Below are 71324 nucleotides of genomic sequence, written 5' to 3'. Positions count from 1 at the left end.
TTCTGCTGCTCAACGTGGCCGATGAGCAGAAGGTGCACTTTGCAGCGCAGCAGCTATTGGGGCCACAAGCGCTTTAGATGGATCCTCGTTCTTATCGCTAGATGTTTATTTTAAATTCCGCTGTTTATCATTCCGTACTCTGACATCTGGTATTGTAATAATATACTTTTAAGAAACTCTGATGTATGAAATAGACAAGTATTGTAACTCGTTCTCATTATTGGATCCTTGGGAAAAATGTGGATCTTTCGGGTTCTCCCTTGGGGTGTGCCCAACGGATACCCCCCCCCCCCGCTATAGCTTGCTTTCAGGGTGCTTAGTGTCTGGTGGAAGACGAGAGCCTCCATAAGTGTGCTATTTTGGGCGATTCTACCACAGTTGATACTACGGCTAAGCTGCTCGGCCAGCGATTGGCTCTCCACCTCCATTTGCCGGTGCTCCATCTCCAACGCCAGGACTTTCACCTGCAAATCTTCTCTACGGTGGCGTTCTTGGAGTAGGCGCGCCTGGAGGACGTTAACCGACGCTTGCAGATTCTTATTCTCCTCTAGCACCGGGGTCATCTCCTCTAGTTGTCGTCGGCGCTGCTCGGACACTTTCATGATATTCTGCAAAGAGTAAGGGGTCAAAACACCAGGATCTTCTAGGGACACAATAGAAGAATTTTTCAAGCTTACCTCAATGCGACCGATCATTGTTGCCAGGTCGGTTCTTAGCCTCTTCACCTCTGCGCTTGCCTCCCCCTCCTCCAGCATTTCAAACTCTTCACCGCGCTGGATAATTGTGCGAAGGAGCTACGGAGGTAGAGCAGGCTCCCGCGTGATTTCTTCAACTTCCATAGTAGCCGCCTGTAGAGGTGCCCTCCTTGGTCGTTGTTGTGCTCGGACGGGTCGTTCGAGCCTTACCTCCGCTATCAATGCTGCCGGTGTCACCGCTTGCTCAGCAACCATGGGTGGATCCCGCGCCGCGCTGCTCGGTGCATCCCCTGCGGCCCCTGCTCTTGCTCTGATAGGATTAGCCAATGTTGCCGCTACACTCCATAAACCCTCATCGCCTGGATCACCCTCGTTGTGTGCCCCACCACCATGCAAGGTAGGCCCGGTAACTGGTGGCTCCTCCATTGCAGGGTCGGCCAGTTCCATAGCCACTGGTTCCTCCACGGTGGGGGCAACTAGATTTGCTCCCCCTTGTCCCTGCTAGACATGGGGAGTTTTTGGTTCCTCCACACGTCCCCGCCATCAGCAGCAGAAGGTTGCAGGTCCTCATTTGACTCCACACTTTGACAAGCAAACAACTCGTCAAGAAACAAAACACCATGCTGGAGAAGAATTGCACACAAAGAAGGGAACTTATAATTGGGACTCCTATCGCGCTGTTCGGAACCGCCACGCTCTCCTAGAACCGCCTGGTCCAGCACTTGAACTGCCCGGCATCTCCACTGTGGCTGGAGTAACCCGTGTGGTCCTAGGAACTATGGTGGCCTCCTACGCTGCCGCTACTAGAGTCATCTGCGCGGTCTCGAGGACTGCGGTAGTCGCCTAGACTGTCGCTGCTGGTGCCACCTAAGCTACCGCCGCTGGTGTCGCCCAAGTACTATCGGGCATCGCCGCTCTAGCCTCTCGCATCTGCCGTGTCTCGCGCATCTTTGTCCCAGCCAAGGTAGGTGGCGGGGGCGTCGTGGCCCTCGGTGAAGGAGGCGCCGCCGGTCCATCACTGTCTAACGAGCTCAACACCACCATCTGCCGTCTTCAGGGCTGGGCGGTAGCTCCAATGCTCACTGGCCTCTCCTCATGATAAGATGACCCTGCTATCTTTCTTCTCTTCGGGGACGACTCCTCACCAGCTGGTCGCTTCCTCCGGAGCTTCTCGCAGACATACGACGCTCGCTCATCTTTGTCTTCATCGTTAAGGTCGTCCGAGCTTTCCCCACTAGCCTCCGAGCTGGCTCGACGCTGGGGACTTGTTTACATGAAAATTTGGTAAGTTTATCCTGGAAAGGAGGAGATCAGCTGATGATGTCAAAAGCGAGAAAGTTTCCTAATTAAGGGATATTTATGGGCCAGCCAATAAATATTATTTAATTAATTTGAGAGAGACAATCAATCCAATACAAGTTATTTACTTTTTTCAGCTCTGGCCACACCTTACGAGGAGTAGAGTAGACCTCGGTGAGTTCTTCAGCAAGTACGGCTGCATCGATCTGGTCAACCTCCACTGCTTGTCTATAAGTACTGTCATGGCTTATACCTCTGTTCGTACGACTGCATCGATCTGGTCGGCCTCCACTGTGACTCTGGTATGAGTTAGTTATCGACTCTTGTCTAGTTCAAGTACGGCTGCATCGATCCGGTCAACCTCCACTGCTCGAACTAGATTAAGGTCAAGTTATCGGCTCTATCTAAGGCTGGCGTTCCTTCGGATAGATTCATTAAGTTACCGATATTGCTTATTGCTTCCATTATTTATTTAATTACAGCAATATCACTTCGCCCGATTAGGATTGATCTAGATCGGTCTTATATCCTTTTTAACCCATCGGTTGTTAATCTAAACTGATCTAATCTGTACTTTAAACGATGAGTTATATTTTATCGCCTGTTTTATATCAATCTTAATCGTGCATAGCGTGCATTAAGACGTGTTTGATCTTAAGTAGATCTGTTGGCTAGTGAAATCTGTTCTATGGCCCGTTATCATGGCTTTGTGTGATTCTGCCTCACACCCTACTGTTAGCACCGTGGAGTGGGGATCGTTATTTGGTAGATCTGTTTCTGAGAGGGCATGATCTTAACTGTGCGCTATGCCTAAATGGGATGTTTTAGCTGATATCAAGTGCTTTCATGAACAGTTCACGTCACGAGACCGTTGAAGTAGCGATGGGTTGAAAGATGTGTTAGCCCCATAATCTTATTATTGTATTATGGCCTGCATGATTCTGCCTCATGCCCCACTGATATTGGTAATAAGTTAGGGTCATTGAGTCTATTGTTGTTTCTACGGCCTGCATGATTCTACCTCATGCCCCACTGGTCATAGAGATAGATGAGATCTAATATGTTCATTAGATTTATCTCTATCAAATGTTTGAATGATGATGAACTATTTCTTTTATAAAGGGATTCGGTTACTTACAGTCAATGACTCAGTATAAGCTAATTATTGTTAATATCTTATTGCCATTGACCAATATTTGTCTAAAGAATGATATTCATCCTGAACGATAACTGATTCTTCTTACACAACCATATGAGCTTTAACCGATTTATTCTTATGAATATGCTGGAATCGACTATTTAGTCGATCTCCTTTCATATCGGCTCTTAGAGCCGCACATTCGGGACTGTCTGGCAACATCGGCATGTTCCGCCCTAAATTACTGATAAACTCTCTCTCCTTGTCAATTACAGGGTCAAATTAACTGGCATGTCTCGGGAGGAGTGCGTAGGATCAATCACCCTTGCGCTGAAGCTAGGCGGATCTCCAGCTCCATCGAGCGGACCCTTCTGGCTTGCTCGTGTGTCCTCGGCATGGGATGAAATTCTATGTCGACGGGACTGCTCGGTCGGGCATCAACACCCCTCAGCCAGTCAGCCGACGGCACCGCCAAGAAGTACACCTCTCGGTCTTGCCCATGAATCTTCAGGAACACGAATAAGTACATCGCAACAGATATGGAATCAAACGAAACCAAAAAGTAGACTCTTGCCCGTGGTGGGAGGCTCTCCACACTGAAGGGCTTGGTCGTTGATCCTAAGACGCCCAACGAGGTTGAACATCATCGAGATGCGCCGTTTGACTTCATCCCGACTGATCTCCTCGGGTACCTCATGGGCCCCATCGATCTCTCCCCGGAATTCATACTCGGGTTGTGCCCTCTCCTTGCTGGCCTGGACCCATCGAAAAGTGAAATTCATCGCTACTATGACCCTATCCAACCTTCTTCGATCGATCAACACCAAGAGCTTCGTCACTTGCTCCATTCCATTGGCATTAGGCCTCTCCGACCACTTGGCGTTGCTCACGGGGATCTGATCAACGTCGCATGCCACATATGGCTCCGCATGTGGCATGTAGAACCATCGCTCCGCACAATACTTCACATTTGTGTTCAAAGGGGTGGCAATGTATTGACCCACCATCTCGTCCCGAAGCTACAAATACGCGCCGCCTATGATCCTAGATCCAGATCCCCCCAGGCTTTCAAACAGAAGAAGTGGCAGAAAAGATCAAAATGGGGAAGAATGCCAAGATAGGCCTCGCAGAAATGGATGAAGACAGAGACATGAAGGATGGAATTTGGGCTGAGATTGTAAAGACTGATCCCGTAATAGTCAATCAACCCACGGAGGAACGGATGGATCGAAACACCAAATCCGCGATAGAAGTAATTTCAAAAACTACTAATTCATCGCCACGAGTAGTAGGAAAGCTCTCACCGCGAGCCAGACGCCATCCCGCCATCACCCTATTGGGCAGCATGTCGTGCACCACCAACTGATTGAGCGTCGCCTCGTCGCTGACGGACTCCACCCATTCCTCAGCGTGATTTGAGCTCGCGTGTTGCCCTACTCTAGCCGCCACGATTTCTTTTGGGCTCCATCTAACAGATCTGTGGCCTGGAGGAGACTACGCGCTTGCGGCTGCTCTAATGGCGGAGTAGTTGCCAGGTGTAGCGGTGTGGGCGTGAGAAAGAAGATGAAGTGGCGGAGAAGTGTGGGGAATGTGAGCCAGGGTCACGGCGCTCTTATAACGGTTCGACCCCTGACCTTTCGCCTTCAAGGGTTTTTGGGAAACCGCGCCGGCCTCACCACGTTCTCCCCTAAAATCTCCACGCGCCGCTTGGCTGATGAATGGGTCTGTTGGGCCACCGCGTCAAACCGTGTCAAACCACGTCAAACGCGGGCCGGTGAAACATAATTCAACGTCACACGTTACTTCGACGGAGTTTTTTAGACATTTATGACAAGATATTTTCTTTCTCTGACCCTGCTACAAGATATCTTCGCAATCTTCTGCCAGGCTCGGGGACTACGTGTGTACACATCATCTTGCGATGACTGTACTATTTTCTACATTGCTTTATCTCAGCTAAGCTGAGGACCGGTGTCTAGCTAAGCTAGGGACTGGGTTCGCACCTAAAGACTGCTACTTTGGACCCTGGCACCATGTGACTACTTCACCTACTGCCAGGCTTGGGGACTAAGTGGACACACTTCACCTAGAGGTGAATGTGCTTATTCCTGGACATGGTCTTCTACAAAGCGACTAAGTCATAGACTGTAATCATCCAAGCTCTTTGTTTTGGCTCTAAGAGTCAATTTTTCCTAAGGCATCAATGCTAAGCATCTCTTTTCACCCCCCCCGAGGGACTAAGTTCCTCCCCGCTGACTAAGTCAGGGACGTTAAGCGTCCAACTTCGCTGTTCGGAACTTAAGTGGGCACACTTCACCTAAGATGGAGACTTCAATTTTTTTTACTTGAGCCCCTTACATCCTTCTGACAAACCTCAACTTCAAGTGAGTCTGGTTTTCATCGACTAGCCCAACTGCTCGGATGCTTGCTTCAACAGCTCGGCTCCTAGTTAAACTGGTCGGAAGCCTGCACCTGGTGATCAACAGCGAGTTGGATAGCTCGGATGAACTCAAGACAGTGTTGCTCAGCAGATACAAGATGCTCGGGGACTAGCTATGGGGTATGACCCTCGATACCCACAGGGTTGTACATGGGTCGAGCCGCTAGGGGAGGCCCAACCCGTAAGACTACACCATGCGGAGCACGGCACAGGTCGACGTGCCTCGCAAGAATTCGTGAAGATCCTTGATGATCAAGGATGATCTGTTCAGATATGTAAGATTCTACAATCTCTGTAATTCATATCTTGTAAACCGATCAGGATAGAAACAATCGACCTGTAACCCTACCCTCGAACTATATAAGGCGGGTAGGAATCTCCCTTGTTTTCATCTGATCTCTCATAATACAATCCACAAATACACATGACGTAGGGTATTACGTCAAGCTGACGGTCTGAACCTGCCTAATCGCTATCTCTTGCGTTCTGTGTCACCATCCGGTTCCCTCACACCCACCTCCACCGATTCATCTACTACCCTGGGCATACCCCTCGGTAGACTGCTGGACGTATTTCGTCGACACATGTTGCAATGGCTATACACGTATGTTTCAAGTGTATATTCCAAATATTTCATTTGTTTTTCTAGATGTAATTTTGCAAGTGTTTCGTCTGGATGTTGTATATGTTTTCGCAAGTGTTTCATATGTATGTTCCAAATGTTTCAGTTATTTCCGTACGTATGTTGCAAGTGTTTTCATCTGGATGTTGCAAAAGTAGATCTAGTGTTGCAATAGGTGTTTCATATGCATGTTTCAAGTGTTTCATACGTATGTTGCAAGTGCTGCATCTGAATGTTTTAAAAGTAGATCGGATGTTGCATCTCTCTCCTTACTTTTCTGCTGCATCACATCGGTGTCTCTTCCTCTTCTGGCGTCGGTTGGGCATCCACCGCTCCCTCCTTCTCTTTCTCGATGCTGGTGACGTTCGGACCGACGCAGGCCAGCATCGGCGCATGAAACGACGCAGGAAACGACTGCAGACGACGGCGTCCGGACGCTCAGGCCGTTCGGACGTCCCGACGCTAGTCGTCGCCAAATCTCAATCTAAGCTCAGCTGCTAGCCCACTGCCGCTAAAATTGCTGGCTCGATTTTGGGACGCATGTTACTACAGTATCTTGATTTTGGGACGCATGTTACTGCTGTCTCCTCGAGCATTGTCCTCCTCCTCCGCTAGCTCCACCGAGTTGATTCCCTTCGTGCAGTGCAGGTGCACCCTCCCTTGTTGTCGGTGTCGGCCTCTCCCGGCTTCGGTCTCATCCGGTCATCCCTCCCCCGCCCGGCGAGCGGCGATCCGCTCGCGCGTGGTTCGCGTGCATGCGTGCCCGCGGCCGCAGCCTGCCTGTCGCGTGTGTCGCGCGGTGGCCAGTCCACGTCTACGCGACCCGTCACCCTCGCCACTGACTGCAATCATCATGCATATCGGCGATTGATTGCCATACATATACGTATGCGCGGGCCTAAACGCATTTTGCGTGCGTGCGAGTGCCACGTCAGGCGGCCACTTCAGTGTTGTGGTGGTGGTGGTGGAGTATAACCATCAGCAAAACGGAGACACTCCCTGCCTCAGCTCGGTGTTCTGAATTCGAATGCTTCTTGTGGTCACTGTTCGATCCACATGGTTACAACGCGCTCGTGGCACGGTGCATCCATCCATCCGTCCATGATCCATCAATGCCGAGCCTGTGGTACCGGCTCGCGAAGGTCGTCAATCACTCTCCCTTCCCGTGTTCGACCGTGACCGATGTAGTAGTGTGTTACATGTACTACGGAGTAGTAACTATACTACGCACATGTTTGGCTAGTCCGTCTCATCATCTGTATAGGCTACGACGAGTTCCTGTTTGGTTGGTTGCTTTTCTCGGATAGAATCACCACACCTGACCTGGAGCTCGTTTAGATTGGGGTTAGGAATCGGTATTTGGCACCGTAACATTTTCGTTTGTATTTGATAATTATTATCTAATCATAGTCTAACTAAGCTTAAAAGATTCATCTCGTAATTTACAATCAAACTGTGTAATTAATTATTTTTTTATCTACATTTAATACTCCATACATGCGTAAAAACTTGCAATCTAAACAAGGCCCTGCGTAAGTTTATCCCCCCCCCCCCTAGAAGCAATTCGTCGAACACCTTCTGAGCGCAGCAGGCAACTCCGCGTCGCCTCCACCATCACGGCGAAGCATCAGCTGGAGCTCCTCTATCCTCGTCACCGGAGCCTCGAGCGACCACGCCGGAGAGGAAAGCTCGTTGCCGCAGCCGTCACGAGGGCGCAGAGGAGGAGGAGCGCAAGGGGCGCGAAGGAGGAGCACTGCGAGGGCTGAAGGAGCAGCACGGCGCGCGGAGAAGGACGACAGCCTCGCTCTGCCTCGCCGATGATGTAGACGAGCTCTGCCTCGCCCACCTCGCAGACGGATCCAGCCAACCGACGCCGCAGAGCTCGACTGCTCCGCTTTGGGGCAAAGACGCCACAGGTCAAGCTCCACCACCTCCCGCCGGAGCTCGACGAAGGCCGACGAGGAAGAGGAGGGCTTCGTGGTGGTGGTGGCGTCTCGACGAACTCCGACCAGATGTGGTCGGCGCCTGCAGCGTCGGAGGTGGAGGATTTGGGGGATTGGGGTCCCGCTCGAGGTGGACCTCGTCGGCGGGAGGTCAGGCGGCGTCGGGGCGGGAACGGCGGGGCGGGAGGTGGAGCTCGTCGGCGGGAGGTCAGGCGGCGTCGGGGACAAAACGGCGGGGCGGGAGGTGGAGCTCGTCGGCGGGAGGTCAGGCGGCGTCGGGGCGGGAGGTGACGAACTGCTGGTGCTCGGCGCGGGAGGTGAGCCGAGCGAGACGAACGCTAAGCCAAGCCGGGCTCCACGGAAACGATCGATTCGGGCGTTTCCAGGCCTAGCAGGCTTTACAGGAACCAAACAGGCTCAGATTAAGGCCACGTTGGATTACCCCTTCTAAAAGTTTTAGGAGCTAAAATCTAGATAGAATTTGTCTAAATAACCAAACACCTACTCCTAAAAACTTCTAAAAACTTTAGGAGATGCCAAAAATTTTAGGAGTTCCACCTCTCCTAAAAGCTCCTAAAGTCCATCCTAGACCCCGTTACCCCTCCCCCTCTCTCTCCTAGAGGAGGGCTGTATGGTCTATTTGTTAGTGCATTTATTGTTTTTAGTCAGTTTTAGGAAATAGAATCAAACACTTTTTTTAAGGAGGTTTTAGCAGCCTTATAAAAAACTTCTAAAACTTTTAGCTCCTAAAAATTTTATGAGCTTAAAACCAAACAGGGCCTAAGCCTGGCTAGAGGCTAAATCAGGAAACCAAACACACCTATAGTGTCTGCCTAAGCACCGAGGAACTACTAGTGGTGCAGAGTTGTTAGAACTTGGATAAAGCTGATTTGTTGTAAAAAAAAATATTATACCATGAAGCGAACAGGACGAGGAACTACATCATATTCATACGTTTTTTTTAGGAATCAACATAAAAATAATTTTGTCCGAGACATTGAACCGAAACCATCCTTTTCCACAATGGTAATCTCGAAATTCTGAGTCATGGTTCCTAACTATTGAAGAATTCATTAGGAATGATATGACCAAGACAAGTATCACTGTGCTAATTTAATCCGCATAACATCTTCAACCATTCACCTTCTCAGTTCTCACTGGAGTCAGCTACGACAATGTACAGTGGACAGAGAAATGGCAAGAGAACGGCCAACTCACAAGTGAGACATACAATTTAGATACTTATTTTCAATTAATGATAAAAACTCACATTTTTGCCCCTTACGTAGTATAGTAACATTACATCTCAAGTCTTTCCAAAACAATCAAAATGAACATAAACAAACAGTGTCTAATTCTACATATCATTTAGGCAAATTAAAGAGAGAGAGGAGAAAAATGAAGGGGCAGCCAACTAACTACGCACGGTGCTCAGCATAATGAGGCGACAGCACAGTAAATGGCCCTAAAGGTTCCTAGTTCTCACAGAACTTTACCATCCTTATTGGCGAGCAGTGCTTGCTCGAATTTAGATTTCATGCATTCCACGCTGACAAAGTATTGCCCCAGCAAGAGGACACACTGGCAACCCACAAATTAGAGTGGTTAAATTTGAACTAAAGCAACAAGTTCCAGGAGATAGCTACAGTGACACAAATGGCAAATAGGAAGCAGGCAACCAGTAATCTAGCACTACTACTCAGTACTCACTAAAACTGAACACCAGTATTATCCCACAATAGGCAGCAGGCAACCAATTCTAGTCACTAAAACTTAACACTGCGTATTATCCCACACCAGTATCACACTTCCTTCTTGTATTTGAAGTCCTTACTCCAGCAGCTAGAGTTTTTTATTTATTTCATACACTTGTAGCGTCAACTCTAGGTTCCTCATGTTTAGCGGTCGATCCTAGTACTGCACCAAACAAACATCGAAAAAATGACAAATGCTGATTGAGGAATTGATATGACATCAGTGAAAATTTTCTCATCAACCAAGCATATGTTCCAACAAGCTGCTAACCAAGCACCCCAAGCTTTATTGAGTATTTTGTACCTAAACTTTTCAATACCCCACGATATGTCTATCATAAGATATGTACCATATGGATAAATTAAAGACATGTGTCAAGGATGATCCGCAACCAACACTAAATGTGTAGGTAGGCGTACCAGAGTTGTACATCTATCTGACCAAAATAGGAGGTGTAGGTAGGCATAACAAATAAATATTATGTCATTTGTCCATATATAGTTTCATGTCAACAACTGGAAATTCACAAGTTCAAAAAAAATGGCAAACGATAAACCAAACAACGAAGAAGTACCTGGAGTGTAGAAATTCACATAGGGAACGACACAAGGAACAGTACCGAGGACGCCAATGTCATCAGATGGCTCCTCGAACACCTTCCTTGCCTGGCCAGACTTTAAATCAAAACTGAATAACCCATCATATGTCCCTACAAAAAAAAGACTCCGACACCTTGCGCAAAGTATGGAGCGCACGTTGATAGGAATCACGTTGTCAAGCTCAATGACTTTGATTTGTGTCCATCACATGTCCCCGTTAGGATTCACATTCACCTCCATCGACCAGAGGGAGAGTTTGCCAGCCTCATCCAATCTTGCGACACCCAGCCCACCATTCTCCATAGCCATGAGTGCAGTTCCACACTCACGAGGCTTAGGAGGTAGGTGAATCGCAGACGTTTCCCGTGTAGCCCAATCATAACTAAGAGTTCGAGTGCTTTTGTCAATCGAGAAGTAGAGTGTGCTCCCAACAAGGGCAGTGTGTACCTCCTCATCGACACAGCAATTTGGTACTGAAGTCAGCTGGCTCCAGGAGTCAGCCTCCGATGAGTAGACGTGCAAGGACATGAGCTCGCGCTCAATGCTGGGACCCACGTAGACAACGATGAAGGGTTTGCCATGGCAGTCGTGGTGGTCGCAGTCCCAGGTGGAGCTTGCTGCGGCCGCGCAGAGCACAGTGAACGACCAGTATTCCAGTTCCGGTCCCAGACATCCGGGAGTGGTACTGGTTCCCGTACCTCCCACCTTTCATCCGTGGTTGGGTCCCAGACGACGATGAAGCGTTCGTCCACGTCTTCCAACGGGGCGAGGAGGACGCGGCCGTGGTGGGTGTCCAACGCGTGGAAATTGCCAACGTGCAACACGCGGAAATTGCCGGCGTGGGGCGGGCGGAGAGAGGAGGTGGGGATGAATAGGTCGTCCGAGAGGTCGCAGAAGAATCCGAGCATCGGTGCCGCGCGGTGGAATTCCCGGAATCGGCGGCGGAAGCGGGGTCGGAGATGATGCGGTACCAGGGCTTGCAGACGAGGGCGTCGTGGATGAGGATCACGGGATCGGCCGGCGGGAGGCGGAGGAGGAACTCCTCTATGAGCTCGTCCAACAGACCGGGCGCCGCCGCCATGCTGATGGGAAGGATTCGGACTTCGGCGGCCGGCGCGGCCGACGGCGGCGGGGAACGAGGGTTTCGTCTTGTGGGGAAAAGAAGCGAAGCGAGATTGCGCGTGTGGAGCCGAGTTTTTTACAATTTAGCCTTTTTTGAAAGTTTCTCACAAATAGCCCCTGGCAGAAAGAATTCAGAAAATGGACCCTTAGCTCGGCGCCATTGATGCTGGCACCGAGCTAACACGTCTCGGCGCCAGCGTCCCTGGCGCCGAGGTCCTGGGCTCGGTGGATGACATGGCAGGGAGCTCGGTGCCAGTCACTCTGGCGTAGATCTTGGCGCCGAGCTCAGCGCCTACCTATGCCCCGCGCCTCTCTTCCTCTCCCTCCCCCTCTCTCGCCCGGGCAGAGCCGAGCCGAGGTTCGTCGCCGCCACCGCCGCCGCCGTCCGCACCCGCGCCAGCGCCCGCCACCGCCGCCTCCACCGGCCGCCCTAGCCAGCGCCGCGCCGCGCCCGCACCACCGCTGCCCCACCGTTCGCGCCGAGCCAGCGGCCGCTCCCGCGCCACCGCGCCCGCGCCCCGAGGCTGCCTAGCGCCATCGCAGCCGCCCCGAGGCTGTCCCGCGCCTCGCCGCCGTCGCCGCTGCGCCCCGGTCCCCTCGCCGGTTCCTGCTCCCGCGCCGCGCCCTCTCCTCGCCTTGGCCTCGCCCCGCCTTGCCGCCCTCCACCGCCGGCCTCGGCCGCGGCTGCCGTGCCTCCCGCGCCCGTCGAGCTGGACTCACCGCGTGGAGCCCCGGGCATCCCGCGCCCGCCGCGCGCCACCGTTGTCGTCGGTCGCGCCACCGCCGACCCCGCCACCTGCAGCGGCCGGCCGTGCCACCGCCGGCCCAGATCGTCGGCTTGACCCACGCCCATCGTCCGCTGCGACTCCATCGACGTCTGCGGATCAGTCGTTGGAAAGGTAAAAATTATGAATATGCAATGTATGTACTTAGTTGGCATTTGTTATTTACTAGTTAATATGATCTAGTGAGATATATATGTAGATAGATAGAAACATAGATACATAGGTACATAGATATAGTTAGATAGCTACTTAGATATGTAGTTACATATTTAGTTAACTAAATATGATCTAGCTATTTAGTGAGTACACTGTATATATACGTAGTTATTATCTTATTTACTTAGTTTGTAGTTAGAAAGTACTTTTTAGGTACTATCTATCGTCTAATTTGGACTAAGGGACATGTGTTTCGTTACGTGTTTGAACTAGATGGACAACTTAGTGACCATATATCATGGAGGCACCGTTGAAAGCGATCGCTATGGATATGTTGAGTTTGTTGACATGCAAAGCATGCCTGTGCTATTCAATGATAGACCTTCATTTAGTGAGATGGTTGCAAGGGCTCGGGAGGAGCTGCATTGCCTTGGAGATGATGGCATTGCAGTTGATGGTGTACTGCACCTAGGTTGTCCTCCCAACATCTTCAGGCGAATGATCTCAATTGGTTGTGCGAAACAGTGGGAGAACTATGTGAGATCGGCTATGAAGAGCCAGCTGCAATGTTTGGATGTGGTTGTGCGTTGGGTGTTAGTTGATCCCATCCCTCATGGGTTTACCCCAGCAATGGATCTGCAGGCACACATCGACCCTCCCATTCCTGGACCTTATCTGTATGTGGAGATTGCACCTACGGTTCCCGATGTTCAATCTGCCCCGAATGCGGTAGTTGGAGATGGTTGTTAGACTCATGTTTTCATGGTAGATCCTCCTTATGAGATTCCTTTGACACAGAATCATCCGAGTAAGTGTCTTAACCGCATGGTTTTTGGGAGCTTACCCCGTTCCTTACATCTATTTCTTTCATTCTTTCCTCATTTCTCTACTTATCTCGCAGGAGACATTCTTGAGAATGTGGATGTGCCCCCTGTTGCTGCGCAAGTGAACTTTGGAGATGGATTTCGTGGCTCCAATAGTGTTGAATTTATGCATGAATCGGAGCCATATGAGATGGCTAGGGCTCTTGATTCTGATGATGATCACCCTATTGGAGAGCTAACGAAGAGTAATGTTGAGATGATGAGGCGTATCTTTCCCGGCCGCCGTGATCCTAGAGTTCACGAGTTCAGCGATCTTGCTCATTCCGATCAGGCGTTTGTATAAGAATGTGATGATGAGCTCCTAGAAGCTCCTGAGGCCGGTCCTAACATGGTAATTGAGAATGGGAGGGTGTTCAATGACCTCCCTGCTTTGAAGAGGTGGTTGCAGGCTTTTGCAGTGATACGAAAGAGACCTTACAAGGTATTGCATTCATATGCGGAGCGCCATTACACAGTTGTGTGTGACAAGAAACGCTGCCCATGGAGGGTTTGTGCAAGAAAGCAATAGGTAACCGGAAAATAGAAGATCACAAAAGTTATCGGGCCACACAATTGTGCTGACCATGAGCTGACACTGAGGCATCGATAGTTGACATCTACCCTTATTGCCAAGCGTTGATGGGAATTTTGCAGGGAGAACCCAACATGAAGGTGGGGACAATTATCAGGACCATTGAGGCATTGTATGGAGGTTATGTGATAACTTATGGTAAAGCATGGAGGGCTAAGCAGCGAACATGGAAGATGATATATGGGGACTAGGAGGATGGGTATGAGCAACTGCTAGTTTTTTTCAATGCAATTAAAGCGGTGAATCCAGGCATGCATTATGAGTACATCCCAAAACCAAATGCATGGAAGGATGGGAGGCAGATATTCTTCCATGCTTTCTGGTGCTTCCCTTAGTGTGTCGAGGCCTTTAGGCAGTGTCATCCCGTCTTCTCCATTGATGGTACGTTATTGATTGGCAAATACCACGGCACACTTCTTATAGCCATATCCTATGACGCAAACAACAAGTTGGTTCCTTTGGTATTTGCTTTGGTTGAGAAGGAGAACAATGACAGTTGGGAATGGTTCTTGAGGCTAGTCCGGATACACATGGTTGGGCCTGGTAGGGAGGTTCGCGTCATATCTGATAGGCATCAGGGCATACTTAATGCCATGCAAGAGCAGATAGAGGGGTATGCAGCTTTGCACCATCGTTGGTGTACTCGACACCTTGCCAAGAATCTACTCTGGAAGGATGGTGTCAAGGGTAACTTTGATCTATTCCAGGAGGCTGCTCGACAGCTTGAGGACAAGTACTTTAAGGAAAAGTTGGAGCAGGTCAGAACCGCATCAAATACAGAAGATAGACAATGGCTCACAGGTTTGATGAGGGATTTAGAGAAATGGATGAGAGCTCACGATGCCGGTGGATGGAGGTACGAGTTTTAGTGCAGCAACATGGCAGAGTCATTCAATAAGTTGCTATTGGAGATGCGTGGTATGCCCGTGAATGCAATCGTTCAATTCACCTTCTATAAGCTTGTTGTCTGGTTCAACGATAGACACACCTATGCATTACAGTTGCAGAGTGATGGAGAGATATGGGCTCCAAAACTAAAGGCACACCTAGAGAAGGCAAGAGAAAGGACTGGCACACATTAGGTTACATGCTTTGACCACGCCATAGGAACTTATCAGGTTGAGCATAGGGGCGGTACAACGTCCGACGACGAGGTCCGAGAGTCGAGGATACATGTGGTTGTCCTCCAAGATTTCAAGTGCGCTTGTGGTAAACCAAGGCAGTACCACTTTCTATGTTCTCATTTGGTGGCAGCAGCTAGGCATCGCAACTATAATATCGAGAGGAGGATACCTCACGAGTTCAGTGTCGACACGCTTATGCACACATGGAGCCCCCGCTTCGTGCCTTGCCGAGACCCTAGAGAGTGGCCTCCATATGATGGGCCGAAGTACATTGTGGATCTAGCTTACCATTGGAACAAGCGTGGATCAAGGCAGAGGACGAGGCATAGGATGGTTATGGATCAGATACCCAGAAGAATGAGGTGAGGGAGAGGAACTCCATTTGTTACCGACCCCGAGTAGTATGAGTACGACAAGTGTGGTAGACTTGGCCACAATTCATGAAGTTGCCATTGGCAGATTAGTGATGTGCGACTATTGGTTCATTTTATTATTTTATATTTGTTGTCTTTATTTAATTAATTATGCATGTCTCTTTTTATGCTTGTATTTATGTCAATTACTTATACATTTCTAAGTTCATATTTCATTGTATATTGAAATTCGAATTCATTCACTTTTTTTTGTAGGATGGAGCAATTCCACCTGCTCGACCCGACGTATGAGGCGACCCACCAAGGACGTCTCATAGCACTGGGGCAGGTAATAATCTATAAGTTTTGTTCAAAATTTGGTGAGCGTACATGTGTTCGTGAAGTAACAGGAGACTATTTTATTCGATGCAGGACCTTCCGCTCCTTCGTCCTAGAACCCACAGTGGGTTCTTGGACATGCGGTACGACGACAGGTACACTCCTTTCTTGCAAAGAGTTGGCCTGGATGTCATCTCTTTTCAGGTTCACCATGGGTTGCCCAAGTTCAACTCAGCGGCCATAATTGTGTTGGTTGACAGGTATTAAATTGAATCATTGCCTCCATTCATGGCCATTTGTTCATGCGATTGACTTTTTGACAATTAATATTGCTTTGTCTTAAATATAGGTGGCAGCCGGAGACTCACAGCTTCCACCTACCTTCTGGAGAGATGACAGTCATGCTCCAGGACTGTCAGAAGATGCTAGGCCTAAGGATTCATGGCAACCCAGTCACCGGGCAGTGCAGGTCAGAGGGCTAGAGAGCACGAGTGGAGGCCTTCATTGGGCGTGAGCTTGGCAAGCAAGTGGCTCGCACTTCTAGAGTTCCCATCTCCTAGCTATGGGAAGAGTTCGCACAGTGCCTCGAGGAGGCAGATGAGGAGATAGTTGGGTACTACTGTAGGGCGTGGATCCTACACCTGTTTGCCTGCATTCTCTTCCCCAACGCCACGGGTGACAATGCGTCCTAGATGTGGATCCACTGCCTCAGTGACTGGGACCAGGCGGGTCACTATAGCTGGGGCTCTGCAGTCTTGTGTTTTCTATACCGGTAGCTGTGCGAGGGGTGTCGTCGGTCTTTGTCCAACCCATCACTTGGTGGATGTGTGTACCTGTTATAGCTGTGGATGTGGGCTCGTCTTTCAGTTGGTCATCCTGAGGTTCTGGCTCGTCATGAGTGGTTCCAAGGTCAGCCTCCAAGATGGCAGCCGATGTGGGCGTACCTTTGGGACCAGGCCAGGGTTCCATACGCAAGGTTAGACTGGGCGTACATTGAGTTCACCAACGAGCTAGACACGCTAACGGCGTCTAGTGTAAGTAAATTTTATTTCCCATGCTGGTTTGAAAAGGATTAGTATACCATCTAACATATTGTTTGCACATGTTGCAGGTGGAGTGGGAGCCATATGGTGGAGAGGACGCACTTCTTTTTCAGCTGAGCAACGTTTGTGGGGCCGACGACGACTTCTATAGGATGAGGTGCCCTCTAATATGCTTCTATGCTGTCGAGTTCCACCTGCCAGATAGGGTTGCATGCCAATTTAGAGTGAGACAGCTTTGGCCTATGGCTCTTTTCTCGACTGGCATTGACTTACACAAGTAAGTGTTTTGATATTTCAAATGTCTCATGATGATGGTTCATTTCTATTAATATGGTGACATGTACATGGATTTAAGTAACGATGACATGCGTGCAGGTTGGATCGTTAGAGGAACAAGAAGACTTTTGACTGGGAGAGGCACCACCAGTCCTTCATTGAGGAATGGGAGGAGATGCACGACAACGTGGATGACAACGAGTCGCACACAAACCGTGAGTTCAGGCGGTACCAAGCTTGGTACCAGCGTGCGACACGTTGTAGGCTGAGGGTACAGTGGACCGAAGCTGACTATGCCGACATCGAGTCCTCCGACGATGAAGACACGACGTACGACCAGTCGACTCGTGCAGGAAGGCACGTGGAGGCAAGACCGATCTTGGACAGAGTGGTAAGCCAATTGCCTTATTTTTGTACGTTAAGTTGCATAACAATACATTAGGCATTCTTGGACCGACATTAGGAGTTATCTATTGTAGTTAGTGCCACCTTCGAGCCGTATCACCCTTATAATACGTTAGATTCTTGTACAAAAGAAAACAAAACCTATTGCTATATGTTCAGAAGTATTATTACTGAGAACTTTGTTGTAGGGCAATACACTCAAATGCTCAATTGAAGAGATCGAGCGTGTTCGGCCGAGAGTCAATGACGACTACATACTTGGCTTCCTAGACGTAAGATTAAAAATATTCTTTCAAACATATCATTAATACGTTAGATTCTTTTAGTTAACATAGTTTTGTACAACAGAGGCTGTCACATCGTCTACGCCGTGCGGCTAGTCGTTGTGGTTGTAGGACAGACACGACGCAAGACGTTTACGTTCCTTCCGCAGGCAGAGGAGGCTTGGGTTCCTCTAGTCAAGCAGCTACAGGGGATAGGGATGAGGACGAGGAAGACGACGACGATGATGTCGTGGACAACAGGCACGAGGAGCTTGGCCCCTCTTAGCTCCATGACGCTCCCTCAACTCATCCTACACCGTCTCTAGGCACTAGGCGACACCGTCCGCGTGACCCTTACACTCTAGGTACGAGCGCTCTCGGTCATAAGGGTAAGGGCAAGAGTAGGAGGCAGTGAGGGATGTGGTAGTTGTTAGTATGCACTATTATGGATTTTGTATTTACTTTTCCGTAACTATTTGGGATTGTATGGACATTGTGGACTATTTGGATTGCGCAGGACATATTATGTTGGTTGTGATGTTCATTGTGGTTGCATTTTGCTCCTTGGATGATTAAATATTTGGAATATATAATGATGTCTCTATTTGTAACTGTGGATGCTCCTAAAACAAGGGAAACTCTTGCGAATTTTTTCTATGAAACAATAATCATACTACACTGCTAAAAAGGCACAAATGTAGTACATAGATTAACTATAAATTTATTAGAAAGTGTATAATCCAAACATATCGTACATACGCTTTGTAGATGAATGTAGGGTTACCAAGCAATAGTGAACGATTCTATGCTTTTTAGATAATAAAAATAGACTTTTCAGATACAGGGACAACAGCGATTTATCACATCACTGACATAGTGCTGGCATGCAAGGAATCACAACTCCACTCTATCTCCACCATCCATCTTATGACTGTTTGATCCAAGGGCTTAGGTGAAGAGGCACACGGATCGCTGACATGGCACACTGAGAGGCCTCCATTCCCCCTCTCAACCTATAAATAACCACTCACTCACTCTCATTCACAAACACAATAAGGAGGAAGAACACTCCTCAGCATTTTCTTTCGTTGCAGTACCAATATCTGGAGGGTCGTCCAGAGGGAGAGGAAAGGGGAAGGGAACTACCTGGGGGTGGGAGGGTCCTCTTGGTCCTGATTTCTTTGAGGAAGCTCTTTATGAGAGGTTCCCAGTTGAGAGTAAAAGTGATTTCACCAAAGAGGCACCACTGAGAGGATACGATGAAAGGAAAGAAGAGTGACCAAAATACATGCATGGTGAGGACTGCCTAGTGTAGATGTTCATCAAGGGAATAGATGGAGGTCGTCGTTTCTTCAAATGCCCGCGAGCATAGCTAATTGCTATTACTATTTGTTTCTTCAATATGTTTCTCTTGTATATAACTTACACGACATACTTATTGTAGTCTTCCTTGGCCGAAGAAAACTGTGGGTTCAGTAGGTGGGTTGATCCTCGACCTATTTATCCGCATGCGGAGTACATCTACTACCTACAGGACCGTATCTTCGATCTAGAAAGGGAAGTTAGTAGCGGTTACAAGGATGATGGACAGGACGACAACAACAATGGTGCCGATTTATAGGAGGCACTCTACAATGATCCATATTGCACCTGCCCTAACCACAACAATAAGGGGCCTCCCCCGTCACCCTCGCCACCACCAACAACAACAACGAGAGGCTACTATAGAGAAGGTGCAACACAATTTGCTATGTGGCCACACTACTAGGATGACTTTATCTTTTTCACATACCACATTTATGTGTTTGTTGTTTGGTTTAATTACCTAAGGCATGTTAGGTTTAGTCGAAGGAAACTCTGTACCTAGGTTCGGTACATGTAGTCACATGCCATTTCATGTGTTTCGTGTGTTGATTTATATAATGACGTACGTCGTTAGGTTTTTTTTGCAGCAAGTGTTCACATTTCAATACGTCCGTATTATTAAGCGAAATATTAAGACCATAAATAATGAAAACAATCACATAATGAAAAGTTCAATACTATGCCACATTACACAACATATTAATACTAGAAGTACCTGCCGACAGTAGATATAGGGGCAAATGCACTTCCAAATCCTCAATCTGAAACGTACTAAGTAAGCAACTCATCATCCGAGTACCAGTCCTCTACCACAACCCTGTTACTGTGGCTAGGCTCATCTGTGTTGCTTTGACCTGCCTGTCGCCTATAGTAAGCGGCCTCCGCTTCATCTACGGCCGCTGCGGCCTGAGTGAAGAACGCATCGTCATCCTCCTCCGCCTATAAGCCCGCCTCTGCTAGAACGATGAGCTCGCTCAGTCTGCCAGTATCATCCTTAGCCTCCTTCGCCTGCATGCATGTCTCTGCTAGAGCGATGAGCTCGCTCAGTCTGCCAGTGTCATCCTCAGCCTCCTGCGCCTACATGCCCGCCTCTACTAGAGCAATGAACTCACTCAGTCTGCCAGTGTCGTCCTCATCCTCGTCTCCCTCATCAGACAACACAATTGGTGATTGAACGGTGCGACTAGCTCACGATCTATGCTCATCTAACTTCTTCTCCTCATACCTTGCACGAGCCACCTCTACGGCATGTTCCTCGCTGCAACCAATCCCTTCATGTATAAAATGCAATCAGTTAGCAACGCGATTATATTACATTTAAAATCAGGCAACAAAAAAAGGCTTTCAAGCACTCACTGGCACATAATGTAGCAACATGCTCGTTCAAGACCTGCATCTGTACTCTTGTCTCCTCCCTTGCCTCATTCCTTGCCCTCTCCTCCTCTAACGTCATTCGTCTCTCCAATCCCCATTTGTTAAGCCCAACATCGATTGGGTTACAAATACCGCGCTGTCTAGCAAACTCACGCATCTTTTCTTTGTGATGTATAACGAATAGGTTGACGTAGTCAGGTCCATATCCCCTCTTTCATGCAATTAGTTGCCTCTTCTTCAGTTCATCAAGAACTTAGCTTGACCATCATAACATTCCCACCTGCATTTCCTAGTGCTCTGTTCAAAAGAAATATTATATCATATATGTCTTAGCAAAAGAAATAAAATACGATTTCATGTTTACCACAAAAATAACGAACCTCATCATACTCAATCATATGGCCGCAATAATGGCCTATTTCAAGCTCCAAAGGGACTAGGCTATAGTTGGATTTAACACCACATTCGCACATGATAGGAGGTGCTTTGTAGATTACCCTTTCTTTCTTCTTTTTCTTAACCCTCCGCGGTTCTTCCGGCCATTGGTTCTTAGGACCATACAACCATTCCTTGAAACGACACTTCGCCATTGAAAACACCTAAATAATGAGACATTAGTACATGAACACATATAGCTCAAGATTTGAACACATACACTTTGCACTTACTTCATGCTTGTTTGGACACACAAACTCCAACGTATTCTCAGGGTTTATCACAGCTCGATCTCCGCAATCGCACAGAGGAGGTTCATCGAGTCGTCTAACTGCGGCTAGGTGCTTCTCCTTAGCCGTCATTGGTGGAGGGTTAGGGGGTGGAACCCACCGCTTGAAGTGCTCACGTGGATGTCTCCCTCTAAACCAATCATCGAAAAGGAGATACCTAGGATCAAACTTGTCTGCACCGTTGATCCACTGAAAGAAAAAAACACCTCTCATGGTCCTACACAACGAGATTCCAACAAAATATTAGTAGCATACTTACACAAGTAAAAAATAGGATAGTGGAAACAATTTCTTACATTAAAATGACTGCATGTGTAGAAGCAACGCGCCGTTGTGTCCAGATGTTTTGATTGAAAAACATGGGCTGGGAAACCACAGTCACAGTTAGGAACAGGGAGGTCAGGAGGGACGGGGGCATCTTTGCTAGACGCGTCGGAGTATAATTCTCGAGGATGACCCCATTTTCGCCAAAACTCCTCCCGAAACATTTCTTGCATGTAACAAAATGGATGTAATTTAACAAACATAAACCAAAACATCACAAATAAATGTCAATGAGAACCATAACTACAATACAACCAATTTTGTTCTAAGAACCGAAAGCAGTTAACATTAAACCCTAAACCTAGGGTTTCCTATTTGATGGACAACAATGAACCAATAACATAACTATATGCGCCTAAGTTTGCTAGTTTTTTTTCACGCCTTGGCATCATCCTACAGTGTATAATACATATATTGAGGAATAGAATGAAACCCTAAGTGATGACGATTATTACGTTCAAAAATCCGACTAATATATACCGAATCGATGCGAAAAAAACTAGGAAGAGAGAGATGATACCTTGCTCTCGAAGATCTACGGATCAAATCAATGTTTTCAAGGTCCAATATGTCGATTCGTGGAGTGGGGATAGAAAAAACCCGAGAGGGAGGAGAAAGAAGAGGAAGAACGCTCGGGCAGGAAGGTTGGGCCGGGGTGAAATGGCAGGGAGCTCGGCGCCAGTCACTCTGGCGCCGAGCTCGACGCCAGAGTGACTGGCGCCGAGCTCCCTGCCATGCCATCCACCGAGCCCAGGACCTCGGCGCCGGGGACGCTGGCGCCGAGACGTGTTAGCTTGGCGTCAACATCAATGGCGCCGAGTTAAGGGTCCATTTTCTGAATTTTTTCCGTCAGAGATCTATTTGTGAGAAACTTTTTAAAAAAGATTAAATTGTAAAATATTCGACGTGTGGAGTACTGGAGCACGACGAGACGAACCAGACAACTAGGCCGGTTCAACCAGCCGCCGGGCTGTGCTGAGGTAGGCCCAGTGACGCAGCGAGAGCTGAATTGCATTTTCAATGCATCATGTACTGCTGTTGCTTAATTCAAATCATAAACAGCCCGTTCGTTTCGGCTGGATTGTCTTATAAGCCATAGTTAAAAGTAGTACGGGCTGGTTTGGTATGAGAAGAAAATACTGTTAGCTGGCTGATAATCCAAGGCTTGTAAGCCGGATACAGGCTGTCGAACAGGCTGAAAGATGAACTTTTCCCCAAACAGGAACATTTGAAGATTTGCTTTTTCAAAGAAAAAACGTTTGAAGATCGTTGAATGATGGAGAGATATATTTCCACGCGTACCTCGTGAGTCCAGACGCAGCTACCCTCTCACCATGCCTTCTTCTGCAAATGCTCAGTATTCTGTAAATAAATAAAACAGGAGAATTGCTCAATATCTATCGACGATTTATATGCCCCATATCTATTAGGCCATGTTTGGTTCCTAGGAATTAAGAGGAATTGAAAAATAATCTGATAATGAAATGATAAGCACTTTCTAGATATTATAGTTTTTCAACCATTGGATGTAAAATCAACGTCTTTGAAAAACATTATGGCCTATGTTTCTTCTAAGAAAATTGCATATTTAGAACTTCAATCGTCGCGTTTTGCAGTTTTGGGACTTCAAACGTCGACTTCGTAAAAATAGGCATCCAAACATTTGACACTTGATTTTCTTATCATTCTGCGTATTTCCTCTATTTTTAATCTCTATACATGTATTTGCCTCCTAAAAAGACATTTATGCCCTTTTAATCCCTATACATAGTCTGCCTGGCTCGCTGCCGCCGCAGACTGGTGGGTGCGGCTAGGCCCGGGGCCGACGCGGCCAGGCCGGGGTCGGCCGACATGGGCACGCCTGGGGCGGACGCGGCTAGGACGTCGCTGGGCGCGGCCACAGCGACAACGCCCGCGGCCAGGGCGAGCGGGCGGCTGTCGAGGTCGTCAGGGCCTTCCTTGGCCGCCGCGTCTCAGTCGAGGAAGGTCGGGAAGGGGGGCGCGCTTCGTATCGATCGGGGCTAGGGCGGAGAAAGACTGAGCGGACGTATAGAGCGGCCAGGGACACGGCAATTTCACAGATGGGTAGATACGTCCTTGCAGGTGATAAATACATGGAAGAATACTAGAAAAGAGAGAAAATACACTAAATGGCAAGAAAATCAATTGTCTCATATTTAGATACCTATTTTTGTGAAGTCGACGATATAAATGGCGAAACTGTGAAATATGCAATTTTCTCCTTTCTCCTCTGTACTGCTACCAGTGTCCCCATGCAACTACCCCTCCAAGCCTTTCTTCGTGCTTTCTACTGGATTTTAGAAAAAACAGAGGACAGTCTTCTGCATAGCGATTTGGAAGCATTCCTATATGAACCACTCATGAGTCATGACTCATGACTCATCCGTGGAACATTCATTTTTATATCCACTTTCGGAATGAGAGGGGGAAAAAGGGAGATGATGGCATGCCATATTTTATTGGATGAAAAATTTATAACAAAACAAAAAATCACACCATTGTAGGGGTAGGCACTAGGCAGGCCCTGCTTAGTCAAATCATTAGGGACGGCATATGTTTCAACTATAGATGAACCTGAATCATCCGTCCATCTACTCCTGCTGATTGTTTTTTTTTCACAAATCTGTAATCTTCAGGAAGCACACATTCATAAACAAGGGACTTTTGACCTGTAGCCAAAAAAAAATTCAATGACATTCTTGTCATAATAAAAAGAGTAAATTGTACTGTCGATCCTTAAAATATTGGACGGTTTTCGTATGAGTTCCCAAACTACATATCACACTTTTGACTCCCTAATCTACTTAATTGGGTCCATCTAAACCCAAAACAATCCAGACGACGTCCAACAGACGACGTGGTTGTTCACATAGACAGTGGAGGCATACGTGGACAGCGACGTCGGCTGTTTGAATTGAGGTGAGACTATGTATGTGTTGCGATTAACCAACCACGAGACAACAGAATGGAATGGAACCTGAATTGTTTGCACCTTCGAACCCTATAGGTACATTTGTGATGCTTTAGAGTAAAGGTTGAAGCTGATTTTAACAAATATAAGAGTCGAAGTATAAAAAAGAAAAGCTGAACTTTTCGTTCAGAGATACTAGTATTTTGTTGTAAGGAGAGAAATACATACAAACAAGGTATGTCAAATTCAAAAAGAAATAAAGAGACTGGTTTGAAAAATAACCAAAGCTGTCATCCAACTCCTTGCTAACATTTGCACAGGGAAAACTTCACCCAGGTCTTTTTTGATCTTTTTCTCCATTCATGAACGATAAGCTATGATAACCAAGGTGCCACAAACCTATCCTGCGCAGAGAATCCCTCACTGCCGGAGACACATTGGAAAGGTGTCATCACACACGCTAACAGCAGTCCAAATCCAACCTGCTCACCATCCTAAACAAAACACCAAAAGCCAAGCGAACAGGCAATGATCCATCCTCATGGACCCCCATTGACCACCCTGCCCCACGATCCCCGCTCGGCAGGCTACGTTCACCGCGCCCATGGCCTCCCGCCCCGCAATCCCATCCAGGTTCACGCACACCCGCCTCCCCTCTTTGCCTTTTCCTAATCAAATCACCCACGCAGCCACTGCGAAGGTCCGGTGGTGGCCGCCAATTTACAAAACCAAACAAAACGCAACCGCGATATAAAGAGGAGACCACGGCGTGAGGTGGAAGAGGCAGAGGTGGACGAGGCGCGCCACCGGCCGAGCCGAATCGAGCAGCAGCAGCCCTCCCACCTTTCCATGGCGACGCAGGCCGCTTTCCTCGCGGGGTTCTCGCAGCTCGCTGCGCAGCCGGGCCGCGACCGCGCCGTGGCGCCGGCGCGGGTGCCCGTGGCGGCGGCGGGTAGCGCCAAGGTGGGCGTGCGGGTGGGCGTGAGGGCGGGGACCGCCGAGGCCGCCGCGGTGGCGCGCCGCGGGGTGCGGTGCCGCGCCAGCCTGATCGAGCCCGACGGCGGGCGGCTGGTGGACCTGGTGGCGCGCGAGGAGGGCGGGCGGCGCGCGGCGCTGCGGAGGGAGGCGGCGGAGCTGCCGCACCGCCTGCGCCTGAGCCGCGTCGACAAGGAATGGGTCCACGTCCTCAGCGAAGGGTGGGCGAGCCCGCTGCAAGGGTTCATGCGCGAGGATGAGTTCCTCCAAACACTTCATTTTAATGCCATTCGCGGCCAGGATGGCAGGATGGTCAACATGTCCGTCCCCATCGTGCTCTCCGTCGGGGACGCACAGCGAAGGGCCATCCAGGCCGACGGCGCCACGCGCGTCGCGCTCGTCGACGAACGCGACCGCCCCATCGCCGTCCTCAGCGAGTAAGAAACAGATTTCCCCTTTGTTGTTTGTTTCTTTGTCCTGTCGCTGTTCCTCTATATATATGCATTGGTAACTGAAGATGATCGAATAGAACATGTAGGATCTTATGATTGCACAAAAGACATAATTGCTGCTAGTTGCCAGCTGGGTTTGGAATTGTGAGCCTGTGCTTCTGGTTAATTAGGTTCATGAATAACCTCTTTAGCTACAAACAGACATGGATTCAAAACGTATATGTCTTCCCTCTTTCATCGGGTGCAGAGCTTGACCCTCCACAATGTGTAGGTGCCTTCCATAATGTTACTATGTTAGCACTGATTCTGTTACCAGCCATTTACTGAATGATACATACTTCGTAATGTAGAGCTTACGGTTCTAAGGTGAAATTTCTATCAATTAGAATCATCTTGACGTCAACATATTTTTTATATGATGCGGTTTCCTCTTTTGTCAGTTCTACTATTACAGTGAGAAGTAGCGTCATACTATATCAAGATATTTGTATACGGTCGTTATCAGCCAAGGCGCAGTTGGTGTAGGCCAATAGACATACCCTCGACCTCGGACCTCGTACTCGCTGTATTATTCTACATCTTAGATCACTTCCACTAGTAGATACTGCGTTTCCCATTTTCGCCGTGTCCCAGTATTATAGGTATATTCATTTAAAAGTGTCACGTGATAATATCCTTACATGTCACGCTAATAATAATATTGTGTTTCACATTTTCGCCGCGTCCCAGTATTATAGGTATATTCATTTAAAAGTGTCGTGTGATAATATCCTCACATGTCACGCTAATAATTTTATTTCATCATTGTTTACAAACTACTAAATGTGTCCAATCATTGGAAAGGAAAAGAGGGAGTTAGAATGTCGGTTTTACACGTGTAGTTATCAAATGTGTACGGTGACGTAATAACGTCAACCATGTACATCTCTGTGCCTCTGTAGTCTCAAGTCACAAGGAAAACACATGCTTTGTTGTAGATACTTATTTGATTGCTAATGAAAATAATGATGTTATTTTTATTCTTAAATGTATTGCATAACCTGTTGATATGACACAAGTGAGTGTCAGATTTTTTTTTCACTCCCTGCTGTAACACTTTTCTCTTCTTCATGAATGTGCCTGAGCACCAGGGGCGGAGCCAGCCCTGTTCATTGCTGTCAGATGATTTCCTGAGATTTTCATTGCAAATTGATGCTCATACGTGAACTTAAGCCATGACGTAGTACTTATGACATCAGTGGAATTTTGGCTGGATCCGCTACTGCTGAGCACGTCTTTCATTAAGAGGAAGGGAAAGTAACAACACCACGATCTTAGCAAACCTAACACTCTTTCCTCTCTTTTGCAGCATCGAGATCTATAAGCATAATAAGGAAGAAAGAATAGCAAGGACATGGGGGACAACTGCACCTGGATTACCTTATGTCGAGGAGGCAATTACCAATGCTGGTGACTGGTTGATTGGTGGGGACTTGGAGGTTATAGAACCAATCAAGTACAATGATGGTCTAGATCAGTATCGCCTGTCTCCAGCACAGCTGCGTGAAGAGTTTGCCAGGCGCAATGCTGATGCGGTATTTGCCTTTCAGCTTCGCAATCCTGTACACAATGGGCATGCTCTGCTTATGACCGACACACGCAAACGCCTCCTTGAGATGGGTTATAAAAACCCTGTTCTTCTGCTCCATCCACTGGGAGGATTCACAAAAGCAGATGACGTGCCTCTTAGTTGGAGAATGAAGCAACATGAGAAGGTATTCAGCTGTGATAATTCTACTCTTTACTTTAATCTCAAATTCTCAATAATTGGGTTCCTGTTTACTCTGTAGTAGCAGCTGTGTCCTTGAACTAAACATCTTATTTTGATGGAAACTGCTATGTCAGCATTGAACAATTTTGTTGTCAATAGCAGCAATTATGTCCAAGAATTTGAGATATTATGTTTTGATGGGAATTGCTGTTGGCACCGAGAAATATGCCTAATCTTCCCAAAAAGTGTACCCAAAGTTTATCTAAATTCCAGAACATCACTTAGATTGTAGTACAACAATTACTTAAAACTCCAGTACAAATTGAGTGATGTCTTTTCCTGTAATGAAACAGGTGGTTTGATGGGTCAACTATACTCTGTTCAAGTTCTGAATCTTGTACTGTTCTAACACTGTTGATTTCTACTAGGTTCTTGAGGAAGGTGTCCTCAACCCAGAGTCAACTGTCGTTGCGATCTTCCCCTCTCCAATGCATTATGCTGGGCCAACTGAGGTGCAGTGGCATGCTAAGGCTCGTATTAATGCTGGTGCAAATTTCTATATTGTTGGAAGGGATCCTGCTGGTATGAGCCACCCCACGGAGAAAAGGGACCTCTATGATGCGGATCACGGAAAGAAGGTTTTGAGCATGGCTCCTGGCCTTGAGAGGCTCAACATCCTTCCTTTCAAGGTATGTCATCCTTCCTGACCAGATTTCTTCCTTCCATGCATATGCAATAAGTAAAGAATAACATATTGTACTTAACATTTTTCTTCACATCTTTACACATGTCAATCTCGATGCCATGTACGTCATTTATTTAACAAGAAAATAGAAACATTTATTGTTTTTCTGTTTTATTGACATGTTTCTTGGCTCTTATTTTGGATCAGGTGGCTGCATATGACACAAAGCAACAGAAAATGGATTTCTTTGATCCATCAAGGAAAGATGATTTCCTCTTCATCTCTGGCACAAAGGTAAGTTGTCACAATTGCTAGAACTTGTAAATTTCATCACCAATCCTTTGTAGCCAAACCCTAACAAATCATGCCTTATTCAGATGCGCACTCTTGCCAAGAACCGCGAGAATCCCCCAGATGGTTTTATGTGCCCAGGTGGCTGGAAAGTACTTGTTGAATACTATGACAACTTGGTGCCATCTGAGGGCAGCAGCAAGCTGCGTGAACCAGTTGCAGCCTAAAATCTGGAAAGTGCTTCAGATAAGGAATCCTACTATATCAGTGCAAGCGGTTCTTTGCGACATAGAACCGATGTTATATGATTGTATACTGGCTGTAAGACTTAAAAACACTGGGCTTGGTTCGGACTTCGGACGTTAATGTGTGCTTTGTAACTGGTGTGCCCTATCTGCTGGCAGTATTGCACATGCACTGGAGCACATCAAATGTTTGGTGTTAAAATAAGGACAGACTATGTATCCTCTGCCAGATTGTACATATACATTGCGGTGATATAATTATAAAGCTGTCTTCTGCCGTTCAGGCTCGAAATGATGAATTGTTTTATCACTAGTTCTCTTTAACCATCAATTTTTTTATACTTTTATCAAGCATAAGTTATTGGGTTAACCTCATGTCCTCATGATTTGGATCTTTTGGAATCCGCAACTTTTTAGGAATTCGCTATTTGCAAGAGCTTGTTTGAATCACAGTTGGATTATTATAATCTGGATTATGCATAGAATCATCTCTAAAAGACGAAATGAGGGCCAAACTCCTGCTATCCATTGGGCCACGTCAACAGTAATTTCTCGGCCATTGGATATAGATCGGACGCCGTACGTCAGATTGGGCTAGGTATGTCCACGAGCTTCTAGAACAGGTTACCATCCTCGTTCAGGCTTATTTCTTCCTAAACGTCTCTTCCGGTCTTCCCAATCCTCTATCAGCTTGCAGGTCTTACAAATACAATTTCACGGGCTCCAATAGCCTCTTGATTTCATGACCTGCGATGCTAATGGTTCCATCCAGTAAACCAACTACCCAGATAAACTTCTTCCCTGATATTAAAACAAGCAATGGAGTGTTGCAGATACAGATCCAGGCTCACGCCGTTCAGCTTAGGTGAGTTAGTCGTCGTAGCAAAGTGATTGCAATTTGGTCTTCATCCTCCCGTACTAGGCTTGCCGACCAGTGACCATGTGTTCGACGAAATTCCCATGTCTTACAAACATACAATTTCACGAGCTCTAATGGCCTCTTGCTTGATTTTTTTTTTGAGGCCTCTCATCTAAGTACAGCTGTAGTATCTGTTTGGATACAGACACACACCACCACACACACGCACACCTCACACACACACTGTATACAAACAAACATACAACTATACCTAGACAACGAACGTAACTGAGAGATACTCGAAAATCACCAAACTTCGAACATGGTGGGCATGTCATTTGACCATTGTGGCACATCTACACGAAAGGCAAATGAAATTATTAACGGAGAATAAATCTCCGAGGTGAGGCTCCTGGGTTGATGCCAGGAATCGTACCACATCGAGCAAGCCAAACGAGCTACGGCTCGTCCTCGGCCCCTTGCTTGATTTGATGAGCTGTGATGCTAATGGTTCCATCCAGTAAACTGTATAAACTTTGCTTTTGCTTTCAATTAGCCAAAATGTGATGTCTATCATGTAAGTTCATTTGCCCTCATTCTTCTTGGCATACACATCTGTGTGCTGATTGGACGGTGTCGATAATCTATTCCACGCTTCAGAGATACCCCGCTGCAGCCCCTTGATGCGTTCCATCACAAATTGGTGCTTCAACCTAGAAAACACAGAATGAAAGATGTCGAATTCCTTTCCATATTTTCAGAGAAACAAGATTGAAGCAGCCGCCCTGCTCATCCAGGTAAGAGCAAATGCACAATAAAATATGCACCTGTGCAACCAGGCTATCCACCTAAATTGATGCAATTTAAAACAGCGAATGTACTGGTAGTGCGTGGAGACGCAATGACAGCTGCTGAAACATACAAGTGTATTGTGAACACACACACAATCTATCTGGTTGACTGCCCGAGGGAAGTCCCATTTGATTTTAGAACATAGCAGTGTATGAAGTCATCATTAGAGTGTATTAGAACTCAAATATGCCCAGATTAGGTGCAATAGAAGTGTGCATAAGAAACCCGTACTTATTTTCTCTAATGAACAGATTAGTCAAGTCCATCGTCTTGGTTCTTTTTTTTTCTTTGTTGTCCATGCAGTTCTATCCGACTCTGGATACATCCAAGAAGAGTTTTCATGATCCTGAAGCTTTTTCATTCAGCAATTCCACAATACTTAATACTGATACTTGTGTAGTTTTTTACTTCTTACTTCTACTCCTACCTAATGCTAAACCTATTGTGATCTACAGCTGATTGGTTTATCAAAGTGAATTGGTTTAGCAAGTGTAGAAGTAGAACCTAGGTAACAGCATTAACTTCTAGCTTACCTCCTGGAGTTTGCTTTCCCTGTCAGTTGATGCTAACTTGTATTTTCTTTAACTGTAGACTGCATCTAAAAAGATTACTTCTTGGTGTGACCATATGTGAATGATTATTTTTGCCCATGCCATTTTGTATTTCAGGCTATCGTTCCATCGTCATCACAGGTCAAACAAGGATGATGATGAATCGGAGAGTATGAAGGACACTAAAGCTCACCTAGACAATGCTTGTCTTTGCACCTGCAATGTCTTGCTGGTAGCCAAGTCTATGACCTAGTACTGCCTGAGCTTATGATATGAGTTGTTTGGTAGTTAATATTTCATATTTATATAGTTGCTATTTTGTTTTTATTCTCCAAAGTGAGCCCAGCATCACATTCCATATAAACTCACGTATGGCAGGATGGCCCAATACAGGCAAGCGCGCGGCAACACTGCGCGTGGTTTCTAGTTATAATATTAGATTATGGTGATTGATTATGGCTGGTTAAAGTGAGAAATTCCTATATTATTCTTTATAGTTTGGGAAGTTGGACAATCGGTTGGGGTACAAGTTGGACTTTTAGCATCCATAATCCAATATAAGAGTTTTGATTATGGGATTATGGTAATTAAGAGTTTGATTATAATAATCTAATCGTATAACAATCCTATTTGGATCAAAAATTTTGATTACATAATTTGATTATTATAATCAGAGGGGTATCAAACAGGGCCTTAGATGGCAGAAACAAAGAGGGAATATTCATGATTCAGAAGAAATAAAATGGCTGGACGTGGAAATGACTGGAAAAGACCACATAGATTCTTAACATAACTTCAAGACCACATAGATACACATGAACTTCCCTAGATATCTGTGGCAATTCTAGAAATCTAAAATTAATGTCACATAGTTAACAGTCTAGTCTGAAACAGAGCACAACGTTACACACGGCGAGCTAGCCTCGTTACAAACAGAGGTATACAACACTTCGAATAACACAATCATAATACTGAGCATACAATTACAATTTACAGTAGTAGACTTCTGATAGAAGAATCCGATCAAGAGGACTACTAGTTTCACATTGCGCCCTTCACCCAGATATTTTCCGCTCAGCATTCTTCATCATAAGAACAAACTCATCATAGTTCACCTGCCCGTCACCATCGGTGTCTGCTTCCCTGATCATCTGCTCAACCTCCTCCTCGGTCATCTTCTCCCCAAGATTGGTCATCACTGTCCTCAGCTTCACACACCAACACAAACATGTAAGAATGAATGAAGACAGCATGGTCTGAACTTGCAGAGGCACAAAGAGATTACCTCAACTGGGGAGATAAAGCCATTCTGGTCTTTGTCCAGGACCTCAAAGGCTTCCTTGAGCTCTTCATCGCCATCGCCATCCTGCAAGCAGGTGTTGTCAACTTTCAGTTTGAGATAATTTTGAAGTATTCGTAATAGGATAATGAGAAATTCACCTTCATCTTCCGGGCAATGAGGCTTAAGAACTCCTGGAAATCTATAATCCCATTGCCATCCGTATCAACCTCGCTCATCATGTCATTGAGCTCCTGATCGCTCGGATCGAGACCAAGGGAGCGAGTCACTGCAGCCAGCTCTTCCATGGTGATGCATCCTACACATGGCAAAGTTACATTCCACTTGTCAACTACTCATACAAAAGAAAATCTTTGTGATTGCACGCACACAGGTCTCAGCAAATCCAAACGTAGGATCAGGAGTCTAATGCAAGACGACAAGTGGAAAGCTTGGTCAGAACTTTTGACTAGGATAGAGATGTTCAAATTAAAGCTAGAGTATGATTGGCTACTTAGCTATGTGCGGATCATAAAGCAAATGACCCATAATATCAACACTTCAACCACAAACATCACAAAATATAGTTTCCAAAGACGTGACGAGGATTACTTCAACTTTCCCTAAAGGAATCAGGCGGATTACTCACAGGAAAGATTTAAGACCCTTCTGGAAAGCAAAACTGAGCCAATAGTAAACCTTTTTTTTTCACAACCAAAAAAGGTTCTTTGACTAAAGTAAGTTAAAAGAGTTAGTAGTAATACAGCACATTTCAGTCACCACTACTACATAGCTAAAAGAACTTTCAAGGAAGCATCTCGCCGCAAAATAAAAGGGGTCCATCTATTGCTTTCTTGAACACTATTGCTTGACAGTTGACAGCACACAAAGTTACACGACAACAGCCCGTGTAACCGGTTAGAGCGTTGAACTCCAGGGGTCGTTGAAACACCTGGCCGGTCCGGGTTCGAAGCGCGGCATCTGCTTAGTGCGACACCCCAGGGGAGTCTCCCCTGGTAGATCGCATTTTTTTTAAAGTTACACGAGAACAGTACATTTAAAAAAAAACTCCTAACCAGCTGATGATTCAGGTTAGAGCCCCTTGCTCTCTATTGACAAATTTTCTGCTTTTTTCTATAAAAAAAAGGCCAGGCCTCAAGTACAGGGATGCAATAAAAATTCTGCCCAACATGGTTAATATCTTATCAATCACGAACTGTGAAGAGCACTGGATTGGACATGCTGTATAAGGCTACCCGCATGCAGAAGAGTAGCATTGCTTCCAAAACCCAGCAACTACAAGTCTAACCGAGCAAGAGAAAACAAAGAAACAAGCTCAAGAACAAGCACCAAATCAAATCAAAAGCAAGCTAAGCCATGGTGAGAGGAGACCAGAGGAGAGGTAATGATATACCGTCGCCGTTCTTGTCAAAGAGCGAGAAGGCCTCCTGGAACGCGAGCCTCTGCTCGTCCGTCAGCCCGTCCATGCAACTGCCAATCCCTGACAGCAAAGCTATACTAGCCACGCCCACACCACTGGTCACTAGACCAATGCCAGTTGCCAGAAGAGACCGAGAGAGAAAAGGTAGGTGAAGAGATATGTATTCTGGTGCGAGGAGCAAGCACAGAGATATAGGGAGGGAAGGAGGGGCGGGGAGTAGGGAAGGGAAGCAGGGTGGAAGCATCCTGTGATTGGAAACCGATGTACGAGTAAATAAAGATGACCTGCGCTGGGCTGGACGGTGGGGTTTGTGGAAAAAACGGCGGCCCTCGTGGTTTTCCTAATCATTTCCGGCGCTTTGCCCGCCCCTCCGACTCAGCACAGCGAGCCAGCGGCGGCCACTGTCCAGGCAGACTAACACGTAGTGCAGCTTGAGGGAAAAGGCGCTACCACTTGTGCCACGCAAGGCCTTGCTGGAATTGTGGCGTTGTAAAGAGCAGGTGAATTGCAGCAAGAGAGCAGCGAGAGGCGGTGGAGATTGGAGATGTTGTCCCGGGATGCTAGTACAGAGTAAGTTTCTCGGGACGAACCTGTTTGTTTGTGTTGGAATTTGATTTCTAAAGACGTAAGGGCTTATAAGTCGTACTTTTTCAGCCAATGAACAATATTTTTCTCTCACAACAAATCAGCCAACAGTACTTTCCGCCATGACTTATCAGCCAAGCAAACAGAGCAATGGTGTCACATAGCTCCTTGATTGCTCCACATCCAGCAGCTCTAACACCAGACCACCCTGGAGTAAGAAAAATAATCGTCAATAAAGTGATTTATTTCCAATTCCAGACATCTAGATTCGTACGTACTTGTGGTCTGTGGAGTTTTGTAGTGCAGGAAGAAAGAATACCGACTTTTTCAAGGAATTCTTCGAGAAACTGCTCAACTACATAGGTGATGATGAGAAGGTGACCGCTTCATTTGCTTATGCTGAAGCGGCAATGCAAGCATCCAACCATCCACTGATCCACCACGGATATAGCAATATAGGACTGCACTGCGGCCGGCAGAGAACAGACATAAATATTCAAAATGGAAACAAAGAACCCCGGTTCTAAATACCATCCATTCACAGAGCAAACAAGGCAGCCAAAAAAAAAATGGAACCATTACCACATAGCAGGCAGGTGGAAGAATAGCAGACGACTGCTCTGGTCCTGAGCAGGCATCCAAACAACCAACCACAGCACAAATGACAAATCTGAGCCCCCCACAGTACCCCACCCACAACATATTCAAAGGATAATTGCAACCAGAAAAAAAAATAGAAATTGCAAAACACGAAAACAAACCACAACATAAACCGAAATACCAGATAGTCACATAACTAAATAAGCATCCAGGTTTGCACCCCTGAAGTTAACTCAACACAAACACAATGTCCAAATAACTGAAGCAGTACCAGGCAAGCGTTACACAGAAGGATCACTCCAACCTGACAGCTCAACTAAAACCTACACAACGACAGGGACTCACAGAGGAGCACACAAAAGTCCAGTTTAAACTAAAGATGCACATTCCCTAGTCTTCACTCCTTGGAGGACTTGTTGATCAGGGACTTGTGAATGTGCGGGATGACACCTCCACCTGCGATGGTGCCCTTGATGAGGGTGTCGAGCTCCTCATCTCCACGAATGGCCAGCTGCAGATGGCGAGGGGTGATACGCTTCACCTTCAGATCCTTGCTAGCATTCCCAGCCAGCTCCAGAACCTCAGCAGTCAAGTACTCCAGGATGGCAGCAGAGTACACGGCTGCAGTGGCACCAACACGGCCATTGGCTTGAGTCCTCTGCTTCAGCTGACGGTGGATACGTCCAACAGGGAACTGAAAAGCACAACAGTGAAAATTAGCAATCACATATCAAAGCTAAACTCTGCATAGCCACAGAATAACAACAAAAACAGAGCTTGTGCATTTGCACCACTTAATGAAAAACCACACCAATATCAAAGCTGTGACAGTAGACCATAAACTCAAAGAATCTAGTGACTACAAATAATAAGCATCAAGGCTAAACAAGAGATAAGAGCAGCAACATGTAGCGACAAATATGTTCCACCGCGAGTGAAAATGATGCATCAACACAAGACCTAACCAAAACAAAGTACTACAACAGATTGCACAGGGTAGTTTAGCACTATTGATGGATCAGTTCCACGAGATTTCCCTTTACATCTTGTCACCCACCAAATGCCCATTTCCAAGCAAGGGAAAGGATTGCTGAAGTACCATTTCCTCATCAGGAGCTCTGACCACATAATCAATCAATCATCACGAAATCTACACTGCCCAAACGCATGTCAATAGCTCACCGCCTCAGAATCACCACAAATTTTAAAACCCTAACATAGGCTGAAATCATAACCTACCAGAACCTACAATTGCTCAAAAGAACAGACAGTCATCTCAAGAGAACAGACACAGCCATGTGCACGGTAGCCCACATAACACAGCAAGACAGACCAAGCTCTGCTTTAGATCTACAAGCTTGGCAGAACAATAGAAGCCCTAAATTTTCAAAAAACTGACACAACTAGCGCGCGCAACCTTTTCAAAGCCGCAGCTCATCCAACTCGCACGCGAATCTAACGCCGGTCGATATCATTCATAGAACGCACGAAACCTGAAATGGTCAAACCTAACGCGCATGATCCCCATAGAATACACAAATCTCATACGCGTAGAATACACGAATCTCATACGCAGCAGCTACGCCCGCGCGCGAGCCCGCGAGCCCGCGGCTGTTCAAATCCAAACGAGCGAGCCCTAGAACGCGGGGCGCGCAAAGCACAGCACGCGCAAGGAAGGGGGGAGAGGGCGCAAGTCACCTGGAGGCCGGCGCGGGAGGAGCGTGAGACGGGGGCCTTCTTCCCCTTATCCTTCTCGGCGGTCTTGGCCGCCGTGGTCTTCGCGGCGAGCAACCCTTTTCCTCCCTTCCCAGCCATCGCCTCCTCCGCTCCGCTCCGAGGAAACTCGAGACCCTGAGGCAGAAGAAACCGAATCCGACGGCGCGCGGGCCGAATCAGCGCAGATCGAGGGGCGAATCGGGCGGATCTCGCCGCCGATTCGGGAAATCAAACGGCAAATCGCGCGAATCGGGCCGAGTGGGTTCGGATAAGACGGAGGCGGGGGTCAGAGCGCGGCGGAAGCCCTTACCTGAGTTTTCGGCTCCCTCCGACTCCGACTCCGACTCCGGCTCCTCACGCAAGGCACAGAGATTTTTTTTGCGCTTGTGCGTGGGGTTGGGTGGGTGCGGCCGACGGACTTATCGGCGGAGAACTCTATCCAGCACCTCAAACTACGCAGATACTTTCAGCGAGACGTAGGAGTTCGGAGTTTTGGACTGTTCGGTCAGAGACTGTGGTTGAGTGTGCGGTTTGAGAAAGAAGTGGGGTGGCATTTGTAAAAAGTCGAAAAGCTCAGGTCGCCTGCTGCTCGTGGCTTCGTGAGGACGGCGCGGGCCGGAGGGGGGGCTTGCGCGCGCGGTTACTCCTGCCTGCGACGAAAATTTCGAAATGCCGCCGCCTGACTCGTAACTGCCCTTGGAATATTGTGTGGGTGGCTGGGCAGTGGGCCAGGGCAGAAACCATGGAAACGGGACCACCGCAACGAAAAAAAATCTATGGAAACTGTATTTACAGTTGCACCATGGATTAATGCGTGGATACATGGGACTTGTTTAGATTGTAAGTTTTTTCACTCTTTCTCTATCACATCAAATCTTTGGATACATGCATGGAGTATTAAATATAGATAAAAAAATAACTAATTACACAGTTTGATTGTAAATTACGAGACAAATCTTTTGAATCTAGTTAGGCCATGATTAGACAATAATTGTCAAATACAAACGAAAGTGCTACAATACCGACTACTGATTTCTAACATCAATTTAAACAAGGCCACGGCATGCGGCAAATGGGCGTTCCACGTGAATGAGCGGCCTCGTTCACTTTGTAAAAAAAAGTGAACCAAATAATAGTACCATTTTCGTCTTATTTTACAAATATTGTCCAATCGTGGACCAACTAGGCTCAAAAGATTCATCTCGTGATTTTCAACTAAACTATGTAATTAGTTATTTTTTTACCTATATTTAATACTCCATGCAAACGGCTAAAAATTGATGTGACGGAGAGAGAGAAAAAAAACTTGGATTTTAAATGGCATCTAAACCAGGTCTATTTTTTGCGGAGGGCCGCTCATTAGTGTCTAATTATGGACTAATTAGGTTCAAAAGTTTCGTCTCACGATTTCTCATCTAACTGTGCAATTAGTTTTTTTTTCGTCTACATTTAGTACTCCATACATGTGTCGCAAGATTTGATGTGACGGGTACTATGCAAAAATTTTTGGGAACTAAACGGGGCCTAACTAGCGTTGGATCATTGAAGTCTGACACTTCTCAGGCATTCATGCCATGTATGTCTGGCGGGGTTACGAATACAGTATGCACAGAATTTTTTTCCCACCGCGAACCCTAGACATTTCTGATCCAAATTCCAAATCTTCGAGAGGCCGACGGAGTACGGACAGAAAGTTCAAAAAAATTTGTTCTCCACGAGTCAGAACTATCTTAGAAAAATTGTACCACTCACTCGACATCTTTGTTGTATGAAACGGTGCATTCAAGCCAAATAGCACCTCCACCGTTTCTACAGCGATAACACTCGAAATCTATGAGCTATAACCTCACAAAACGTGGTAGAAATATAAAAATAGCCGCGAAGCGCAGGACAACCCAAAAGCACCTGAGAACTAATAGTGCCTAAAAAGTCATGCTCAAATGACAAGCACCCTATTCGTTTGGATTTGTTTGGCTGATAAGTCATGACTGAAAATATTGTTGGCTGATTTAATGTAAGAGAAAAATATTGTTCGTTGGCTGAAAAAATACGGCTTATAAGCCAAACAAGCCTAAATGAACAGAGCGAAGAAAGTAATACTAGGATGTTAGAAATATGGGTATACGCCCTGTTCGCTTGACTTATAAGCCATACTTTTTCAGTCAATGAATAGTATTTTTCTCTCACAACAAATTAGTTAACAGTATTTTCAGTCATGACTTATCAGCCAAGTGAATAGGACAATAAAAACCCTAGTAGTTATTATTCGAGAGCCAAAACTTATAAAAATATTATATCAGCTGCTCGTCATCTTGGTTTTGGTTGCATGAACAATGCATCCACACCACATAGCTCCTGATTGTTCTCCAGACCCTAGAAAACGCATGAAATTCATGAGCTATAGCTCACGAGACCTGGTAGAAATATGAAAATATGAAAATCGGTTGAGGACGTCAAACGGACCAAAACTACCTAAGACCACAGAGTATCTAGAAAGCCACGTCGGACTTCTTAGAATGATAAAAATAATAGAAATGACTATCTGTGGATGCCAGGAATTTGTGAGGCTGACTAGCACAAAGAACTCATTATCTGGGAGCCGAATGTGACAATAAAAATGTTCTCTCAGCTACTTGACATCTCGATTGCATGAACGGTGCATCCAGACCACTCAGCGTATGTCCATTCATGGATCCTTGGAAGCACAAGAAATCCACAAACATTATGGGATTAAGTCTTGATACAGAGTCGACGATCCTTGAGCTTGCCTCAACATGGACGAAGGTGACCGGCAAGTCATCTAACAACATGTATATATCTCGTGTCATCGTCTTTGTGTAGTTTGCTCACTCTACATTTGCGCTTTACTTTGTGCTCTACAATTCGTAGTGTAAAGTTTTTAGGATTGTCATCTTGGGGTGTTTGCCTAGCTCGCTTTACATTTCCTAGTGCCTTAGGACCCCTTTGGAGGAGCTCCGGGGGCTCCGGCTCCGGGGACTGTTCATGCACTGTAGCACGGAGCCGGCGGAGCTCGAAATCGTGGCTTCGCCGGCTCCTCCTCTTTTCGGCTTCTTTTCAGTTCATTTTGCGCCTCGATTTCCGAAACGGCTCCTGCTACAGTGTCGCTACAGTACCCGGAGGTGAGGAGCCGGAGCCGCTGGAGCAGCGCCAAACACGTCCTTAGTTGCTTTTCTCTTGATCGTTAGGATTGTGTAATTGGCTCACCCTAGGCTTGTAAGGTCGTAGTGTAGTGCTTATTGGGGCTCCTTTTTTTTTAATGCTTTTGCCTAAGTGTTATGCTCTGTAGAATTTTTAAATTAAACTATTCACCCAACTCTAGCAATCCATAGATCCTTTCAGTTGTGGAGGAGCTCCATTGCTGATGGTAGGCCCAGCTCATCACTACGGCTCGTGGTAGAGCTTGTGGATCCGCCCAAGCCAACGTCCAACTTCACCATGGAGATCGCCGATGGAGCTCACGGGTCTCGGATAGATTTGGCCATGAGTTCGGCCAGTCTCGCCATGGATCCTCCCTACCTTGTGGAGCTCGATTCGGCCAAGAGCTTGTGACAGGGCTTGTGGAGCTCAATTGGCCTACATAGCTCAACGATGGAAGTAGGGCGGAGGAGGTGGCAATGCATGTGGTGCCGACAACAGGGGGGAATGGCGTGAAAGAGGAGCAAGAGGAGAGGACATAAGAAGGAAGAGACGAGATAGAGAAACAGAGGAAAGAGAGAGGATATAAATAGTGAAAGCTAACATGTGGGGCCAACTGCCAAGTGTCATCCACGTTAGCAAAACCACTCATCAAAACAGTTGATGGCCCAATGTGAATGAGTTTGATAGTTGGATGGTCGGAGATTTCTATCTTTTGAGTTCCATGGCCAAAATCAAACTTCAATAATAATTGGATGGTTAAAAATCGACTTCTCTCAATTTAGGGACGTCTACATGTCCTTTACCAAAAAAAATTGATGTTTTAGTTTTATCCTAATTCAAACTATTTTAAGTTTGACCAAATTTATAAAAATAGTTTTCAATATTTATAACACCAAATAGGTATACTATGAAAATATGTTCCATGACAAATCTAGTAATACTTCATTATTTGGTAATATAATTATTAGAACTATATCGTATAATTTTAGTTAAATTTTAGATAATTTAACTTAGAACAAAACTAAAACATTAAGTTTTTTTTTTTTACACAGAGGTAGTATTAATTGCTGAACCCGAAAAAACAGTGGCACATCTTGTTTGATATGAAATGCCATGCAAATAGGTCAAATTTGACATTCCGTATATGTCCTTTGTACCGTGAATATATCAAATAAGAAATTACAGATGAAATCTTTAAGTTGCCAAATCCCAATGCATAACTCCACTCTCTACTAGGCTATTCTGGTTCTGGACATCAATTGTGAAATCCGAATGGCTACACGAAGAGGAAATATATAGATTGGATTATCCATAGATGATAGATTGTTATCTTTTCTTCAGGCATGGCGATCAGCCCCCTGAAGGCATGGCGGTGTTTCCACAAATGCCAGCAGCGAAGCAACACCATAGTTGAGAGGACCGGCGCTGGAACGTGGTCTGGCATGGCGATTGAGCTTGGGGAAGTTTTCCAAGCTCCTCCATCAAAGGTGCAACGAGAAGCTTTGGGCGAAGGCAACGTTCGCTGACGAGATGATCCCCGGTTTCAGAGGCTCCATTGTAGAGCTCACAAGTGTCATCATCAATCACATTGTTCCACAGCAAACTAGCTCTGCATTGTAGGAGATCCTGGAGGTCTGGAGGAGCCAGCCGAAGAAAACGTAGCTATACGCCACACAAATTTGTATAGCTCCCCTTCGATGCTGGACCTTGTAGAGACACGGTAAATCCGTCTTGTATCCAGCCAATTATCGTCAGCCTCAAATCGATCAGCTGCCTCTGGTGCCAGTCTCGTCCATAAGAAGCACCGATCCGACCTACTCTTCCCGGGTTAATCTTCTCCTCGACAGCTGACTAGGTGGGAAGCAGCTGAGTCCTTGGACAAAACATCCCTGACCGTCACCACCAGCTTGCCAGCTTGGAGGAGTGGCTATGCAAGATCAGCAAGACAGAGGACTCTTTCCGCTACCGCTAGCTCAAAGAGTCAAAGGTCTTTAACCTCTCTCTCTATATATACTCCACATGGCATCTAAGCTTAGAGATAACCATTGGAGGTTCCCTAGTCTGATTGAATGTTACATATGTTACATCCAGTGCTATTGACTGTCCTGTACACGGCTCAATTACGTACAGATACATTACCTGGCAACAAGCATGTCAGATCAACAAGGTTGAACCATCGGTCAATATCAACTTATTGGCGGCTTTGTTGTCAAAAAAAAAGGATGGCTCGAAATCCTCCAACTGCATCAGGACTTATCAAACTCCTTTAGTCTCATGTCTTCATGTAACAAACGTATTATTGTTCATAAAAAGGGAATTTGAACTTTTTAATTGCTCTAGCTTTATGAAGCAGTAGAGCCTATAGTGGCGCCTCTTTGAATCTGCTAACAACTGGAAAACTATCTTGTAACTCTCCACTTCTCCGGTCCAGGTTCTGACATATTTCACGTGCCTCCCAAAAGATAGGAACGGCCCCTTCTCCAGTGCATGTTTAAGGGCATCTGGACTCTATTGTGTCATCAACTGCATGCCTTGACGCATTCCCCTCCCACAAAGTACTGGATCATCCATGCTGGACGTCTGAAAGGCACCATGTCTGAAGGAACCACCAATGCTGATAGCATGTTCACCTACAATTTGTTGAGAAGGATTGCAGTATGTCAGACATTCGCCGCAACAATATGCTATGGCTTAAAGTCATTGAAACACAAATATCATGATTTTTTTATTGAGGAATCACACAAGTGCACAAAAAGATACTACATTACTCCAATGGGGCTGATATCCTGATGTGGAACCAGGCGAAGCTTATATATTGAATCAATCTATGGAAGTTTTTGGAAAATGAATTGGTAACCCAAGAACTTTGACTTTGGCAAGGACAATGCAATGTCTGAAGAAGTTTCAACTAAACACTTCTTTGTGTGTGTGCATGTTCAGGATACTAGTCAACAGTCCATAACTTCCCATGGTGTTCTAATTTGTCTTGAATATTTCTAATTTCCAGATTGTGGTAGGAATAAGACATTGCCACTGAACTGCTCAGTTGATAATGAGTGAAAATCTGGAAGATTGGCGACCATAATCCTTCAGTTCAGCCAAATACATAGCCAGAAAAAAATTATAGGTGGTGATGGGTCGGTACAATCTTCAGTAGACAGAATTAGTCGCATGATGTTTTTTCCTGAAAAATAATGGGCCAAAGAAAATCATTACCTTCAATCAGTTTGATTATCAAATGTGATTGTAAACTGCAATTGCCAGATCACTGCATTGCCGCCTTGCTGGAATGGGTTGGTGCCTTGGTCAGTCATAATCACCGCATCAGGTCAACAGGCAATTCAGTTCACGCCATGGAACTGCAACAGACAAAAAGAAATAACACAAATACACACCACTTTAGTTGCAAATCTTGTTACCACTTACTAGTGGAAGGGCTATAAGGTCCTATGAATGTACAAGGCTGGAGAATTGCTCCGGTTACAAGCACAATAAAAAGTTTCATTGTTAATTAAAGACTTTATTTCTTATAAACATAAAGGACCCAGAAATTTCACAAGAGAACATGCAGATAACATAATTTGAGCAGATTCATTACATTGTTAAACATTGTAGAAATGTATTCCCAAATTTCAGAAGGAAAGTTGAAAGCAGGGTTATTATTAGCATAATACCACGGACATGATTGAGTTCACTGAACATGTTGGCATACTTCATTGAAACTATCATAGATCACCAAATTGGAAACAGTGTCCTGGTACATTTCAAACTTACATATAACAGAATAGCTATCAGCTAACACAAGCAGCACAGATTTCCTCTCAATCCAGGTAGAGCATACTGCACTAAGTTTTCTGCCTCAACTCCTGGGTATCAAAAAGGGGGGAAAACACTGCTGGAGTAAGCATAAATTTCCTGCAAGGCAAAAACCGCATCGACTGGGCCAAAAAAGAACACTGCTAGTTTGACCAATCAAGACAACACATCTCTAAAACATGCAATCTCAACCAAACCGTGAGCTATTGATTGGGACACGTCGTCAGTAATTCACGGCCATTGGATCCGGCTGTGTTGTTACAGACGGTAATCCACGGCAATCGTATGATCTAGGGTTATTATTATTTCTATATAGTCTATATCATGTACATCAGACAGTTTGGTAACGAGTCCTTGTACTGTACCTACGTATCCACCTTTCAATGTGCAAAAATACAAGAAGTTTTGCAATGATTGTATATTGTGTATACATGGACCATTTCACGCTAATCCGTCCAATTCGTCTGCTGGACGGACATAAATAAAGCACTATGTTGATCAGACCCATCTTCTTTGTTTTCCAATTAGAGGGCAAATAAGTCATACAAGCTGCTAGTTAAACTAACTGTCAAATCTGGTTTGAACAATTTGATAACCTACCAACTTTTAAATTTGTGTTCATGTATACAAGATGAAGAGGGTAGGGCATTTCTCGAAAACAAACATGAACTTTTAGAAAGAAAAAAGGGGTCCATATAGGAAGTACGGGGGATCCAAGTGATGGAATATAGTACCTCTTGCTGGTTTGCAGGGTGTCCCAGATAGCTCTTGAATGTACAATTACTAGCAATCAGTCAGTCTATCACAAAAGCTTGAGTCAGGAGAAACATGGAGCTTTCTTGGCCTGAAATGATGTATTTGTAGTCATAAGCTAACCATATGAAAGTATGAAACTACATCGATTTTGAATTGTAAGGTGCAAGCTATCAAATATATAAGAAAAACATCTTTGTGAGGTAGGACTACAAAATGCTGCAGGTATTTGAGGCCTGCAAAGCCAAGTTGTTGACCGCCCATCAAACTTAATCATTGTTTGTTGGCGCTTCCCGAATAGGCTTGTAGCAGCATCCACAAGATTTTATTTCTCGCAGTGCCGCCTAGAGCTGTAGTAGGACTGAACCCCTTTCTTCTAGACAACATGAAAAACCTGACCACACAAACGAAGCTTTGACCAATCAACATTCCCGTTGGCAATGACGATAGGTTGGCACCTCAATCAAGTCCCTAGTATGTGTATACATTTATATCGCCTTATTTAGGAATTGACTAGGGAATCTGGTTTGATTTGGACTATGGTAGGTTGCCATCGGATTATTGCTCCACCTGGCTAGAAAGTGTTTGATTTCTTTCTCAAGCCCAAATCTTCATTAATTTGGAATTTTACCAGAGATCTAACTAGTCTGGATTACCATCAAATCAGTACTTGATTAAGCCTGCAATATCTAAACCTTGGATCGTGCATTTATCAAGCTTGTGGTTACTGATCTTTTGGTGTAAATAGGTAGAAGATAATGCAGATGCATAACTTTTGCTGACAACACAGCTACTGATCTTTAGGTGTAAATAGGTAGCAGATAATGCAGATACATATCTTTTGCTGCAAAAATATAGTATCACTATGATAGATTAGCCAAGAGCTTATCTACAGACTTCTCTATGAGTAACTGTAACCTTTGTTAATATAGATCAAGAGACAGCTTAATATTAAAGTTCTAGCACAAATCTATTATCTCTATATCCCTAAATATAACAGCTCAAGGACAGACATCTTTAATGTTTTCTAAAAAAGAGTTCTACCTTAGCATGGTCCACAAATAGTCCTATGTTAACATATATATACTACAAGTTTGCTATACTCTAAACTGCCATATCCTGGTTTACATATAAAACTAAATAAGCATGATTTCCCCCCTCCGGTTGCAGAAAATTTAGTGTCCCTCCATGTGAAGTGAATGCAAATTTCATCCATTAGATAGACTTGTCTAAGCTGATTACATGACCCTTGAATGGTATCACAAGAATGGTAATTTTTAGATCAAAAGCTCAGCCCAGCTTTATTAGAAAGCTTATGTTTGAACAAGCATGGTAATCAGCAGTGAATTTAACTGTAGTATCACATGCGTGGTAAATAATACACATTGACCAATCACATGTACTGACGCGTGCAAAACAATTTATCGTGGGCTCCTGGATAAGTACATGTATATGGATACACATGTACATACAAGCGCATGCATATATATACATGTAGCCTACTCAAGAACAGATTAGCGACTTAAAAGATTACCTGGACAGGAAAACTCCATCGGGAAACACCGGACTGAACAAACTTCACAAGAGGGGTGAACACCCACACAACAGATGTCGAGGGCGCAACTGATTCCAGCAGCGACACAATTCAGAAAAGAACGAGAGAGACTACAGTCCTGCCCATTCAAGAAGGAGGGCATGGCGAGGCCGTACCGACTTTTCTAGTAACTTTTCATGAAATGTACAAGATTTTATCCATTCATTAGAAGAAAGAAGCTTGCATTTCAAAAAATCAATAAGTGGTAGTCTTACCTGGCATCTGAACTTCTGAAGCAACAACATCAACATCCAAAATTACTAGCACCTGCTGATTTTCTCACTCCTTTTCTTTCCATGTTCTGCCTCACTGCATCACTGTGGTTCCAGTGACCTCCAGCCGCATACAAGTTGGAAAGCAAGACGTATCCACCTTCTTCTGCTGGGTCAAGACAAAGGAGTTCTTTTGAAGCAATTTCTGCAACTTCAGTATTTTGACCAGCCAAACTCGCATTTAAAATGGAACCCCATATAGACTGACTTGGCCTCATTGGCATCCTCCTAGCCAAAGCTAATGCATCAATCAGCCTACCTGACCGTGCAAGGAGATCAACCATACACCCAAAATGTTCCATCCCTGGTTCAATACTGTATCTTTGCTTCATAGCATAAAAAATCCTACACCCTTCATCCAGCAGGCCAGCATGACTGCATGCACTGAGAACCGCAAGCAATGTGACACCATTAGGTGCTACGGCCTCAGTTTGCATCTTCCAAAATAGTTCCAATGCTTCAGTTCCATGGCCATTGAATGCAAGGCCAGAGATCATAGCTGTCCACAAGGTAACATCTTTGTCCAAGGCTTTCTCGAACACATAATAAGCTACTTTAACATTTCCACATTTGCAATACATGTCTACAAGAGCCGATGCCAAAAAAGCATCCTGATGACCAAATTCTTTCACCACCCAACCGTGGATACTCTTTGCATGATTCAATGATCCCTTACCTGCGGCCGCAGAGATCAAGGTAACAGCAGTCACCTTATCCGGATTTACACAACTAGCAAGCATATCATGGAATAGTTTCATCAATTCATTGAAACCTTTGTATCTAGCATATCCAGCGAGAAGCGCATTCCAGGATATTAGATCCCTGGAAGGTGCCTCAGAAAAAAATCTGCTAGCGAGGTCCAACATGCCAGCATTTGCAAAACCTGAAACCATGGTGTTCCATGAAATGCCATCCTTCTCACTAGCTTCACCAAAGACTCTCTTAGCTGCATTCATTCTCCCACATTTTGCATACATATCCAGAAGAGCATTTACCAGAATCAACCCATGATCTCCTGCATCCATTCTCCGCACGATGGTGCCATGAACAGACCTCCCAAGAAGCACGGTCTTCAGGCGCCCACAGCAAGTGAGCAGAGCAACAGCCGTATACTGATCAACAACAATCCCCCTGGATGCCATATCACGGAAAAACCACAGCGCCTTCAGGCTGCACCCTTCATTCACATACCCGGATAGCATGATATTGCAAGACACGGTATCCAACACCAGCGCAGAACGGAACATCAGCTCGGCCGTCTCGACATCCCCGGCGTCGATGTACATCTTGATCAGCGAGTTCCGCAGGTACACGCGCGAGTGCAAACCACTCACGACGACATGGGCGTGCACCTGCCTCCCCGCGGACAGGCGTTCCACCGACCTCAGCAGCGCGAGGAAGGTCTGTTCGTCGGGGAGGACGGACGAGGCGAGCATGGAACGGTAGAGAGCCGCCGCCTGGGGCGGCGAGGAGGAGTTGCGCGCCGCCGCCGCCGCCGCGGAGAGCATGAGGTTATAGATGTAGAGATTGGGGCGGGGCGTGAAATGGTGGAAGAGGAGCTCAGCCTCGCGCGCGAGGCGCGGGGAGGACACGGCGGTGGCGAAGTGGAGGAGCCGGCTCATAGGAAACGTCTCCAAGGCGAGGCCGAGGCGGAGCAGGTGGGCGAGGATGGCCTGGAACGGCCGCGTCCCGCGGCACCGCTCGAGGAGCACCAGCGTAGGGTGGCCCAGCCGCAACGAGACGGTTGGGTCCCACGTGCGCCCCGCGGCGGCAGAGGCCGCCATCGCGAGAGATGGGGCGTGTGGCCGTGTGCTCAGGAGAGGGGTCAGGGGGGTCGATACCAGACTACCGGGAGATTTCGCTAGTTGTGGATGAATCCGCAGTCCGGCCGCCGGCGCTCCCGCGGCGTCGGCTCTGACGACGACGAGGCATCGTGTAGCAGGCTGCAGGCCCAGCCAGCACATTGAACCCTTCAAGGAGCCTAGTAATTTGAAGCCCATATATTTTCATTGATCCAATTGAGGCCCAATTTAGTTCTGGGCCAGAAACAGCTCATGTTGTCATTGAAAAATTTCAGTTCAATGGCAAGTTGAAAAAGAAAATAGAGGGAAAGAAGAAGAATATACTTATATACATGCGCGGTCAAATTTTCATGGCTTCATAAACTTTGAACTGTGCATGGATTTCTATAAACTTGTTAGACATACTCCGTATCATATATTGGCCCCGTTCGGCTAACCTTAAGTTTTGGCTTGTTCGGCTTCTTCTTTTTTTCAGCTGAAACAGCGTTTTTCTCTCACAACAATTTAATCGGAACAGTGTTTTCAGCTAAATTCAGCACCTAGCCATTGGCTAAAAGTTGAAATAGATAATACTGTAGTTATTGTCTAGATCGAAGATGAACCAAGGTGCTTATACTCCCAAATCCCCAACCCACCAGCAATCAAACCCAAGTTTAATAAAGCTCTATATATATTACAAGTTTTTTGTATGGGTTCACAAGTTCTGTGTGTGCGTGAACATTTGTGACTATAATGAGCTTTGTAAACATGAAAATTAAGTGATATTTCAGCACTTCGAACCTACGTGCTACATTTACCAAGTCAGGGCCGGTTTAAAATGCGGGATTTTTTTCATGTTCCTACGTTTTTTCTGTAAAATCAAACTAATTTTGCTGCATTCCAAACGGACCTTTAGATGTGTTTAGAAGAAAAAAATTTATTTTGATCTTTGCACGAGTTATGCATAACCAAACTTTACTACAATTTTAGCCTCTAGCTATAAAAAAGTGTGTTGTCAAAAGGCGAAACTAACAAACGAGATGTGGTCTAAACAACAATTCAATTAGGCGACCACTATCCATGCTTGGTGAAGATATCCAAAGTCGTCGTCTCAGACGTGCGGTATGCACACTTCAAAGTTGGTATGTCGTACAACTGCAGGTCCTCCACATCGACGAGGAATATCCACCACACTTTTTCCCATTTCCATAGCCAAGTCATGATATCTGCGCACCGTTTTCGTATTGCCTCCACTAGCACCGACATGGGAGCAAGAGTAGGCACAGGGCTTTGGCTTCGGCTCTAGGCCCTAGCACCGGCGATGGTCGTCCTGTGACATGTTGATGTGGGAGAGGGGAGTATGGATGCGGCCCAACTCATCGGTGAGCCACGTGCGGAGCTGTCGTGCCTTGGTGGAGATCAAATTGGGGTTGCAAAGGTCTAAAGGAAGCGCTTGGTCGCAAAACCGCCATGCACTCGAAGGACGGGATTGTGGAGGGTGCGGTGGAGGAGAGGCGGTAGAAGTAGTCTACAAATGGAGCGGGCGAAGTGGTAGGGGTGTGGCTACGGGACCTCACGACCCAATTTTTTATAATTTGGTTTTTTAAAGAAAATTTATATTTGACTCCTGGGAGACGTAAACTCATCTTTGACCCTGAGGTCGACGCCGGGACTCATGGTTCCGAGGTAACACATCTCGGCGCCATAGATCTTGGCTCCGAGGTGCCTGGCTGTGCACAGCAGGGCATCCTATGTGGCGTTGACGTGACCGGTACCTCGGAGCCACGGATCTCGATGCTGAGCTCGGAGCCATGGATCTTAGCGCCGAGCATGGATTCAAAACCCACGGCCAAGTTTCTCTTGCCGATGCTGCTTTGATTTCTTCTTCCTCGCTCTCAGGTTCTTCCTCTCCCTAACCCGTCCAATCTCTTGAATCGATGAATTTGACCTTGAATACTTGGATTTGATCCATACATCTTCGCGAGCAAGGTATCCTCTCTCCCCTTATTATTTTTTACGCATTGATTTGTTATATATTACGTCTATTTTGCAACCCTAGATACATTATTACCTAATGTTTGAAGTTATTTTTTATTTTTTGTATTATGTAACGGTAGGATGTCAAAGCGTGGTAAAGCTAGCAAGCCAAGGTAATTTCTTATCATCGTGTTATATTATGTTTTTATTTATGTGCAATAAATGAAAAAAACCCTAGATTTAGGGTTTAATGTTCATTATTTTTGGTTCTTAGAACAAATTTGGTTCAATTATAGTTATGGCCAGATGACTAGAAATGCCTTCGACCCATTGCCTCTACCTAGTGGTGTTCTAGTGTCCATGTGCTGGTGCGGTAATCCTTGTAAGGTAGTCAAGTCCGATGAAGAGGACACATATAGACAAAGGTATTGGATGTGTGCCAATTTTGCATTTGAGCCTACACTTCGTCAGCGCCGCATTAACAAGATGGTGAGAAATTGATGTTGTGTAATAATTATTTTGTGTCAAATGAAGTCTTATATGATTTATTTATTTTGTAACAATTGTATTTGTTGTAGTCCCCTCCACCGCTCTATGATTTTGAGCAGTGGATCGACATTGAGATCAAGCTAGGAGATAAGGAGTGGATGCAGAACTGTTACGGTGGGAGGCAGAGGACAAGGAGATGATGGAGAAGAGACGCAGAGAGGAGGCTCTAGAAAAGGAGCATAAGAAAGAGGAGGAAAGGAGGCGTGTTGCAAGGACGATGAACAGGACGACAACAACAATGGTGCCGGTTCACAGGAGACACTCTGCAATGATCCATATTGCATCTGCCCTAATCACAGGAACAAGGGGCCTCCACCGCCACCCCCGCCACCACCACCACCAACAATGGGAGGATACTGTAGAGAAGGTGTAACACAATTTGCTGTGTGGCCACATTATTAGGACAAATCAATGTTTTTAACGGGCCACATCCATGTGTTTGTTTTTTTATTTAATCACCTAAGGCATGTTAGGGTTAGTCGAAGGAACTATGTACCCTTGTTTGGCACATGCTCTCACATGCTATTTCATGTGCTTGTTATTTGCTTCAATTACCTAAGGCATGCTACATTTAGTCCAGGACCTCTGTACCCTAGTTTGGTACATGTTATCACATGCCATTTTATGTGTTGTGTGTGTTGAATTAGGTAGTCCACTACTTCGTTACGTTTTATTTGCACTACATGAGCTCGTTTCACTACCTATACAATATTAAACTCAATATTATGACAATAAATAATGAAATCAACAACACTATGAAAGGGCTAATAATAGAGCACATTAATCAACATAACAACATTTGAAGTACATGACGACAAACTAAATAATGTAAAACATGCCCTAGGTACGTCCATACTTAAATTGCATTACATGACAACTCAATGCAAAGTTCAAGATTAGACAACATTGTTCATGAATAAACCATAGAACTAGCAAGTCACGAAGACTACTGAGTGCAACGAGGCCACTTTCCTTTCCTCTTGGCATCAGGATTCTACTCCATGGCTGCCTTCGCTCAGAGCGCACGCTCAAGCTTCCTCTCCCCCTCCTCCCTGTATGCAGCAACATGCCTCTTTTCCTCCTCTTCCTTGTGCTCCTTTTCTAGAGCCTTCTCTCTTCGTCTCTTCTCCATCATCTCTTTGTCCTCTGCCTCCCACCATAACAGTTTCTGCATCCACTCGTTGTCTTCCGACTTGACCTCAGTGTCGATCCACTGCTCAAAATCATAGAGAGGTGGAGGGGTTTGCAACAAATACAATTGTTATAAAACAAATAAATCATGCAAGACTTTATTTGACACAAAATAATTATTACACAACATCAATTTCTCACCATCTTATTAATGCGGCGCTGACGAAGTGTTGGCTCAAACACAAAATTGGCACACATCTAATACCTCTGTCTATACGTGTCCTCTTCATCGGACTTGGCTACCTTGCAAGGATTACCGCACCAACACATGGGCACTGGAACATCACTAGACAGAGACAATGGATCAAAGGCATTTTCGGTCATCCAACCATAACAACAATTGAACCAAATTTTTTCTAAGAACCGAAAGCAATGAACATTAAACTCTAAACCTAGGGTTTTTCCATTTGTTGCACATAAATGAAAACATAATATAACACGATGATAAGAGATTACCTTGGCTTACTAGCTTTACCACGTTTTGGCATCCTACCATTACATAATACAAAAAATAAAAAATCACTTCAAACATTAGGTAATAACGTATCTAGGGTTGCAAAATAGATGCAATATATACCAAATCAATGCGAAAAATGATAAGAGGAGAGAGGATACCTTGCTCGCGAAGATGTATGGATCAAATCCAAGTATCCAAGGTCAAATTCATCGATTCAAGAGATTGGGCGGGTTAGGGAGAGGAAGAACCCGAGTAGGAGGAAGAAATGAAAGCAGTTCGGGTAGTTTGGGTACCGGGGGATATTACTTGAATTATCCAAACTAATTTCGGGTAATCAAAATCGCTATCCGAATTTAGAATCGGTACCTCGGGTTTGGGTAGTTCGGGTCCGGATTCGGGTAATTCGAGTATAGGTAATGGGTATCGGGTATTTTGCCCATGCTTATATGAGATAACTTACATACCATTGTATAAGTGGTTATTGTCATGCTACTCACAAACATTCCATAGTTGTATCCACAAACTAAGGACTCTAGAATTACTACAAGACAACTTAGGGCCTGTTTGGATACACCCCAACTAAAATTTAGCTAGCTAATTGCTAGAGCTAAAATTTAGCTAGCTAGCTAGCTAAATTTTAGTTAGGGGTGTTTGGATCCTCTAGCTAATTGAAAACCTTGACCATGCTACCCTTCATTAATTCCACTGGTTAGCTAGCTAAACTTTAGCTAGAGGTGTTTGGATCCTCTAGCTAAACTTTAGCTGGAGGTAGTTTGGTCATTGAGGCATTTTAGTTAGTTTTAGCTAGGTTGAAACAGCTAAAGGGATTGTGTATATTTTAGCCTCCAGCTAAAATTTAGCTTGGTTTAGCTGTGGGCTGTTTGACTGCACCACGGCTAAAAATAACTAGCTAAAATTTAGCTGGTGCATCCAAACATAGGCTTAAAATATAATCTATTGTATTTGTTACCTCTTAATTCATCTGATAATTATGTGGCACATGATACTACCTGCCAGGCAGTATCAATGCACTTGCCGGCGGGGAAAAGAGGCACAAAATTGACAGCAGGAGAAGATACCGGAACATGGAACGCACAAAATCGGCAGCTGGGAAAAACGACAAATCAGAACGGACTCAGATTAAACGGGCCAAGAAAATCACAGAAGAAGAGTTTTTACCTTTTAATATAGGTTATATATATATACACACACACTCTCTCTCTATCTCTTGGAGTATACGTACGTATAATATAATCTTAAAATTGTTGGATAGTTTTGTATGCGAGTCCCAAACCCAATCTTCCTACGCCGACTCCTCACTCCTCCCCCTTCGAGATCTAGGCTGCCGGCCGCTTCCTCTTTCCTACCTGCCATGCAGGAACCCGCCACCACCACCACCACCATCGCCATGTCCCTGCTCTTAGGCTTCCCAGACTGGGTTCTTCTCGACACTAGAGCACGCCTCAGGCACTACAACAACGCGACCACCGCCGAAGCCAAGACAAGTGACCTGTGCCCCATCAAGGTCTCCTTCGAGGTCGTTGATCCACCCGGTCTCTCACGCTACATCGTACAATGCCCTGACCTGAACACCCCGATTTGAGGGTTCGGCCCATGGTCATCGGTGCGGATGGCGCCTTCCTCCTCATATGCGTGTGCTTCCCCATGCATGATAAATGGATGTTCCCCGACGTCTTCATCTACAGGGCCGACCCCAGGGCACCGTCGCTCCTTCTTGTCCCGCGCCCCTATCCACTACTCCTTCACTTCAAAACCACCGTCGACGTCTTGGTCGCCTCCGGCGACACCACCATCCAGTACTGTTTCGTCATCATCCCTAAGCGGTCTCCTGGTTAGATGATTTATTCTCTCCAAGTCTTCTATACCAAGATAATGTCATGGAGCTCGTAGGTGACAGAAAATCACCCTACTTCTACCGATCTAAGCCAGCTAAGCATTGACTCGACTGCGGATACCAGGGTAACAAGGATATAGTATAACAAAGGTAAACAAGGTATAATGCAGCAACAGTTGCAAACAACTCCTGAACGTAATGCATTAATTAAAGTAAAGCATTAATTAATAATCGCAAATCAGGAAGAAAAATGCTCTGGAGCTTGCCTCTCTCAAAGGAGCTCGGGCGGTGATCGGGGCACTCCAGAAGTTCCTCAACGTCCTCCTCGTCTGCTTCGGTCACTTCCTGTGGCTACACCTCAAGCTACTCCTCGGGCTCCTTGGGTATGACGATCGGGCACTCGGTTTACGATCCTGTATGATGCAGGTGCGTAAGTGCTTATGCAAAAGGTGCATCGGATGAAATGAACACAATGAATATGCTTGCATGCAAGGTAGTCACACATCATCCAAGAACATGTACTACAAGCACATGTCATCTACTACATTCTCTTCTACTACTAATATGCTAAGTCAACACATCTCATTAAATGCTTCAAAGATACACCAAAGCTTCACTAATTTCTTAATCATGCATAAAGCAACATTTGATTAAACCCTAATTAATAATAGGTTTGAATAGCAACATCTATTTTTATAGCATAGAAAAATCTTAGAAAATTACCATAGCACAGTACTACCCTAAGTAGTCTACCATCAAATTTTTATGGCATTTGGATAAGTGGAATAGCCTACACAAAAACAACAAGCTTGGACCTAAATATGAACATGAAAATACTTTGTATTATGAAAAGTGTCAAACAACATATTTAGTATTTCTCCTAGGTTCTAAATAGTAATTAATCACTGTACAAAAATTATCACATGCATGTTTTATACAATTTTTGCTCTCTAGCAAAATAACAAAAATCAGCCATTAAAGGCACTTGAACTACACCTCATAATTTTTCTACAGGACATGCATGGCATATATTTTTTTCTAGAAAGTACATTACACAAGAAGAGTAACAAACTTGGAATCATATTTTTCTGATACATATAGGATTTACTAAACATTTTACAAGATATCAGCAATATCAAGAATTAAATAAAGCCATACATTAAAGTATCTCAAAAATGACATGCAATGTTTTTATCATGTAGATCTGGTGACAAGGAATACCACAAAATTTATTTCATCAATTTTGGAGCAATATAACTCGAGATATACATTTTACAAGCTTTTTAAATTAATTTTTGAAATCATTTTCTTTTAAACTGAAATTCCATCGACCCAAAACTGCTAGGTGCACCCGGTGCAGTGCACCCAGAGGTGCTGCCAGGCGGGACCCGTGGTCAATCCAGGCCCACGCATCAGCCGGAGCCAAGCAGGGGCCGTCACTGACCGGCCGGCTTTCGCCGCCGGTGAGCTCACTGGCGGTGAGGTCACCACCAGGGGCTCCCCGCAACGAGGCGGACCCGATGCGCCAAGATCGGGCACTGGAGGAGCTCGGAAGGGACCTCGATGGCATGCATGGTGGAGCGGTGGCACGGCTCATCGGCGGTATGCTGACTCCGGCCACGGTAGGGCACGGGGAGGCACGCACGAGGTTTGCGGGGGCAAGGCGGTGCTAACGCGCGTGAAAACGGAAGGAGAAAGGGAGCGAGAAGGGGAGATCCACGGAGCCGTGCTGCTTCGGCGAGAATGGCCATGCTCCGGCGAGCAATAGTGGCCGGCTCGAGCCTTACCACGTCGAACGGAGACGAGCACAAGCTACGTGAGGTGGAGGCGGAGCTGCTGGCGAGATGGAGCGGCCTACGGCGAGCAGTGGTGGCCGGGCGAGCCGATTCCAGCGAGGCAGCACGGCGGTGGCGGAGGCGAGCGTGCGCTACTGCCGTTGCTGTTGCTGACCGAGCGAGAGAGTAAATGAGATGGAGGATGGGGAGACAGACGCAGCGCGGCGGGTATAGGCGCGACAGGAGGGGCGCGGGGGAGGCCGGTGGTGCCGCACGGTGTACTCACCGGCGCATGGCGGCCACGCGGCGTGCGCGCTTTGTCGCGGTCGGGCGAGTGCGCGGCGAACGGGCGCGGCGCGCGGGAGTAGGAGCGCGGCGCGGAGGCAGGCCGGGCCGACTTGCGGACTGGGCTGGGAAGCGAGGCGCGAGGCCCATTTAAGGTAAAATGATCTTTTTCAAATTCTTTTCTCTCCCAAATTCATTCAAATTAATTTTTGAACTTTTTCAAAGCAGTTTCAAACTTTGGCCCAAAAATAAAAGTTGCTCAAAATTTTATTCTCTACAACTTTGTTTTTATGACCAAAGTCAAATTCCAAATAGATTTTGAATTACCAAATTAAAATCAATATTAATTCAAAACCCTAATTTTGAATAATTATTTTTAAAAGCAAAGTTTGGCAAAAATTTAAATATAAACTTTGCTCCAAATTGTATCCTAAATATTTCTAGATGATTTATAATTATAACCAAACATGTTTTATTAGCCTAGCAAGCATAATTAGGGCAAAAATAACTCTAAACAAGTGTATGCAACATTCATGTTTCACGAGCATGTTTCATATGTTTCAAAGCATTGTTTCAGTTATTATTTACATGATTAGGCATGTATGATTTGGATGCTTGATGATGCATAATATGCATGATTTGTAGTGCCTAAATGCTTGCATAACACCGGGGTGTTACAGCCCTCCCCCCTTATAAAAATCTCGTCCCGAGATTTGGGTTACAAACCATTTGTTATAGAAATCTTTATAAGCTTTTTGTAGATATTCTCCCGTTTCTCAAGTTGTATCCCCTCATCATGATGATTCCACTGTATCTTGTATGTTTTCACCACACTATTCTGAGTAGCATGTTCTTTAGTGTCTAACACACGGACCGGTTACTCATGATACACCAAATCTGATTTGAGTTTGATGCCTCGAGGTTCTATTCTTTCCTCCGGAACACGCAAACACTTCTTGAGTTGTGATACATGGAAAACTAGGAAGACAGTACTCATTGTCTCAGGTAACTCTAACTTATAAGCTACTGGACCTCTTCTTTCTAAGATCTTGTATGGTCCTACGAATCTAGCGGCAAGCTTTCTTCGGACTCCAAAATGTTTCTTCTTCATTGGCGTGACCTTCAGATAAACATAGTCACCCACTTCAAACATAAGGGGTCTCCTTCTTCTATCTGCATAACTTTTCTGACGTGATTGGACCGCCTTCATATTTTGTTGAATAATATGAACTTTCTTCTTAGCCTCTTCTACAAAGTCAATACCATAATACCTTCTTTCTCCTGGCTCGACCCAATTCAGTGGTGTTCTACATTTTCTGCCATACAAAGCTTCGAATGGAGCCATCTTGATACTTTCTTGATAACTGTTATTGTAAGCAAACTTAACTAAAGGTAACCATGACTCCCATGAACCCCTAGAAGACAACACACAGGCTCTTAACATATCCTCTAGAATAGCATTAACTCATTCAGTCTGACCATCTGTCTGAGGATGATAAGTATTACTACGAATCAAACTAGTTCCCAAGCCTTTGTGCAAATGTTCTCAAAAGTGAGCCGTGAACTATGGCCCTCTATCAGATACTATAGTCTTTGGTATACCATGCAACCTCACAATTTCTGCAATATACTTCTCGGCATATTGAGGTGGTCGATAATCTGTCTTGACAGGTAAGAAATGAGCGGTCTTGGTAAGACGATCCACAATCACCCAAATCGAATCATGTCCCTTTTGAGTAGTGGGCAAACCCGAGATAAAATCCATACTTATATCATCCCACTTCCAACTAGGTATGGACAAAGGTTGCAACAAACCGGTAGGTTTCATATAAATAGCTTTCACTCTACAACACGTGTCACATCTGGCAACATAGGCTGTAACTTCTTTCTTCATCTTGGTCCACCAATAATGAGGTCTCAGTTCTTGATACATCTTACTACTTCCTGGATGGATAGATAGCTTAGAAAGGTGAGCTTCATCCATGAGTTTAGTCTTAAGCTCTCGATCCTTGGGAACCACAAGACAGTCGTCAAACCACAACACGCCCTATTCATCCGCTCTAAAGTGCTTAGATGGCTCTTCTTTTATTTTCTCTTTGATGTGAAATATTCCCTTGTCTGTTTTCTAGCCTTCTATTATCTTACTCTCCAAAGAGCAACTAATCTGAATACTATGTAATACAGCAGGATGCATTAGGTCGAACCCATCTTCAAGTAATGGCTGCACATTCAAGCAATGTGACTTTCTACTCAAAGCATCTGCCACTACATTGGCCTTTCTAGGATGATACTGCACATTCAAGTTGTAATCTTTGATCAATTCTAACCATCTTCACTATCTCATGTTCAGCTCTAGTTGGGTAAAGATGTACTTAAGACTCTTGTGATCTGTAAAAATATTGCACATATTACCAAGTAGATAATGTCTCCAAATTTTCAGGGCATGCACAACTGCAGCAAGTTCAAGATCATGTGTCGGATAGTTGACCTCGTGCTTTCTCAACTGACGTGAGGCATAAGTAATGACTCTTCCTTCTTGCATAAGAATACAACCCAATCTAGTTTTTTATGCATCACAAAACACATCAAATGGTTTCTCAATGTCCGGTTGTGCTAGAACAGGAGCAGTGGTCAATAGTTTCCGCAAGGTGTGGAAAGCTGTTTCACACTCCTCTGTCCACACGAACTTGTGATCTTTCTATAGCAGACTTGTCATTAGCTTGACAATCTTCGAGAAATCTGGTATGAAACGGCGATAGTAACCAGCTAATCCTAAGAAACTTCTAACCTCAGGAACTGTGGTCGGTGCCTTCCAATCCATAACCTCTTGCACCTTACTTGGATCAACTGAAACTCTATTTTCTGATAGAATGTGACCAAGGAAAGGAACTTTCTTCAACCAAAATTTGCACTTGCTAAACTTAGCATACAACTTATGATCTCTAAGTCGGGTCAAGACAATTCTCAGATGCTCTTCATGATCCTTCTTGTTCTCGGAGTACACCAGAATGTCATCAATGAACACAACCACAAACTTATCTAATTCTGGCATGAAAACTGTATTCATCAAAAACATAAAGTATGTAGGAGCATTTGTCAAGCCAAAGGACATGACAAGATACTCATACAACCCGTATCTGGTGGAAAATGCGGTTTTTGATATATCTTATGGCCTAATCTTGATCTGATGTTAACTGGATCTCAAATCTATCTTGGAGAACACCTTAGCCTTGGCTAACTGGTCAAACAGAACATCAATATAAGGCAAGGGATACTTATTCTTGATGGTTACAGCATTAAGTGGCCTATAATCCACGCACATTCTCAACATGCCCTCTTTCTTCTTCTTCACAAACAAGGCGAGACATCCCCATTCAGACTTGCTTGGCCGGATAAACTCCTTTTTCGATAACTCTTCTAGTTGCTTCTTCAGCTCAACTAATTCATCTGGAGGCATCCGATAGGGTCTCCTTGAAATCGGAGCTGTTCCTGGGATTAACTCAATTTCAAACTCAATATCCCTATCTAGCGGAAGGCTAGGTAACTCATCTGGGAATACATCCGAAAACTCACACACTACCAGAATCTGATGAATAGGAATAACTTCAGTAGCACATGTCACACTTAGAAGGTCCGTTCTCCGAGGCAATGGTACTTGGAAAGTACCCTCACCCTAGGGATCCTTAAGGGTAAGTACCCAACTTCCCGTATCTAAAACTGCTCCCTAATCCTTCATCCAATTCACCCCTATAATGACATCCAGAAGTAGTCCAGGCATAACTATCAAGTTCACTCGAAACTTTCTGCTACCTAATTCAAGGGTTGCCCCTTGAACCATCTGATTGGTCAAAACATCAGCCCCCGCTAAACTTATACGGTAACCATAACCCAATTCTATGCATAGATGTTCATATTTCCGTGCAAATGCTTGACTCATAAAAGAATGCGATGATCCAGAATCAAATAGAACAACTATAGGGTGTTGGTTGATAGGAAACTTACCAGTGGTTATGGGCTCTCCCTCAAGAATCTCATCCACTGTCGTACTATGCACCCAGGCAGCATAGGTCTGCTGCTTCTTCTTGGGTGGATAAGGACAGAACCTTGAGAAGTGGTTAGGTTGATCACAATTGTAGTAGGGTCCCCTTACTATACTAGTAGATCCCACAGCTCCCTTGGAACTGCCCTGTACCACAGTTGTGACTGCCTTGTTGGACTACACTGCCATCTTGTAAGGCTTCTATGGTCCCCTAAAATTCTGACCTCTCTGCTGTGGTGGTCTAAACCTAGCGCCAGGTGTAGATGGACGATAGGGAGGATGACCTCCCGCAGTTGCTCTTGCTTGGGACAGACCACCTTCTAGTGCTCTCTTACGAGTCTTGGCTACGGTACTGGTGTTGTTGTTCTTTTCCTACTTTAGACAATCACTGATAAAGTCGTTGAATCTAGCGTGGGTGTTGGTACCCACATGCTTCATCATCTTTGGATTGAGTCCCCTCTTGAAACTGGCGATTCTCTTAGCATCGGTGTCAACCATGTTGGGAGCATAACGGTACAAGTTGTTGAAAGCATGCAAATATTGCGTCACGGTTTTGGTGCCCTGATTCAATGCCAAGAACTCTCCCAACTTTATCTCGGTCAGCCCGGGTGGAATATAAACTCCATGAAAGGCCTCAGTGAACTCTCTCCACATAATCTGAGCATTTGGAGGGAAGGTGGTGCGATGGTGCTTCCACCACATTCCCACCGGCCCTTGCAACTGATGTGCAGCATACTCAGTTTTCAATACCTCAATCAGCCTCAACACACGGAATTTATCTTCCATAGTGTTGATCCATTCTTCAGCATCGAGTGATTCTGTTGCTTCCTTGAATATTAGCGGCCTGGTGTCCATAAAATCCTTGAAGTTGCTGTACTGATTCACCCCATGGCCACCACCATGATTGTTACCGCGTTGAATATTATTGGCAATGGTACGCAGAAAATCCTCCATGTTCTTCTGGGATTGTTACGTGTTACGCTGACTCCCGAGCAACTGTGTGAAGAACACCTCTAGGGTGAGCGGGGGAGGAGGTGGCAAATGCGGTTCATGGGGGGCTCATTGTTGTTGATGTTGTTTCCACCACTTCCACCTATCCTAGCACCATTACCACCTATCTCAGCGGCCTCATAAGTGGTATAGCGAGTATTTGTCATCTGCATATTTTAGCAACAAGTAATGATTGAGTGAAGCTATAATAATTGTGAGTGAATGAAAAATTATGCCATACTAAATTTACTGGAGAGAATAAATTCATACAATAAAACAGAGGCATAATAATCGCATCACAATTAAAACAACATCACTAATTAAATTACTTCAAATGCAAACATCGCATCCATACAACCGAATTGCCAGCATACCTACACTAGACTTTTATGCGTTCAGATATCGCATTACTAGCCAAGTTCCAATTACATGCCAAGTCTCATAAGTTTGAAACAAGTTACATTAGGTTACATGCCGACAAAAGAAAGGTCATCGCGACAAGACCTAAACACTAACGCAAGGCAACTAACCTACTCCTTGGGGCCGTCGTTGGGGTCGAAGACGGTACCATCGCCCCCAGGTGAAACTACAGGTTCGTCCTCATCACCATCGTCAATGTCCATGCCAGCAGCGTCTAGAGGAGCATATGGGCCAACCCCATTGTAGAGCGCGTGAAACTCCTCATGCAGGTTGACGTTGTACTCCTCTAGCTCATCGACCCTCTACAGCAGAAGGTCCCTCTCGTTCCAGGCTTCATTCCTTTCTTGAACCAACTGTCCAATCATGCGGTCTACATTGTTGTTGGCCTGAGTCAATGTATGCACCCGCTGCATAGCTCTATCACCTCTCTCTACCGCTTAGTCCCGCTGTAAGCTCATATCAGCTAACTGCTCCTACAAACTAGCTATAGCATGCGCCTGCTTCTTCTGCTTTCTTACCTTGAGCTTATCATGACCACGCAAGCTAGTCAAAGTCCAGTAGGTACACTCAAGACCCTGATATGCTCTGATAGCGGCAAACATAGCACTCATAGCATGGTTGTCGCTAGCCTGTCCCTTAGCTGGACCTCTGACCAAAGCACTTCCCTGAGGCTGAACCCAAATAGCATCACGAGGATCATCCCTAGGAAAGGTGCCAACTAGAGCTGCTGCAAGCTCACTGGGAAATCTGCTTATGATGTCCCTAATGACATGGAAAGCTGCTCCCTCTACACCCTCAATAGGAGTGCGACCCTCAAACTCCAAGTGCCAACCATCCCACTCTGGAGCATCACCAAGAGTACATCGGCTCTTGACCCTCTTGGTACCCCACATCATGGAGCACTCTCCAAAGCAAGGTCGACATGCCAAACTCACTCAAGAAGGTGTCCGCGGTGCGGTGCTCCCTCAGGGCCAACTGACGTCGAGGTGCTCTTCCTCTGGTGGACTTATGGGCAGTCTGCTTCGTGTGGGCCATCTGTAGCAAAATTTCGTTTATTACCCTATGGGAACATATTTTAGGTGATACAACTTTTATCAAAATGAGATAATCAATTTATAAGGGGAGGAATGCATGACATGAATGAAATGCACAAGTAATATGATGTATGTATGTGCCGTACGTTCTCACAAACTTATGAAATAAATAATTTCTAGCGATGAATTAGGTGGCACACAAACGATCTCTCAAATACGTATCTAATACATTCTACATGATAACGTTGTTATGTACCTGGAGAAGATTCATTTTAGCCCAATTCCCAATGAATGCATAAAAGCAGTAAATTTTTATCTACACGCTCTACACGAATCCCCAGATACGCGTACAACGGTAGTAACTACTCGAACCATCATCCTATTGATGGCATCGCCTCAACGGATGAAATACCCACACATGAGATACCTTTGTAAAACATGCGTAGAACATGTAATTACTCCAGCATCATATAAGCATTCACCCTAGATCGGCGGTGTATCCGATCATGCTCTCACAACTCATACTTACCGAGACGTAGAGGCAAATGATCCATACACTACCACTCAAACAAGTGGCACTCATACAATAGCACACCGTATGAGCAACGAAAGAGAAATATGATGCAAAAACCCCAAGTCAGTACTTAATTAAGCCACCTAGAGTCCTTAACTAGGCATAAAGGATATGACCACTGGCACACTTTTTAGTTTGGAACTCATGTTTTTCAAACGCCTTTTTGTTTTAAATACACTTGTGAGCAGTAACATGCTAAACCTGGCTCTAATGCTAGCTGTAACATAACCAACCAATTATACGAAATTAAGTAGGAAAATCACCCGCCAGAGCAGACGATTTAGCAAACTTAAGCCCGTATAACCCGGTAGTCCGTGAAATCATGAAGGATTTCAAACCAACTCCCATACCAACCAAGATCGTAATAAGTTTAGCGGTCACCATCACATATTACATAAAAGTTCGCATCACAGGTATATCGGAGTTTAAACATAGTTATTACAAACCGAGTTCAAATAAAAGTAGCGGAAGCCATTTGTTCAAAACCACACACACTCACACGGAGTTCAAATACAGTGCCAGCTGATGATCATCTACAACAAAAGCATTAGACAAGACGTAAGGAATGACCATGCCCATGGTCCTAAGTATCAGCCATCGCAGGATAAAGGCAGTTGATACAGTAGCCGTAATACATCTGCCCATCTGCAACAAGTGGGAACAAAACCCTGAGTACGAGAAGATACTCAGCTAGACTTACCCGACATAACCGAAAATAAAGTGACACCAAGGATTATGAAGGGCTTTATAGTAGGGTAGCTGACTCATTTGCAAAAAGGCATTTTTAGCATTTCAAGAACCTTACAAAAGCATTATTGTCAAGTTAATTATTATTAACCTGTCAATTACATTTGCACCTATACTAGAGCAAGCATGTGATTAAGCAAATAATAATAACCAATGATCATTACCAACTTCCATAATGTCATATCCATTATAACTGTACAAGTGTTCCATCAACATTACTACAATGAAGTAACTCAAGTCAAGTGTTCACTATCCAGTGAACGATGGCGATTCGAATCGATTATTAACCAGCTGGTAATTTATTCCTTACACAAACCTCACTCACCCGCTAAAGTGAGGTATTGGTCACCAAGTCAACTATCCAGGAAAAATCTCGAGTTTGCCAGGAACCACATGTACCCGGGGGCCGATCGACTGCCTTTCGGTCTTATCACACCTGCTCCGGTACAGTGCGCTGTGGGCAATCCACTCGGCCCAAATAATCTCCCAGCTTCACGGTCGAAAGGTACATTATTCGGCTAGCTAAATGTAAGGCATGTGTTCAACATGACCCGAGGCCCAACAACGGTCGGTCCTTAATTGACATAGACGGAAAGCACTACAGTCCAAAACCCTGTAAGTCTCCATCCGGTCTCAACTTCAAATTAACACTTAGTTATACCATGACTACATAGTTATCCGAGTAGATCCAGGTAACCACCTATAGCTCGTAGGTGACAGGAAATCACTCGACTTCTATCGGTCTAAGCCAGCTAAGCATTGACTCGACTGCGGATACTGGGGTAACAAGGATATAGTATAACAAAGGTAAACAAGGTATAATGCAGCAACGGTTGCAAACAACTCCTGAACATAATGCATCAATTAAGGTAAAGCATTAATTAATAATCGCAAATTGGGGAGAAAAATGCTCCGGGGCTTGCCTCTCTCGAAGGAGCTCGAGCGGTGATCGGGGCACTCTAGAAGTTCCTCAACGTCCTCCTCGTCTGCTTCGGTCACTTCCTATGGCTGCACCTCGAGCTACTCCTCGAGCTCCTCGGGTATGACGACCAGGCTCTCGGTTTGCGATCTTGTAGGATGCAGGTGCGTAAGTGCTTATGCAAAAGGTGCATCGGATGAAATGAACACAATGAATATGCTTGCATGCAAGGTAGTCAACATCATCCAAGAACATGTACTACAAGCACATGTCATCTACTGTATTCTCTTCTACTACTAATATGCTAAGTCAACACATCTCATTAAATACTTCAAAGATACACCAAAGCTTCACTAATTTCTTAATCATGCATAAAGCAACATTTGATTAAACCCTAATTAATAATAGGTTTGAATAGCAACATCTATTTTTATAGCATAGAAAAATCTTAGAAAATTACCATAGCACAGTACTACCCTAAGTAGTCTACCATCAAATTTTTATGGCATTTGGATAAGTGGAATAGCCTACACAAAAATGACAAGCTTGGACCTAAATATGAGCATGAAAATACTTTGTATTATGAAAAGTGTCAAACAATAGATTTAGTATTTCTCCTAGGTTCTAAATAGTAATTAATCACTGTACAAAAATTATCACATGCATGTTTTATACAATTTTTGCTCTCTAGCAAAATAACAAAAATCAGCCATTAAAGGCACTTGAACTACACCTCATAATTTTTCTATAGGACATGCATGACATATATTTTTCCTAGAAAGTACATTACACAAGAAGAGTAACAAACTTGGAATCGTATTTTTCTGATACATATAGGATTTACTAAACATTTTACAAGATATTAGTAATATCAAGAATTAAATAAAGCCCTACATTAAAGTATCTCAAAAATGACATGCAATATTTTTATCATGTAGATTTGGTGACAAGGAATACCACAAAATTTGTTTCATCAATTTTGGAGCAATATAACTCGAGATATACATTTTATAAGCTTTTTAAATAAATTTTTGAAATCATTTTCTTTAAAACTGAAATTCCATCGACCCAAAACTGCTAGGTGCACCCGGTGCAGTGCACCCAGAGGTGCTGCCAGGCGGGACCCGTGGTCAATTTAGGCGCACGCGTCAGCCAGAGCTAAGTAGGGGCCGTCGCTGACCGGCCGGCTTTCGCCACCGGTGAGCTCGCTGGCGGTGAGGTCACCACTAGGGGCTCCCCGCAACGAGGCGGACCTGATGCGCCAAGATCGGGCACTGGAGGAGCTCGGAAGGGAGCTCGATGGCGCGGCTCATCGGCAGTACGCCGACTCCGGCCACGGCAGGGCACGGGGAGGCGCGCACGAGGTTCGCGGGGGCAAGGCGGTGCTAACGCGCGTGAAAATGGAAGGAGAAAGGGAGCGAGAAGGGGAGATCCACGGAGCCGTGCTGCTCCGGCGAGGACGGCCATGCTTCAGCGAGCAATAGTGGCCGGCTCGAGCCTGACCACGTCGAACGGAGACGAGCACAAGCTGCGCGAGGTGGAGGCGAAGCTGCTGGCGAGATGGAGCAGCCTACGGCGAGCAGTGGTGGCCGGGTGAGCTGATTCCGGCGAGGTGACGCGGCGGTGGCGGAGGCGAGCGTGTGCTGCTACTATTGCTACTGCAGACCGAGCGAGAGAGCAAATGAGATGGAGGAGGGGGAGACAGACGCAGCGCGGCGGGTATAGGCACGATAGGAGGGGCGCGAGGCAGGCCGACGGTGCCGCGCGGCGTACACGTCGGCGCATGGCGGCCACGTGGCGTGCGCGCTCTATCACAGTCGGGCGAGTGCACAGCAAACGGGCATGGTGCACGGGAGCAGGAGCGTGGCCCGGAGGCAGGCTAGGCCGGCTTGAGGACTGGGCTGGGAAGCGAGGCGCGAGGCCCATTTAAGGTAAAATGATCTTTTTCATATTCTTTTCTCTCCCAAATTCATTCAAATGAATTTTTGAACTTTTTTAAAGCGGTTTCAAACTTTGGCCCAAAAATAAAAGTTGCTCAAAATTATTCTCTACAACTTTGCTTTTATGACCAAAGTCAAATTCCAAATAGATTTTGAATTACCAAATTAAAATCAATATTAATTCAAAACCCTAATTTTGAATAATTATTTTTAAATGCAAAGTTTGGCAAAAATTTAAATATAAACTTTGCTCCAAATTGTATCCTAAATATTTCTAGATGATTTACAATTATAGCCAAACATGTTTTATTAGCCTAGCAAGCATAATTAGGGCAAAAAAACTCTAAACAAGTGTATGCAACATTAATGTTTCACGAGCATGTTTCATATGTTTCAAAGCATTGTTTCAGTTATTATTTACATGATTAGGCATATATGATTAGGATGCTTGATGATGCATAATATGCATGATTTGTAGTGCCTAAATGCTTGCATAACATCGGGGTGTTACAACGAGGAACTCGAACTACGGTTGATCCAACTATCCTAGTTGATGCCCAACAACAAGGGCGACTACGGGGAGCGTTTGGATGGCGGTAGGCCTCCTCTAGATCCAATTCGTGATATCTCCTTCAGAGATGGCCGTTTTAGTCTCATCGAGATCGAGTATCCATATGAAACAGATGATAGCGACACAACCAAGCCGCTTGACTTTCGATGGAGGGCCACCTTGTTTAGGACAAGCATTTCTTCAGGGCAATGGGACAGATGCTGTTAGAATAAACTACTGCTTCCTTGTATGAACACACAACAAGGGGAAGACGACACCGAAAAGGCTCCCTGCTGTGATACTATAGCCACTATAGTTGCAGGCGCTGAATGGCTCACCTGCTGCACTATAGCCACATGCAGAGGCTGGTGCAGAGTTAGCCCTGCTGTGTTGTCTAGTTATTATTATAGTATGTGTGTTGTACTAGGACTAGATAGATAGAGTTGTATAAATAGACTACCACAGCAACTCAGTAAAGAGAGTTCAGATTTACCATCTCCCATACAGGGCTTCGGCCAACGCTAGTGTCTTATACTGTATATATGCTCTATTCTCTCTCTTCTTCAACCTCTAGCCATTGTGTGTGGGGACGGACAACGCTTGTTCGTGGTTGGCTTATCTAGTGGGTGTTCGGCAACACTAGCGGGTGCTCGGCAAGACTGGAGAGTGGTTTACTCACCTAAGCCGGTGATCCTATGGGCTAACAAGTGGTATCGAAGCCATACAAGTGCCTTCGCCAGACTAACCGCTGGTGATGATGGGTGGTTTGGAAATGGGCGACAACAGTGGCACTACTGTGGCTGCCCAGCCACGACCAGAGGTCATTGTTCGCATGGTGCGGGAGGTCACCAGCATAAGTTGGCCGATGCTGACTCACATCAACTATGGAGAGTGGTCGGCGACCATAAAGGTCAAGCTCATTGGGGGTGAAGAGCTCTGCTAAGGAGGCATGGGAGGCTATTGCGGTAATGCGCGTCGGTTTCGACCACGTAAAGAAGGTGACAGCCCAGCTTCTGAAGCAGGAGTACGCCAACCTCAAGTTCAAGGATGGTGAAATGGTGGAGGACTTCTCCCTCCGCCTGCAGATGCTCATTAGCAAGCTGAAGAGCCATGGCGTCACCATCGATGAAGAGGAGGCAGTCTCCAAGTACCTCAACTCTATGCTGGCAAAGTACATCCAGATCGCTCTCTCCATAGAGACGATGCTGGACCTATCCACCCTCACCATTGAGAATGTGATAGACCATCTATGGGCGGTGGATGAGCGCCTAGAGCAGGCAACAACAATGAAGGACATCAGTAAACTGCTGCTGACAGAAGAGGAGTGGGCTGCTCAAAGGAACTCCAGGAAGACAACCTCCTCCAGTCGTAGTGGCAATGGCAAGCGCCGCGGCAAGGCTTCTTTGGAGAAGAAGAAGCAGGTTGACCCCAACACCTATCGACGCTGTGGGAAGATGGGCCATTGGGCATAGGAGTGCCTAAATTACAAGCAGGAGAAGAAGGCTGAGGCTCATCTAGTGCAAGCTAATGATGAAGATGAGGCCACTATCCTGATTTCGACATTCTATGCACTGCACGATGTCGAGGCTGAGGAGAAGGGAGAGGTGACGATGGTGGAAGGACCTAGGAAGGCCCTAAAGATTGTCAACCTCAATGAACCATGCACCCAAGTCCACCTCGAACGTGTAGGCACTAACTAGGAGCAGCGGTGGTATCTATACTCTGGTGCCAGCAACCACATGACGGGCACCAAGGCATCCTTCTCTGAGCTCGACGACAATGTTATCGGTACGGTGAAGTTTGGTGACGGCTCAAGGGTGGCTATCCAAGGGCGTGGCACTATCATCTTTAGGTGCTAGAATGGGGAGCACCACGCGCTAATGGATGTATATTACATCCCGCAACTGTGTTCCAACATCATCAACATTGGTCAGCTAGATGAGCGTGGTAGCGAGGTACTGATCAAGGATGGAGTCCTTAGGTTCAGGGACCGGAAGCAGCAACTTCTTGCCAAGGTGAAGAGGTCCCTAAACTAGTTGTACCTACTTGACCTAAAGGTAGAGCAGCCGATGTGCCTGGTGGAAAGGCACACCGAGGAACCATGGATGTGGCATGCCCGGTTCAAATATCTCAGCTTCGATGCACTTGGTTGGCTGGGGAAGATGGTTCGAGGGCTACCCCACATCAAGCAGGGAGGCGAGCTGTGTGATAGCTGCCTAGCTGGGAAGCAGAGGAGGCTACCATTCCCAAAGGCTGCCAAGTATCGCACGAAGGATGCTCCCGAGCTCGTCTATGGCTACCTCTATAGGCCGATCACGCCTGCTACAAACGGTGGTCGGTGGTACTTCCTCCTACTCATGGATGATTGCAGTCGCTACATGTGGTTGCAACTCCTGATGAGCAAAGACGAAGCGGCGGTGGTGATCAAGAAGTTCAAGATGCGTGCAGAGGCTGAGAGCGGCAAGAAGCTCCGCGTGCTGAAGATTGATCGTGGTGACAAATTCACTTCGATGGAGTTCGCTGCGTACTACGTGGATAAGGGTGTCGTGCGACACCACACCGTGTCGTACTCGCCACAATAGAATGGCGTGGTGGAGCGATGGAAATAGACGGTGGTCATCATGGCTCGATCCATGATGAAGGCCAAAGGCATGCCGGTAAAGTTCTAGGGGGAGGCGGTGACCACAATGGTGTTCATCCTCAACCACGCTCCGACCAAGACACCGTTCGAAGCTTGGTATGGGTGCAAGCCGAGCATGTCCTTTCTCCGAACATTCGGCTGCATCGGCCACGTCAGGAAGACGAAGCCGAACCTCACCAAGCTAGAGGACAGGAGCACACCAATGGTGTTCCTGGGCTACACGGAGGGTACCAAGGCACACCGGCTCTATGACCCATGCGGAGACAAGGTGCTTGTCTCATGTGACATTGTGTTTGATGAGAAGGTGGCTTGGGACTGGACCAGTCCGAGCATGGGGGAAGCTAGCGGCTTCACCAGCACCTTCGTCATCGAGCAGCTGGTCATCCACAGTGGTGGAGACGCTGGGGAAGAGGTGCCGAGCACTCTAGGAGGAGCACCGAGCACTCCAGCGGCAGAGCCGAGCACTCTAGGGGCAGAGCCGAGCACATCAGGAGGGATCCCGAGCACTCTAGGAGGAGTGCCGAGCACTCCTGGAGGGACGCCGAGCACGCTAGGAGTGGCGCCAGGAGGTTCTGCAGTGGTGACGACCACTCCAGGACGAGTGCCGATGTAACTCCCTAGTGTTATGATCTTGTTTGGCACCACGATTTAGGCCTAAGTAAAATTTTTGAAACGAGTTTCTTAGAATTTTTGGATTTAAAATGTACTTGATGCAATAAGCGAATTCCATGTGACTTAGTTTTGTGGACTCAAATAAACGCTCAAGTTAAATTACGCCGTGCGTAGAAATATTTAGGAATGTCCGATAACAATTCTAGCGAACAGTTTGTTCTATTAGATTAAGCATGAAAAACAACTTTTATAAATAAAAATATCCATTAATAAGTAAATAAAATGATATATATATACATACTCACGTGTTTATTTTGATAAGCACGCTTAGTTGAAAAGCTTTGGTCTAGTGACATGTTTACATTTATGTATAGACTCATTTTAGTCCCTAGATAAATTGGTAACGTACCCACGACAGCTGCCATCCTGACTGCTTGAATCACCCAAATTATTGTGTGGCGCCGCGCCGTCGAGTCGGTTGCTTGCTCTTTCTTTTTCCCTATCTGCTTTTGTGTCGTGTTGTAGCGCGTGGAGCACGTGGCCCTGCTCCTGCCATGCCTTGTCCACTCCCTGCCTGTACG

The 71324-nt window shown here is 45.7% G+C and overlaps 5 protein-coding genes across 11 annotated transcripts; 1 reads left to right on the top strand and 4 right to left on the bottom strand.

The window, feature by feature from the left end:
- Positions 1 to 12043: 12043 nt before the first annotated feature.
- LOC136453355 (uncharacterized) lies at positions 12044 to 12484 on the bottom strand. The gene has a single exon (XM_066453931.1). The coding sequence runs from the start codon at positions 12482 to 12484 to the stop codon at positions 12044 to 12046; it is 441 nt and encodes a 146-aa protein (XP_066310028.1).
- A 12550-nt stretch (positions 12485 to 25034) lies between these two features.
- LOC136460400 (ATP-sulfurylase 3, chloroplastic-like) lies at positions 25035 to 29222 on the top strand. The gene is made up of 5 exons (XM_066460127.1): positions 25035 to 25944; positions 27308 to 27713; positions 28138 to 28398; positions 28602 to 28688; positions 28772 to 29222. Exons 1-5 carry the CDS (start codon positions 25382 to 25384, stop codon positions 28910 to 28912), a joined length of 1458 nt encoding a protein of 485 aa, XP_066316224.1. The 5' UTR covers positions 25035 to 25381; the 3' UTR covers positions 28913 to 29222.
- A 2729-nt stretch (positions 29223 to 31951) lies between these two features.
- Positions 31952 to 34511, bottom strand: LOC136460497 (calmodulin-like protein 4). The gene is made up of 4 exons (XM_066460190.1): positions 33886 to 34511; positions 32633 to 32790; positions 32478 to 32558; positions 31952 to 32400 (listed from the first exon to the last, which is right to left on the bottom strand). Exons 1-4 carry the CDS (start codon positions 34154 to 34156, stop codon positions 32248 to 32250), a joined length of 663 nt encoding a protein of 220 aa, XP_066316287.1. The 5' UTR covers positions 34157 to 34511; the 3' UTR covers positions 31952 to 32247.
- A 744-nt stretch (positions 34512 to 35255) lies between these two features.
- LOC136476313 (probable histone H2A variant 3) lies at positions 35256 to 37275 on the bottom strand. 2 transcript variants are annotated; one of them, XM_066474106.1, is made up of 3 exons: positions 37124 to 37275; positions 36796 to 36948; positions 35256 to 35791 (listed from the first exon to the last, which is right to left on the bottom strand). In XM_066474106.1, the coding sequence occupies exons 2-3, from the start codon at positions 36910 to 36912 to the stop codon at positions 35495 to 35497; spliced, it is 414 nt and encodes a 137-aa protein (XP_066330203.1). In that variant the 5' UTR covers positions 36913 to 36948; positions 37124 to 37275; the 3' UTR covers positions 35256 to 35494. The 2 variants fall into 2 exon arrangements, with proteins under 2 accessions (XP_066330203.1, XP_066330196.1); XM_066474099.1 differs by having other exon boundaries at positions 36796 to 37229.
- A 4929-nt stretch (positions 37276 to 42204) lies between these two features.
- On the bottom strand, positions 42205 to 48348 carry LOC136460012 (pentatricopeptide repeat-containing protein At3g04750, mitochondrial-like). Of its 6 annotated transcripts, XM_066459942.1 has the most exons (6): positions 46351 to 48348; positions 46076 to 46266; positions 44523 to 44632; positions 43747 to 43838; positions 43189 to 43331; positions 42205 to 42602 (listed from the first exon to the last, which is right to left on the bottom strand). In XM_066459942.1, the coding sequence occupies exon 1, from the start codon at positions 48189 to 48191 to the stop codon at positions 46380 to 46382; it is 1812 nt and encodes a 603-aa protein (XP_066316039.1). In that variant the 5' UTR covers positions 48192 to 48348; the 3' UTR covers positions 42205 to 42602; positions 43189 to 43331; positions 43747 to 43838; positions 44523 to 44632; positions 46076 to 46266; positions 46351 to 46379. The 6 variants fall into 6 exon arrangements, with proteins under 6 accessions (XP_066316039.1, XP_066315981.1, XP_066316077.1 ...); XM_066459884.1 differs by lacking the exon at positions 43747 to 43838; XM_066459980.1 differs by lacking the exon at positions 43747 to 43838 and having other exon boundaries at positions 46076 to 46214.
- Positions 48349 to 71324: the final 22976 nt, after the last annotated feature.

Source organism: Miscanthus floridulus, chromosome 1, assembly GCF_019320115.1.
Source record: "Miscanthus floridulus cultivar M001 chromosome 1, ASM1932011v1, whole genome shotgun sequence".
NCBI lineage: Eukaryota > Viridiplantae > Streptophyta > Magnoliopsida > Poales > Poaceae > Miscanthus > Miscanthus floridulus.
The sequence above is the reverse complement of the archived record's forward strand: the minus strand, read 5'-3'. Positions and strand labels throughout refer to the sequence as shown.

Excerpts from the sequence above, each read along its gene's own strand:
- LOC136460012 (XM_066459942.1), bottom strand. The coding sequence starts at position 48,191 with ATGGCGGCCTCTGCCGCCGCGGGGCGCACGTGGGACCCAACCGTCTCG.
- LOC136476313 (XM_066474106.1), bottom strand. The coding sequence starts at position 36,912 with ATGGCTGGGAAGGGAGGAAAAGGGTTGCTCGCCGCGAAGACCACGGCG. Across the intron at positions 35,792-36,795 it reads CCTCCCGCGCCGGCCTCCAG|TTCCCTGTTGGACGTATCCA; the intron begins GTGACTTGCGCC and ends TGTGCTTTTCAG.
- LOC136460497 (XM_066460190.1), bottom strand. The coding sequence starts at position 34,156 with ATGCTTCCACCCTGCTTCCCTTCCCTACTCCCCGCCCCTCCTTCCCTC. Across the intron at positions 32,559-32,632 it reads TCATTGCCCGGAAGATGAAG|GATGGCGATGGCGATGAAGA; the intron begins GTGAATTTCTCA and ends ACCTGCTTGCAG. Across the intron at positions 32,401-32,477 it reads GCTTTATCTCCCCAGTTGAG|CTGAGGACAGTGATGACCAA; the intron begins GTAATCTCTTTG and ends TGGTGTGTGAAG.
- LOC136460400 (XM_066460127.1), top strand. The coding sequence starts at position 25,382 with ATGGCGACGCAGGCCGCTTTCCTCGCGGGGTTCTCGCAGCTCGCTGCG. Across the intron at positions 28,399-28,601 it reads TCAACATCCTTCCTTTCAAG|GTGGCTGCATATGACACAAA; the intron begins GTATGTCATCCT and ends ATTTTGGATCAG. Across the intron at positions 28,689-28,771 it reads TCTTCATCTCTGGCACAAAG|ATGCGCACTCTTGCCAAGAA; the intron begins GTAAGTTGTCAC and ends TGCCTTATTCAG.
- LOC136453355 (XM_066453931.1), bottom strand. The coding sequence starts at position 12,484 with ATGGAGTCGCAGCGGACGATGGGCGTGGGTCAAGCCGACGATCTGGGC.